This window comes from Magnolia sinica, chromosome 2, assembly GCF_029962835.1.
Source record: "Magnolia sinica isolate HGM2019 chromosome 2, MsV1, whole genome shotgun sequence".
NCBI classification, from domain to species: domain Eukaryota; kingdom Viridiplantae; phylum Streptophyta; class Magnoliopsida; order Magnoliales; family Magnoliaceae; genus Magnolia; species Magnolia sinica.
In genome coordinates this window covers 1,525,183-1,597,271 of record NC_080574.1, presented here as the reverse complement: position 1 = coordinate 1,597,271, position 72,089 = coordinate 1,525,183, and the positions used below count along the sequence as shown (strand labels likewise).

The 72,089-nt window shown below is 40.2% G+C and overlaps 1 protein-coding gene across 2 annotated transcripts; it reads right to left on the bottom strand.

Annotated features, from left to right (window-relative positions):
* Window positions 1-29,833: 29,833 nt before the first annotated feature.
* LOC131231399 (probable apyrase 6) lies at window positions 29,834-66,443 on the bottom strand. 2 transcript variants are annotated; one of them, XM_058227568.1, is made up of 8 exons: window positions 65,584-66,443; window positions 53,875-53,987; window positions 51,959-52,066; window positions 39,986-40,040; window positions 39,600-39,788; window positions 35,675-35,772; window positions 35,263-35,459; window positions 29,834-30,229 (listed from the first exon to the last, which is right to left on the bottom strand). In XM_058227568.1, the coding sequence occupies exons 1-8, from the start codon at window positions 66,164-66,166 to the stop codon at window positions 29,956-29,958; spliced, it is 1,617 nt and encodes a 538-aa protein (XP_058083551.1). In that variant the 5' UTR covers window positions 66,167-66,443; the 3' UTR covers window positions 29,834-29,955. The 2 variants fall into 2 exon arrangements, with proteins under 2 accessions (XP_058083551.1, XP_058083558.1); XM_058227575.1 differs by having other exon boundaries at window positions 29,834-30,226; window positions 65,584-66,441.
* Between the last annotated feature and the right edge of the window lie 5,646 nt (window positions 66,444-72,089).

The following is a 72,089-nucleotide window of genomic DNA, read 5'->3' as shown; positions in this document are numbered from 1 at the left end:
TAGTCCGAATTTTTGATGGGCATGATCTAATTATATCAACAAGCCGCGAAGCGTACATTCGAACCGACTGAGTGCAGGGTGTAAAGTATGTAGAAATGTGATGTATGGGGATGCTTGATGCTATATTAATGCTTATAATAAAATGATGGCTAACTGGCTAAGGTTTCTGGTGGGCTTGCTCTGATTATATCGGCAGGTGATAAAGTATATATTTGCTAGTTAGATATGAGAAAATAATGGAATGAAATGTAATGCTGATGTATATAACAAAACGATGGCTAACTGGTTAAGTTTTCTGGTGGGCTACATCTGATTATATTGGCAAGCTATAAAGCATACGTACACTAGTTAAATGCGAGAAAATGACGAAATGCAATGTGATGATAGTGTATATGAGGAGCAAGGGGTTTGAGAATGGAACGAGTGTTGCACGATGTTAATGCTCTAATTTGATAAACTTGATTGAAGCTTGAAAGGTTAGATGAATGCTAGTATCATAATGGTGAATCGAATGGCTCAGATTTAAACTTAGGTGACTCAGGAGGATTGGACTCTGGCTAGGCTAGGCTAGATCATGGTTGGACTCTCACTTACTCTCACTCTCACTCTCCTTGATGGAGGGATGAGATGGTTTTAAAATGGGAGTAGATCCCTTAGTTCTCTTAGATGTAGTGAGAGTCTCTGAATCTACCAAATGTAGTGGATCGAGATCTACTGGATGTTTTTGAAATGAGAAGGGGAGGGGGCTATTTATAGCTTTCAAACCCTATTTTCTTGTAATTCTTAATAATCCTAGGAGTAAAAGGTTATTGAAGGGTTGAGATTATAGATTGCTACATGGCATCATTGAGACGACCCGCCTCACCGTTGTGATATTGCCCGCTTTGGGGTCTCCCCTGCATGGTTTTAAAACACGTCACAACAGTTAAGGGAGAGCCTCCACATATAGCCAGAACTTCTAACGATTGCCCAAGCGATGTGGGACAAAGTTCCGTCCACAGTCACCTGCAACAGTAGGTCGCCCAACGCGATAGTTTGCCCAGGCACCTAGCCCCGCCCACATTAGAGTAGGGTTCGAGGCGTCACAATCTCCCACCGTTGGAATAGAGTCATCCTCGGCTCTGATACCAAATGAGATGACCCACCCTACCGTTGTGATATTGTCCGTTTTGGGGTCTCCCCCACACAGCTTTAAAACGTATCACAACAATTAAGGGAGAGCCTCCACATATAGCCAGGACTTCGAACGACTGTCCAAGCGATGTGGGACAGAGTTATGTCCATAGTCACCTGCAACAATAGCTCACCTAGCGCGGTAGCTCGCCCAGGCACCCAGCCCCTCCCACATTGGAGCAGGGACCGGGGCGTCACAAGGCATCGGGGCATCACAATCATCTCATGGGTTGGATGAGGTGGTAAAAGAATAATTTTGAGTAAAGAGATGAGCATCAGAGTAAATACACCTCAACTGCATAATTAAGATTTGGAAAAAGGAGATCTCGCATGCTTGAGGGATGTTAGCTTGAAGATGGAGAGTACCATGTGGTCAGTGGCAAACTGGCTGCCATGAGTCCCCACTTGGACTACTTGCTTCAGCAAACAGCCTCCCTCACTAGTGTGGAGGCTTTGCTTTGAAGGTTGTTATTTTGAGGTTTTGCATAGTACTCCGATTGGGCTTGCTTTTGGGCTTTGGTTCAGACTTAGTTTTGGGCTTAAGTAGGTGAGTCAACTGGGTTTTTGGATTGGGTAGGCTAACCAGGTGAGTTGACCGAGTGAGTTAATTTGGTAAGTTGACTTGTCGAGCTGACTCAAGGCTCTAAGGTTTTAAATTCCTAGGGTTTATGATTAAGCTGACTGGGTTGATTGGGTTGAGTTTAGGGTTTGGGATTAAGGATCCTAGGGTTTAGGCTTCCATGGTTGGGGGTTAGGATTGGGGTCTGGTTGACCATCCATTTGTTAAAACTCAATCAACTTATCAGCTTGGGGTAGGGTGTCTACATAGTGCTGAAGCGGTTATAGCAACCGTTATAATATCGGAAGATTCCAAATGGTTAGGTTAAGGCTATAAATAGTAAATGAATTAAACAGAAGAAATCATCTCATATCAAACGAAACCAAACCCATCTTTCAATTATATGCCATTTATATTCCTTAGTGTAATCATTTTAATTATCTATCATTTACATTCGTTAGTGTAATTCCGTAGTAGTGATCAAAGTAGCTATTAATTTTAGCCGTAATTTGAGTCTACACTTATACACCAGATTTAGTTTGAGTATCAAGTAAAGTTCTCCATCCATATAGGTGTTTTGCAGTTGTTCTTCACAGCCAACTGTAAGAATATTATTTTTATTTTATCCATATTAAATAAAAAAAGTCATTTCGTACAAAAGGCAGATGTGTGACACATATTTGGAGGACGAACCCCACCCTTTGACTATCACCTGATCATCTTAAGCAACGTTTTGCAAGTGGTTGAATAGGCGATTGACCTTATTAGAACTCGGTCATATACAATCGATTTCCAACATATCTACCTATCTTGGTGCTTGGAGTCGTAGCGGTTCCTAGAGTTGTACACAAGCTGAACCGAGTCGAGCTTGGCCCAGCTCGGCTCAACTCAGCCAATAGGCTACCCCAACTTGAACTCGGCTCAGCTCAATCCTCAAGCTTGACTGGCCAGATCAGCTCGGCTCGATCAGCAGCTCAGGCTAGCTTGAGAATAGAAAACAAGAAGAAATGATGCATGCACATTTTCAACATTGTTGTGTAAGAGGGCCATATAATGCTTTAGCCAAGGAAATGCACAAAATATTTGGGCATTCAATTTGTACAAGTACGGCTTGAGGTTCAGTGATCTAGACCATTGGACTGTTGCTCTCCACCATTGATGGACCCATACCTCAAAATCTCCAAGGTAAGACAATCCCGACATTTCAATTTGTGGCGTACAAATAGATGGTTAAGAAGAGAAAGTAGCAATATTCCACAATCAACTGAAAGAAAAAACACAAAATCGATAGCTAGGATCATTTGATCTGAGAGATTTGTGACATGGTTCATCCACTGTGGGGGCCATCATATTGCCTAGATCACTAATATTTCAAACTTCTGAATATCAATCCCACCTACCCAATCTTGGATAACAGCAAAAGATGATAGCTGCAGAGAATGTCAACATATGTAAGATCATCTGCACTACCCCATTGCCAGCACATATTCTGGCTATTAGTTGCAAATTTGGACGTTCTCATGTACTAGCAACTGAAGACCACATAAAAAAAAAAAAAGCACAAGAGAGAGATGCGGCACTAACATCACTCATATGTCAAAAACCATCACCACGGAAGCCAACTGCTCCGGAATTGTCAATGTCCCATCAGAAAATCCATCACCAAGATGCGCCATCCATATTGAGAGATCAGCTGAATAATACTTCGTATCAATCGTCCACCTACTCAAATGAATCCGTATAAGAAACGCTCACTGGAAAATTAACATGTATTACTACATGCACAAATGAAAAATGCATTACATTCAGCTGTTGGAGAAACAATACTTAGGTACCCATAGCAAAGAGTTTCGGATGATAAATCAGTGGCTTCTGATAAATCAACTGACTACAATCAATAAGATTTAGCTCAATCTTTCTAGCCGAGTTCAAGTTCGAGCATATGAGCTAAGTTCGAGTTTAAGTTTTAAAGTTTTTAATATATGTATATATAATATTTATATTAAGGGAGCCTGATCTGAACTGAATCCATTTGAGCCAAGTCAAGTCCAAGTTAAGTTCCGAGCTGAGTCGAGTTGAGCTCAGTTAGGGTAGGATTCAGCTCAAAACTTTTCCGAGCTCAAAAAATCAGTACAAGTTGGCTCGAATTTAGTTTCGTGCCTAATCAGGATTTTCTGAACTGAGTCAAGTGAGTTAACATAGCTAACTCAGTTCGTGTACAGCTCTAACAGTTTGGCTTGAATTGAGCGTCACATTCAATTCTCGCACGGCCACACTAATGACGTGACCGAAATTGAAATAACATCGACAGTTAGCCCCCCTAACCAGATCCGGATCTGTGCGATAGCTACTTGAGGAGGTGGGCTCACCATGGTAAAGCCGTACGTTGACGGTCCTGTTTTTTCTGTAAACATGATCTGAACCATTCGATTTATGCTAATAGCTAGAACGGCCAGGATCATTTGCGGTAACTCATACGTTGTATAGACGAGGTCATTGTATCCACTAATACAAGGGTTTGGAATTTGAATAGAGTGCAGTCTAATGTAGTGAGCTCCGATGCCGACGAAGCTGCACAGAGGCCTTGAAACTAAAATCTGAACCGCTCAAATGGTGGAAAGCACCGTTGATTGACCATATATTCAAAATCAGATCGATCGATTAGAGGATTCTAAGCTCGATTTACGAGTCAACACCCTAACCACTCAGAATCATCCTTTGAGTGTAAATTTTGGACTAAAGTCAATCTAGAATGGGACACGCTACTTAGCACGATCCTACTCAGTGTACATGCCACGTGTATGGGAGGATCCTGACCTGTATCCGAGCCACATATAACGAAGGAAGGTCAATAGGCATAAGTCGGACGCGGATTGGCTAGTGACGCCGCCGCCAGCCGGGTGGCTAGTGGTCGGTGCTCTGTAGGCCCCACTGTGATGTATGTGTTCTATCCACATCGTCCATCCATTTTTAAAGATCATTTTCTGGTTTGATCCCACAAAATGAGGCAGATCTAAATCTCATGTGGACCACACCACGGGAAAACAGTATATATTGAATATCCACCATTTAAAGCCTCTTGGGGCCGATAGTAGTGTTTATTTGACATCCAACCTGTTGATTATGTGATAAAGACATGAATGAAGTGGAAAAATAAATATCAACAAACTTTTGTGACCTCTGAGAAGTTTTTAATGGTGGGAGTTCAATCAACACTGTGTGGTCCACTTGAAAATTTTATTTACTTCATCTTTAAGTTCATACTATAAAATGATATGGAAAAAAGAGTAGACAGCATGGATGAAACACATACATCATGGTGGGGCCCACAGAGCACCGACCACTAGCCATTGGCTAGTGGACAGGATGGATGAAACTCATACACCACATCATGGTGGGGCCCACGAAGCACCGACCACTAGCCATTGGCCACTGGCAGGGTCACTGGCCGATCCATTTCCGCATAAGTCAATCATATACTCCACCGACCAACGGTTCTTAAATGAAAAAAATACAAATAAAAATAAAGGAGTGCCAATAGTCTGCGTTGGAGGCTCTGCTCTTATTAGTCCACCGCACTGCTTATGACGTTAGGTGACATCAGTTAAGAAAATTTAAAAAAAATAAACAAATAAGGTCATTCACCTATTTCCACATTCGTTGGGCTTTTTGCCCTGGCAATGATGTATTTGTTATATCCACACCTTCCATTCATTTTGTAAGATCATTTTAGGTCAGGAGACAAAAACCAAAGTAAATTCAAAGCTTGAGTGAACCACATTACTAAAAACCGTAGGGAAAATGACAAATGGTTAAAAACTTTCTAGAGCCCCACCATGATGTTTATTTGCCGTCCAACGTTTATACGGTCACTTGTCAACGAAGGAAAAACACAAATATAAACTACATGCAATACTTATGTAGCTGAATAAATTTTCAATGGTAAGTGTTCAATCTCCATTACTTTTTGTAGTCAACTTGGGCTTACGAGCGGCAAGGATAAAACACATATATTACAGCGGCCCTATAGAGTCCTTACATCATATATCACAGTGGCCCATCCTTACACCATATAACTACATGGTGTTGGGTTCACCACGCGATTCGCTTCCGCCAAAAAGGACCGTGCCTAATCGTGGTTTTGAACAGGAGGATCCATCTGCTTCCGTCAAAATGGCCGATTGAATAATTCAATTTTAAGTACTCATGGTTCTTGATTTTTATATCCATTCATCTTCCAATCAATGGATTGGATGGTTAGAATTGACCGATAGATAACCAATCCACAAATGTAGCCAAAAATAGAAGACTCGATTTGTTTATTGACCTGGTTTTATATAATGATCCTTGTTGTCATCTTTAGGTCACATTGCTGACGTGTGTGTATATATATATATGAAAATTCTCACCTGCGCACCAGTTCACACGGAACTGGTGCAAACTTTTTTGAAAACCCATCATACATGATGTGGATCCAAAATCTGAACGGTCCATGTGAAGCAGCACCTCATGAAACCCCCTAAACCTAAGTTTTACTTTGATCCAAAACTTTGGTGGGCCATGAAAATGAAAACGGTTTCCTCACTTGATTTGCATTTCTTTTTGCTATGGCTCATCAGAATTTTAGATCAGGGTAAAAATTTGTCCCTTGAGGTTTCATGGGATTCCACATCACATGGGCTGTTTGGATTAGACACCCATGACATGTGTGCAAAGGTGCACACGTACGTGGGGGCGCAGGTGAGCATGTCTCTCTCTCTCTCTCTGTATATATATATATATATATATCACAATTGAGTACGAGGTGCATGGTCGCACTATTTTTCACAATTGGAGCTGTCTTTTGGGGCCAATTTGTGTGAATGGTTTTCACATAAACGGATTGCGTGGTAATCCCAACACTTCGTGGCTACGTGGTGTAAGAACTCTGCGGCTGTTACAAACCAGTCATCGGAAGTGGTCAGTTATACGTGTCATTCTGTTTGCATGTATTTAGGCATGGTTTTAGACATGTTTGCAATTAGTTCCTTATTTCATGCATGAGTCTTAGGTAGTTTCCTTGTTTAAGTCCTAGTTTTAGGGAAAAGTTGGGTGTGTAGTAGAAAAAGTTGGGTGTAATTGAATCAGTTGTAAATAGAGTCTACAAAAATGGAAAAGGAATGAATGAAATACATGAAGTTTATCTCCAAACAGCTGTCTGCGACAGGGATTGGATCCCTTTAACAATCCTATAGTTTTCTCTCTCACCATTGGTTAACCAAGGAAGACACCTAAATTCATTCCGCCTTCACCTCGTCCCTTCACTCGATCCCACATCCACGGCCAAAACCCAGGTCGTAATATTATGGTATCAGAGTCGGGGCCAATGGAGCATCGAATGGAGAGTCTAGAGAAGGAGGTCAACACACTTGCTGCCGGCCAAGAGAAAATCATCGAAAATATGACCGAGCTTTTCGCAACTTGGTCGTCGAGGTGGGAACCCCAAGCCAATCCGCGAGAATAGAGAGAAGCTTCTCAACCTCGCAACAATGAGGGGACCTACAACAACTCAACTAGTACGAGGACCTCTATTAATTCCGGTGCTCTGAAGCTAGTCAAGCTCGACTTCCCACGATTCAACAACAGTGAAGATCTTACAAGTTGGCTCTGTCGGGTAGAGCAATTTTTTGAATTCCAGCACACCTTAGAGGAAGAGAAGGTGACACTTTCTTCCTTCCACATAGAAGGGAATGCACAAATGTGGCTGCAACTTCACAAGCAGACTCATGAAGCCATGAATTGGGAGGAGTTCAAACAAGGAGTACATGTAAGATAAGGTCCTACAAAATTTCAAGATTTCTTTGTTGACTTGATTAAATTGAAGCAGTTTGGGAGTGTCAAAGAGTACTAAACACAGTTTGAACGCCTCCTCTCACTGGCAGGTCAAGTCACCCCAATACAACAGGTTAGTTGCTTCATCAGTGAGTTCCGTGACAACTTGCAAGCCGATGTGAGGGTGGGAAATCCAGCCACACTAGAAGCAGCGATTGGCCTTTCTCGCTTGTTTGAAGTCCGAAACCAGGCCATCCGCCGACCACCAGTGCTAGAAAACTTCAAATTCAAACAGGCCCTAGCTCCAACACGCACCCCACAGGCTTTTCCAGTCAAGTGCATGACATCGGAAGAAGTCAAAGAAAGGAGAGATAAGGGCCTTTGCTTCCCCTGTAATGAAAAATAGTCCCCTGGCCATCAATGTAAATGCCTATTCATCATTGAAGCTTGCTGGCTCGATGAGGATGAAGACGATGGAGGAGACGTGTCACAAGAGGTCGAAGGAGCCAGTGAGAGCACACCCAAGATCTCTTTTAATGCAATTTCTGGAGCTCATGCTCCCCAAATTATGAGATTGAAAGATATGTTGTTTTCAACACTAGTGAAGATTTTGGTGGATTCAGGGAGTACACACAATTTTGTTAGTAGCTTTCTGGCTGCTAAAGTTGGGCTCCAAACGTTGGAAGGGAGGCCATTTGAGGTGGCCGTAGCAAGTGGGGAATGGTTGATCAGCCCAGGCTGGTGCAACCAAGAGTCCCACTCAATATCCAAGGTACCCCAGTTTTATTAGACTTCTACTTGTTACCCTTGGATGAATATGAGATTGTCTTGGGTATCCAATGGCTCAGGACTTTGGGTCCCATAATCTAGGATTTTGCCAACCTTTAAATGCGTTTCACAGTTTTGGAAAAAGAAATCTCATTTCAGGGTTTAGCATCTCCACAAGACAAGCTCGTAGAAAACTTTTGCCTAGAATGAGTATTAAAGCAGGGACGCCCAGGAGTGGTCTTACTGCTTAATGCAATAGCTACTCCACAAGCCAAGGCAATCAATAACACTCTCCTTGCAATATTGGATGATTATGTAGATGTCTTCTCTGAACCAGTCGATCTCCCACCACCACGCCAGCATGATCATCACATCTCACTCCTTACTGGGACTGAACCTGTCAACGTACGCCCGTATCGGTACCCTCATTTTCAGAAGATAGAGATTAAAAAATTGGTGAGCGATCTGTTGAAATCAGGAGTCATACGGCCTAGCATGAGTCCTTATTCTTTCCCTGTGTTACTGGTCAAGAAACATGACGGGTCATGGAGGATGTGCATCGAGTATAGGGCTCTCAACAAGGTCATCTTAAAAGACAAGTTTCCAATTCCTGTGATCGACGAGCTGCTGGATGAATTATATGGTGCTCTCTTCTTCTCCAAGCTAGACTTACGCTCTGGCTATTATCAAATTCGAGTCCACCCCCAAGACATCCACAAAACAGCCTTTCGAACACATAGTGAGCATTATGAATTTCTAGTCATGCCATTTGGCCTGACAAATGTGCCCTCCTCTTTTCCAGCCCTTATGAATGACATCTTCCGCGATCATCTCTGTAAGTTCGTCTTTGTTTTCTTTGACGATATACTGATCTAAAGCAAGACATAGGATGACCATTTACAATATTTGAAGGTGATCTTTGATATCTTACGAACTAACAAGCTATTTGTGAAAAAGTAAAAGTGTCATTATGGTGACACACAGGTAGCCTATTTGGGCCACATAATTACTCGCCGAGTGGCGGTAGATCCTAAGAAGGTTGTGGCTATGACTAATTGGCCTAAGCCGATTACACCCAAAGTGCTTCGAGGTTTCCTTGGCCTCATTGGTTATTACCGTAGGTTCATTCAGGACTACGGAAAAATAGTTGGGCCTCTTACAAATATGCTAAAAAAAAATGGGTCCGCCTGGTCCCAAGCTGCTGAGGAAGCTTTCAAAAACCTGAAACAAGCAATGACAAGGGCGCCAGTTCTAGCCTTGCCTGATTTTTCTAAAAATTTTGTGGTAGAATGTGACACATCTGGGTCCGGAATTGGCGCTGTCTTACTACAGGACAAGAGATCGATAGCATTCTTCAGCCGATCTCTTAGTGGGAAGAATCTCCTCATGTCAACATATGACAAGGAGATGCTTGCACTAGTCTCCGCGGTCCAATAATGGAGGTCATACTTGCTTGGAAGAACTTTTATTGTCCGCTCGGATCAGTGAAGCCTTAAGTACTTGTGGCAGCAAAAGATCACCACCCTTGCACAACAAAAATGGCTCTACAAACTGATGGGGTTCGACTTCACCATAGAGTACAAACAAGGGAGAGAAAATGGAGTGGCGGATGCGCTATCCCGAAGCAACTACAAAGGAGAGGTTGCAGCTGTTTCTTCTCCCGTTCCACGGTGGATCTCAGCCATCAGAGAAGAAGTTGCATCTAACCCCAAGCTCCAACAACTAGTCCAGCTATGCTTGGAAAATAATGCCATTGGTACATGAAGGTTTCATGAAGGTGTGCTTTTTTTTAAAGATCGCATTTACCTTGCAGATGACTCCCCGCTCTTGCAGGATATACTATCTCAGTTTCATAATAGCACGCATGAAGGATTAGTCAAAACACTCCAGCGCTTGAAGGTGGTGTTTTACTGGACCGGGCTTAAGCAACAACTCAAAGAATTTATCAAGAAGTGTGATGACTGTTAGCGGAGCAAGGTTGAGCGCAGACAATCGGCTGGATTTCTCCAATCTCTTCCAATCCCTACACAAATTTGGTCGCACATTAGCATGGACTTCGTGCAGGGACTTCCACCCTTCCAAGGCAAGTCAACAATTTTTGTGGTAATATATTGCCTATCTAAATACAGTCATTTTGTTCTATTAAAGCATCCATATACGGCTGTAGGAGTTGCTTGTGATTTTTTTTATCAAATATTTAAGCTTCATGGTATGCCTGAATCCATAGTTTGTGACCGAGACCCAACTTTCACAAGTGCGTTTTGGAAGGAGCTTTTCCAACTGCATGGGACCCAATTCAATTTTAGCTCCTCTTACCACCCGCAAACTGATGGGCAGACAGAGATAACCAATCGCATCATGGTGATGTATCTCTATTGTTTCAGTGGAACCAGACCAAAAGAATGGATACGATGGCTGACATGGGCGGAATATTGCTATAATACAAGTTGGCATTCAACGATCAAGAAGACTCCATTTGAGGTAGTGTATGGCCGCACCCCTCCAACTTTATTATCTTATATTTCCGACACTGCAAAGGTACAAGCTATGGAAGATGAGTTGGTTCATAGGGACAAGGTGCTGAAGGAGTTGCGTGAGGCCTTGGAGAAAGCTCAGTCTCGTATGAAACAGGTTTATGATGGGTCCCACAGAGAAAAAGATTACTCTATAGGAGATTGGGTCTATCTTAGACTCCAACCCTACAGGCAAGCTTCCTTTGCTCTCAGGCGAAATATGAAACTCGTTCCCAAGTATTACGGGCCATTCAAGATGATAGAGAAGATTGGTTGCATTGCTTATAAGCTTGACTTGCCAAAAGATTCAAGGATACATTCGGTGTTTCATGTTTCATTGCTCAAACCCAAGATTGGGGATGCTAAGCAGGTGATCGAATAACTTCCTAAAGTAGATGAAGAGTCTCGAATGGTTCCAAAATCCTCAAACAATACTAGACAGGCGCACAAAAAGAGGGAAAGATGAAGCATTGGTGCATTGGGTGGGTCTATCTTCTGCAGATGCCACGTGGAAAAATCTTGAAAAATTGAAGATGAGGTTTCCAGAGATAGCCCTTAAGGGCAAAGGCTCTTTTTGAGGAGGAGGGGATGTTACAAACCAGTCATCGAAAGTGGTCAGTTGTATGTGTCATTCTGTTTGCATGTATTTAGGCATGGTTTTAGGCATGTTTGTAAGTAAGATCAGTAGTTGGTTGTATTAGTTCCTTATTTCATGCATGAGTCTTAGGTAGTTTCCTTGTTTAAGTCTTAGTTTTAGGGAAAACATCCCCACATCTGTGTAGTGGGAAAAGTTGGGTGTGTAATGAAAAAAGTTAGGTGTAATTGAATCAGTTGTAACTAGAGTCTACAAAAACAGAAAATGAATCAATGAAGGACATGGAGTTTATCTCCAAACAGTTGTCTGCAGCGAGGATTGGATCCCTTTAACAATCCTATAGTTTTTCTCTCACCATTGGTCGACCAAAGAAGACACTTAAATCCATTCCGCCTTCACGTTGTCCATTCACTTGATCCCACGTCTACCACCAAAACCCAGGTCGTAACAAGGGCCTACCATTTTGTTTGTGTTTTATCCACGCCACCCATCTGTTTTACTAAATTATTTTAAGATATGAGACTAAAATTGAAAGATATAGAAAGCGTAACTGGACCACACAATAGAAAGAAATAAGGATTAAATGCTTACGATGGAAAACTTCTTCAAGCCAAGGAACCGTTGAATGAAGTTGATATTTGTGTTTCCTTTGGTCCATGTCTTTGTGACTTGGTTGGAAAATAAACATCATGATAGGCCCTGTAAATATTTCAATGGTGGCATCATTGCCCAGCTGCTTTTTGTGGTGTGGTCTACTAAAGCTTTGGATCTACCTCATTATTAGGAGAAAATTACTACTATAGACACCAACTTTTATCCAGCGTCTTTAATGAACAGTGCAAAACTTACCTTCCCAACTTAGACCTTGCACATATGTACGGAGCATTTGAGGACAAAAATACCCCTGTCCGTACATGCAATGCTTTGTCAACAGCGGGGGTATTTAAAATACCCGTGTCCGTACGTGCAATGCTTTATGAACAGCGGGGGTATTTTCTTCTGAAATGCTTCGTCCGTATGTGCAAAGTCTAAGCTGGGAAGGTAAGTTCTGGACTCTTCATAAAAGTCGCGGGATAAAAGGTAGCACTTACAGTGGTAATTTTCTGCCATTATTAGTCTCATGCTTTAAAATGATCTTGCAAAATTGATGAACCGTGTGGATATAACACATACATCATTGCAATGCCCACATAAGTTGTGTATTCTACACCAGTCAATCAGGACGTGGTTTGGCTAGTGACCCAACAACACCACTAATTACTTAGTTTGTGGGCTCTACGATGATGTATGTATTTTATATATGCCATACATTCATTTGAAAGCTCATTTTAGGACATCAGTTCAAAAATAGACAGATCAAGATCAGAAGTGGAGTACAACACAGGAAAAAATTACTTATTGTACGTCCATCATTAAAAACTTGCTACGATCCACCGTAGTGTTCATTTGCAATCTAAATTGTTAATAATGTTGCACAGACATGACCAAAGGGAAAGCAAAAATATAAGCTTATCCACAACTTATGTGGCCTCAAAAGATTTTCAACAATAATCATCCAATCCCTACTGTTTCTGTGTGGTGTGATCAACATGATATTTGGATCTATCTCATTTTTCATACCATGTCTTAAAATGAGCTTCCAAAATGAATGGACAGCATGGATAAAACACATATATCATGATGGGGCCACATTGCTTTGGCACTAGCTTGCTAGCGCTGGGTCACGAGTCAAACCGCGTCCACGAAATCAGAGTTCGGGAGAGAAGCGGGCGCGGTTTGGATACTGACCTCAGTATCCAAGTGACGTCACCAAGCTCTGTGAGCCCCACTATGATGCATGTGTTGTATCTGCACCGTCCAACCATTGGTAGAGATCGTTTTATGGCATTACAAAGAGAATGAGATAGATATAAGTTTCAAGTGGACCCACCACAAAAAACAGTGGGAGCCATCACAACCACTGTTGAAACATTTACAGGGCGTACAGTGATGTGTTTTTGGGATCCATCCTATTCATAAGTTAACATAGAGATAGATAAAGTGAAAAAAAAAATAAAAAAAATCAGCTTCATCGGAAACTCTGTGGCCCCTAAGAAGTTTTGAAGGGTGGATGTCACTGTCCCCACTATTTTCTATGGTGGGGTCGACTTGAACTTTAGATCTATCTCATTCTCTTTATAGTGCCATAAAACGATATCTAAAAATGGTTGGACGGTATGGATACAACACACGCTTCATGATGGGTTCACACGGCTTGATGACGCCACTTCGGGAGCGATTTGGCTAATGACCTTATCCAATCCACGCCCGAGAAAAGCTGGCGCAGCTTCGGTGGAGATCCACCGAAGTGGGTGGATCCCTGTGGGTCCCACCTTGTTATATGTGCCCTACATCCACGGTATCCATCGGTTTTTACAGTTGATTTTAGGACATGATTCCGTAAATGCAGTGCATCCAATTCTCATGTGCACCATGCCACAGGAAACAGTGGTGGTTAGCTATTAAAAACTTCTAATGGATTACAAAAGTTTTGGATATTACAGAAGTTTTGGATCAATCTGAAATTTGTGCGATACCTTCATTTACGCTTTTGGGACCTATCAACAGGTTGAATGGCAAATAAACATTTGGATGGCTCCCCAAGAAGATTTTAATGGTGGGTATTCAATCACCATTGTTTCATGTGATGTGGTCCACATAAGATTTATACCTGCTTTATTTTTGGGATCACGCTTTAAAACGATCTCTAAAAACGGATGGACCACGATGATGTAAATCACATACATCAAGGTAAGCCATACAGTAAAAGATCAGGGACATTGGTGGATCCGGGCTGGCGTCCACCGGGGCCACGCCCGAGAACAGCGGACGCGGACTGGGTACTAGTTACTCCACTAAGACAGCTTGTTTGATTTTCCAAATAGGTGGAAAATGCATTGTAAATGGATAATGATTATTTCCTTAAGTGTTTTCCGCACTATTTGCTATATTTGATTTCACCGCTAACTTTTTTGGATGTAAAAATTGAAAAGGCTGGGAGATAATCCTGAGTCCCACTGTGATGCATGTCGCTTATTCATACCGTTCATCTATTATGCCAGCTGAATTTATAGCATGTGCCAAAAAATGAGGTATATCCAAAGCTCTAGTGGACCACACCGTAGAAAAAAGTAAATCAAACACTTACTGTTAAAAACTTATAAGGGCCACTCTTTCTTTTGGTGTGGGCCACTTGAATGTTGGATCTAAATAATTTTTAAGTTCATTTTTTAAAATGTTGTGATAAACCGGTTGGACGGAACAGATATATCATATACTTCACCGTGAGGTTCAAAAATTTTTACTAATACTTTTGAACTAGTTTCCAAAGCAAGAATTCTCAAAAACTTTCGAACGGGTGAAAGTGTCATAATTACTCATTTACCCAGTATTTACGCATGCATTGAAAATTCAAACAGGCGGCTTGTTTGATTTTCCAATTAAGTGAAAAATGGAGTGTAAATGCGTTTCCTGTGTTTGATTTGACCTCTAAACTTTTGGATGCAAAAATTGAAAAGGCTGTGAAATAATTGTAGGTCCGACTGTGATGCATGAAACTTATCCACACATTTCATCCATTATCCCAGCTAAATTTATAGGATGAATCAAAAAAATGAGGCATATCGAAAGCTCTACTGGACCACCCCATAGAAAAAAGTAAATGAAATACTTGTCGTTAAAAACTTCTAAGGGTCACTATTTCTTTTGGTGTGGACCACTCGAATGTTGGTTCTATATAGTTTTTTGGCTCGTGTTTCAAAATATTGTGATAAAACGGATGGACGGAACAGATATATCATATGCATCACTGTGAGGTCCAAAAATTTTAACTAGCACTTTTGAACCAATTTTCAAAGCAGGAATTTTCAAAAATCTTCAAATATGTGAAATTACTCATTTTCCTGGCATTTAAACTTGCATTGAAAAGGCCCTTAGGTAGAGACAGATGGTCCTAGCAGGGTATCCGTAGGGCTGACCTGATGAATGTGTTTTATCCGGGCATTTTACTCATTTTACATATATTTTGGGCCATGAGCCTAGACTGGAGGCAGAACCAAGGCTCAAGACCACATAGTCAGTGCCGAATTGGCTAATGAAGACGTCATCAAGTACCGTGGGTGACACATAGAACTTGGTAGATCGCTCAGGTAGACCACATTGAAGAAAATATTCGGGCTCAAATAATGCCTAATATTTAAAACTTCTTGACTTTTGATCAAGCTAATATTTGTAATTTTCTTTTATCTATGTCTATGTTAACTTATAAACAGGTCCAATTTTAAATAAACACCACGGTGGGTATAAGAAGGTTTCAACGGTGGCATTACTGTTATCATTATTTTTTGTGATGGATCCACTTGACTTTTGGATTTGCCTCACTCTTTGACACATATCTTAAAATAATCTTTCTAAATAGATGAACGGTGTTGATACAACGCATGCACCATACTAACCATAGTAGGGTTTACATAACCGATGCGGATTGCGTCCTACCCCGCTGGACATTAATCTGTCCGAGCAGAGCACCGTGGAGCTCAACGTGATGTAAGAGTTTTATCCACGCCGTTCATCGTTTTTCTCAAGTCATTTTAAGATATGAACCAAAAAATGAGGAAGGTATAGGTCTTAAGTGGACCACAAAGTCGGAATTGAACTTCTACCATTAAAAACTTCTTAGGAGCTTGAGAAGTTTAAGGTCAAGCCGATATTTGTGTTTTCACTTCATACACGTCTACATAACCTTATGAATAGGTTGGATGGTAAAAAAAAAACATCACAGTGGCCCTTACAAAGGTTTCAACGGTGGGTGTCATTATCACCGCAGCTTCCTTTGGTGTGGTCCACTGGATCTGTACACGTGCTTCATTTTTAGGAGCATACCTTAAAATGATCTGAGAATTGAAATGAACGGATGGATAAAACACTTACATCACAATGGACCCCACAGAGCCCTGCCCGGACAGATTACCGTCCGGGCGAGGGTAGGACGTAATCTGCGTCCTCGCAGATCCTGGTGACGTCAAATTCGATAGTGTCAGTAGTTAATCCCTGTCCCTATATCAATGGAGGTTTTGTATAAGCGGATATTATATTTTACCTGTACCCAGGACTGATTGACCTTATTAATAAGTTGGACGGCAAATAAAACCTCACGTGTACGTCATTATCACCACTGTTTCCTGTGTACGCTCCAATCAATCCTTAATATTCCTCTTTTCACGGATCATGCCCTAAAATAATATATTAAAATGAATAGACTAATAGAACACATACATCACGGTGGCCACACAGATACCCTGCCAATACCGTCCATCTCTTAGCTAACTCTTGTTTTTTTAATTTTTTATTTTTTTTTTTTTACAATGATGCCATGAGCTGCGACGTAAAACCAATAAGAGGAGGAGACGACATTGGAAAATACCAGTCAGGCCAAGATGTCGTTCTCCCCCTATTTGCACTTAAATAAGAGGAAAACTGTAGTGAGGTTGAGACGTCGCGCTCCCCCACTTGCACTTAAATAAGATGAAAACTTAATAAGATGAAGCTTCCCTCCTTGACCGATTCTTGACGCGTGGCAGGTAGAGTTGGTGGATCCAGACCACTCATCCACTTCTTCACTGCCGTTTGGGCCCGAGGACGTAATGTTCTGGTCACTGGACCATCTTTGCATGTGGGCTCCATGGAACGAACGAGATCTCGTGATTATAAATCACAACATTGGCTTAAGATAGATGGCCGTTAAAGTTGAAAAATTATTTTGTTGGATGTCATTGGTGCTATGATGGTATGAATTATTTGCAAGTGTTTTTTGCGTTGGTGCTGTCGTAGAATATAATTTTTAGCTATTCATAAATGGAAAATAAAAAAAGTGTGGTCCATTTATTAATTTTTGCACGAGGTCATCCCATTGGTAAGGTCAACCTACTGGGCAGGTTTGATATCACGCAAACATGAAAGCTTGGAAGTTATAAGCCAGTGGGCCATACTGATTAATGGTCCATGTTACGGAGAAAATGGACCGACTGAGAGAGTAAGGTTAGGTCGGAACCTTGTGGACATCCCTGGGTCGGACACCGATAAGCACGACCGGCTCCAAACTGAATAAAATATGAGGTCAAACTCGGCCTCCCGGCAGTAGGTCAGAATGCCCGCTGATCGGCTCCGCGGCAAGAGAGATAAGAAATTATAATTCAGGATCGGCACAATCTAAGTTTGGCACAATTCACCTGCCGTTAGTACCAACCTGGTCCAGATCCCAAGTCAACACGATCCGCCCTCTGTTAGATCTGACTTGGTCGAAATGCGTCTACCCATAATCTCAACCTAAGATCTAGGAAATCGATCCCAACACAGATCTACTAGAATTCTAGCCGAGAATATGGGATATCATCCAGCCATATATGGAATCCAAATCTTACTGTAACTCGCCCCTACTAAACAGGCAGATATTCTCAATATCACCATCTCTCCTCAATTATAAATAAAAGCATCTCTAATGATGAAAGGTACACATAATCTTTAGCCAAAAACCTTTACTCAACTAGATTAGAATTTCCTGTCTAACTTAGGCATCGGAGGGTCCTTTGTCTTAACTAAGGTCTCCTTTATTCGTTCCTTATGCAGGTATACAAAGGTCTAGAGAAGACTAATTGAATTTTTGCATCAACAATCCATCTGTTGTAATTGAGACCGCATATCGTAAAACCACTTCGCTGATAAATAAACCCATCCTTTCTCCTTATGGTTTTAGAAATAGTATAATTTGTACCATTTGTATAGCCCGTGGTAGAAATAATGGATGTATTTAGCAATCAGAAGGTGCCAAAAACATTTCCTTTGTCTATTGTGCTTAAAATAATAAAGATAAAAAAGATAAAAAAGAAAAGAGAGAGAGAGAGAGATTGGTATCATTCATTTATTAATAATTTTTTCTGTTTTGAAGTTGTCGGGTCTCATCCATCTCTAGAATAGCAGTGACTAATTCTCAAGGAAGGTGCTAAGCTTGATTAATTAGGACAAGCAGAAAAGTCTGATGGATTTTTTAATCATTGTTTCAAAACGTGGAATGGGTTAATAGCATTTTTTATCGAGTTAGGCGGCTATTGCAAGATAGTAATTTCTTTTTATAACTAAAAGAGGGTTTTATTAGAAAATATTAATTCATAGAAGTACATGATATTACGTAACATTCCTTGAATATTCTTATTTAACAGTGTTACTCTCACTGTACAGATAAAAGATGAAATGCCTAAATTACCCTTGTTCAACCGAGAATAATCTCTCATACAGTGCCGAAGGGAATTATTAGTCCAGCTAAAAACAAAAGTAATGTAGGCATCCTCTAAACTTTTTCGGCCACTTGAATTATGTATTGTCCTGACTTTTGGGGCCTAGCCCTAAATATTCTCGTAGCATCTAATGGATTTCACGTAATCACCATTGTGGGCCAATAAAAAATCAATGACAGATATATCTTTCGAATATTTCTTTTGGTGTGGCCCATCTAATTCACATGTCAGCTTAAGGTTTTGGCTGTGGGCATGGATCATACATGTAAAGCTCAAAGTGAATTTCACATATACACCCAAGTGGGCCTGCAAAAATTGTTGGTGGTGGTCCCTCTCACAACAGATGCGGATTGGACACTACCTTGCAAGGACTTGGCTAAAGACGGATGGTCCTGTTGAGGGTCTGTAGGGTCATTCTTGATGTATGTGTTTTATCTATGCTGTTTAACATTTTAACATACCATTTTAGTACATGAGCGCCAAAAGGAGTCAAATCTAAGTCTCATATGGCCGCAATACAGGAAATGGTGGGAACGAAACACTTACTATTGAAAACCTCTCGAGGCCTACAAAAGTTTTGGATGAAGCTAATATTTATGTTTTCCTTTCATTCAAGTATGTCTGAACTTGTGAACAGGTTAGATAGCATATTATAAATATCATGATGGAGCCTAAGAGGGTTTCAACGGTGGTATCATTGTCACCACTGTTTCCTATGATATGGTCCACTCAAGCCTTAGATCTACCTCCTTTATGGGTTCATGTCCTAATCCGATTCCTCAAAATGAATGGACGGCATGGATGAAAAACATATATCACTATAGACCCCACAGGGCTCCTGCTAGGACCGTCAGTCTCTAGCTAGGTCCCGGTGGAGGTAGTAACCAATCGTCCTCTGGCGACCGTTTTAATGGGGAGCGGATTAGGTAAGACCATGGTATCACCCAAGACGGTGCAGCCTATATCCCGTGCTGTCCATCCATTTTTCCATATCATTTTAGAGAACTAAACCTAAATAAACAGATCCAATTATCAGGTGGACCATATCTTAGGAAACAGTGGTTATTGAATATCCTACCATTAAAAACTTCTTAGGGCGCACCTAGTGTTTCCGTAGTGTTTATTTGACATCTAAGCTCTTGATAAGGTCACATGAGCCTGGATGAAGGGAAAAAAAAAAAAAACAAATATCAGCTTGATCCAAAACTTTTGCGGCCTGTTAATGGTCAATCACCACTGTTTCCTATGGTATCGTCCACCTGATTATTGGATCTGTTTAATTTTTGGGATAATGCCCTAAAATGATCTCGAAAAATGGATGGAAAGCATGGATACAGATTACATACATCAAAGTGGGCTCCACAGTAAGGGCTGCACTGTCTCACCCCATCCGCTCCTGTTTTAAAGGGACTCCAGCTTACCTATATTAATAAATAAAAATAAAAATATGCACACCAAACCCCACCTTGATGTGTATGTGAAATTCACTGGAACCATTAGATGCATAATCCCACGTTAGCCTAGGGCCAAAAAATCGAGCTAACATGTGACTTAGATGGGCCGCGTCAAAGGAAATAGTTAGGAGAGCTGTCCACACTTTGACTTTTATAGAGATAACCATGGTGATTATAAGAAATCCACGCCAACAATTAGATGCCATAAAAACAATAAGCTTAGGACCCAAAAATCAGAACAATCTTTGATTCAAGTGAGTCACACCAAAATGAAATAATTTGGAGGATAGGCATTACCGCGTACAATTTTTCCAATCATATAGTACACCTGAATAAGGAATGGGGTTGGCTTTTGATACCTATGCATAAAATTAGGTCACTCAGGTTAGGATTGGATTGGATTTTATTAAACATAATAAATTGAAGTCCACGTACCTTTTAGTTTTTCATAAAGGCAAGTCCTGGAACACCCGTTAGGCTACTTTAGACTTTTTCAGAGGACTCTTTTGGTAAATATGAAGGGTCAAAGTATGTTATTAGAATTTCATATAATATCAATAATTTTTGGGTAAAAACCCTTAACTAAAAACGTTAAATTATATATATTTAAGGATTCTATCAGCTCATAAATGCTCTATTTTCCGGTTATCCAAATCATTCATCCGGAGAAGACTTATCATGGACGGCCATGGTCCACATGTCCTCCTTTGCACCTATTTACACTCATTTTTAGCACCCTAACATGAACTAATAAAAGGTTGCCATGTGTTGACACTATAGGATAAAATTGGTAGAAATCCTACTCATACCTGAGAGTATCTTTGTTTGACCTTTCTTTAACATTACATATTTCATTATTAATATAGAAGTACAGTCTCATATGCTTATGGTTGGGAGCATGAATAGAAGAATGCCACGTTGTCATATTTATTACTCCAATTAATGAGGCAGAGTATCTAGCACGCCTATAAGAGACCCATCGAAAGAATAAATCTTATCATGTATTTGGCTATGATACACTCGATGAATCCATCTCTTATAGTCTTTCTAAAATGAGAGATCTTCCTAGAGATGTTCGGAGGGTTTATAGCATTCGAGAATGTTCTGAATATCGAGAGATCAAACCAATATCCAAGTGAATCTGGCTACGAATTGCTCCTAAATCAGGAGAGGCAGATACATCAATCGAATGATCTAGTCCTAAGTTGTGGTTCAACTGGGATCAAGAGAATGGGATAACTAAATTTGATTTGGTTCGATAACAGATTAGTATTACGTGTCAAATCCCTCCAACACTCCAAACCTTTAAGGAGTGAGGTTAAATCCAGGAGATGGTTCGAGCTAGACCGTCCAACACCTTGATTGGAATTGGAGAAGGTGGGCTACCATATGAGCAACCATAATCGATTTGAGGTCCGAGATTGGCTTCCAATTTTCTTGGTGGGTCCTTGATCTTGGGCTGGTTGTCTTCATTAGAGGAACCTTGACGCTCCCAAGCTTGATGATCGAATCCGATTAATGGGTCACGAACATTTCTCTTCAAAGGGATCGACTACGAGAAGAAGATTCGAGAAGCCAGCAGTTCCGGATTTAATTGGAGTCTTTCCTTTCCAATGCAAGCCAAACATACGGAGGATCCAAGACTAGCTAGGAGACCCAGCAAGGGTTTTACTGCCTCAACGAGTTATAAAAAGGAGCAATCGATAAAAAGCTTGAGGCCTTACACCAAAAACACCTACCTGTTTTTCAATTTATTTTTCCAACTTATCTTAGCGTAGCCTAGCCTAGTTCTAGCATAAATTGCTACTACCCAGTGACTTTCGCTACAATATTTTAGGAATAGATTAAATATCTGCAACCCTAAGGTTTAGGATCCATGATGAACTAAGTTCTAATTTAGTTGATCATATACATCCGGTTGCATCCTGCTGACCACCCACCTCGATTGTATGTTCCGATAAGCGAATCAGGTATTTATTTCTTTGGTTGTTTGATAATCTTCAATTATTAATAAAATCAACATTGTTTAGCGTTCTCTTATTTATGTGAACACTCTTATCCCTGTGAGAAATATTGAGCTGAAAGTACTGGTGAAAGAACAAGTTCTTAAGTCCATAAACTCACATCTATTGTTAGAAGGCAAAAAGAATTTATTCAAAAGGGCTAACCCCTGCCCTTTCACAAATCGCCTAAACACTAAGTGCAACCGATGGTTGATAGGATAATTAGATCCTGTGTCCAGTCTCCAATATGTTTGTCTCAATGCGGGAGAACACCAACAATTCAATCATACCTTGAGTGGAGTAAACTCTAGCACACCCGTGCATTATACCTACACATGAAAACCAAATACAGGCCCCTGATCACACATGTGGCCTTGTTTGATTGAATTGTAGCAACACTCTCTTGGCATATTCGGTGGGACTCAATACATTTTATATTTATCAATAGTGCAACCGATGGTTGATAGGATAACTAGATCCTGTGTCCAGTCTCCAATATGTTTGTCTCGATGTGGGAGAACACCAACAATTCAATCATACCTTGAGTGGAGTAAACTCTGGCACACCTGCGCATCATACCCACACATGAAAACCAAATACAGGCCCCAGATCACACATGTGGCCTTGTTTGATTAAATTGATAACAACACTCTCTTGGCATATCCGACGAGACTCAATACATTTTATATTTATCAATAGAATAAGATGTGTCTTAAATCGAAAAAGGCTAGTTTCGTGGTCGATGCTAATGAGTAACAATAAGACTTAGTCTAACATTATGAGCCTATCGTTGATGTTAAAGCAAGATCATCTTTCAAGCAAATATCTAGTGACTTTGTTACATTCTTCGACAAGTTCACGGGATGCATGCAACATGTTACTACATTACGTAGGTCATAACTCGAAATAAGCGAGAAATTGGCCCAAAGTCTTATTGCGAGACTCGAAGTCGTTGATCAATGCTCTCCCTTACATCACCCTGGTGGACATGAGAAAGAGCAACTTGCTGAGCTCCTGACTAGAGTCAGTCAAATCAAACAGCAGGTCGCCCTTTACTGCCTCCATGGGTGACGAGGAATGATCAAGATGGTCAGATTTGTAACCACCTGGATTACCCTAACCGATGGAGTTATTACCCTTTTGGGAGTCAATACTCGACCGATGCAAATAACTCTTTTGGGGGGGGGGGGAATCGTCGCCCGCACCCGCACCTCCCTGTCATAATGGATATCATAGGATGGAGTCACTCATGGGTCAACCACCGGTCGTGACTTTGTCTTACCGAGGACAACATAGGACTAAGGCGCTCATGGGGCAACCGTCCACCGTGACTCTTGTCTATAACGGCTACCAAAGGGTATGGGCACCTAGGGTAGCTTCCAATCGTACCTTACCCAATGGTCGTTCCTCATTAGACTCTAAACCCAGTGAAGCATTATAGATACCCTACCAGGAAAATTTGTCAAGCTCGCATCGACCGCTCAACGGGGATGATATTATAGGGCTCATCTAGGAGTATGGAATACAACCAAACAATCGACAGGTGGTTCAGCCGACTTATAGAAAATCATGCCCCGAGTGGGTCAACCAAAATTTTAAAATTTTTAAAGATTTTAGGTCCCCTAAGTTCACCTTGTTTGCAAGAGACAGTGACACCTCCACCATAGCACATATTGGCTACTTCACCATGCAATGTGGTGAGGCGCCCCACAACAATTTTTTAAAGCTCAGGTTATTTGAGAATTCTTTAATAGGAGTAGCGTTTACCTAGTACATAAACCTACCAGCTAACTCAGTCCAGACCTAGACTGAGATGGAAAAGCAATTCTTCATGCAGTTCCATCGTATTAAGCCAGAAGTCTACATGGTCGACCTTTGCTAAGGCAATTATCGAAAGAGTTAGCCGAACAATTTATTGCCTGATTCAATGGCGCAAGAAACTGCTACTTAGTTATCCTGCCTGAGGCTGAGTTCACCAGGCTAACCTTAAAGGGCATGGGTTTCAAGCTTCACAAAAAGTTTGAAGGTGTGTAATTTAGAGACATGTTTGAGTTGTTAATAAGGGCCACTAGGTATGACCAAATTCTTTGAGAAGAACAACAACGGATGAGCATGTCTAAGGGCATGTTTTATCGTGACCCAAACTACAAGTTGGCCATAGTAGATATAGTAACTGCACGGTCAAGCGAGGATTATGATGCTTGTTACGAGGTAGTTGTGGCCGAGATAATCAATACACGGTCATGCAAACACTCATCCTTGAAAATGGTTGAGTGCATGGCATCAGCCTTGGTAAACCTGTAAATGGGTATGCCTGAGGCCACCATGTTATATACATTTGACATCTCTAAGGTCGATGAAATATTTGATGCCCTGTTTGAAAGCAAGTTCATCAAACTCCCCGCACATCAAAGATTCTCCTCGGTTGAGGATTTAAAAAACAAAGTTTATTGTACATGGCATGGCACTAGTAAACACTCTACTAAGAATTCTATTGTGTTTAGAAACCTAGTATAAGAAAACATTAACAAATGGTTGGTCAAATGCCCGAAGATGGAAGGACATGTGATTGGAGTCAACGCCACCTCCACCCCTGAGATAATTGTCATCAACATCGTCCAAGCTGATGTCATGATAATTAACCAATCTTAAGGAGAAACATTCTGAAGTAGAGTACTCACCCAAACATGATAACCCACATGCAAATACCCGACCCCTAGCATCCCAAATAGAATTGTCATTTCTCGTTGAAGTGACTCCAAACAAATTGTCTGTCAATATTACAGACAAGGCTACAAGCCTAACCCATCACCAATTGGGAAGGGTGAATCTATCGAAAGCACAAATGACCCTTTAAAAGGGAACACGAATGATAAGTGAAAGGCTTTGATGATGTACCACGATCTCGAAAGTTTGGATGCTTAGAAATCTGTGCTTAAGCCTCGAACCTTCATTTACGATAAATGCTAGAAAAAGATATTCTAACAAAAAATCAAGGACGACACCTGATTCTTAGAGTCGGGAGTCGACTTGAATGTCCTAAAAGCAGTCGACCCTCCATCGATTCCTAACCCCGAAGAATCTGGCCCACCAAGGGGGCCAACAACTATGTTCTTCCATTGGATTCCACCCCTTGTGGGGACTACTTTTGTTTCCCTAATGATGGGATAAGCTTGTTGGGCAGACATAGCAACGTTCAACCCAACTCATTGACGTCTAAGGAGGGGCTTGAGGGTTTCCCTTTCTTTATTCTTTGCGATTGGCAAGGGAAGGACAGAGCGAGTTAAGAAGAGTGATTTTTTCAAGGAACGACAATAAGAGAAAGCCAAATGACGGTAATTACCTTTGGAAGAAAGGGCCCATCAAACAATCGAAATATTTTATTAAGGAACATGGGCCTCGATCGACGTCCTTTCCTATATACTAATCCCGGGCAAAGTGTGGCTGACAACAGTGAACCCTTTTATGCTAAGGGACTCACCCATTGGTTGCTTCTTCTTGCCAGTACTCCCACGAGGAGTGCTACCTGATTGCTAGTTAGCAGCCGGACGAGTGTTCTGAGTAGATAGTCCATGCGAGGGAAGTCAACAATGTTAGTGGGACCACCGGATGATAAATGCATTGCTATTATAGAAGGACGCCTAACAACGGTTCTTCATGAAGCAAACCTTGTCCTAGTTATAGGGCTTGCAGAGCCAATGGCATTGACCAGCTGAAGCGATCGCCTTCGCCGGCCAAGTTGTTTGGAGCTCAGCTGAGAAGAGGTGTGTCAGATCAGTAACTCGAAGAAGGAAGTAATGAGAATCCTAGTATGACTGTCACAAGCTATTAAACTCTTGCATTGCAAATGGGTGAAGCGAGATGGAGTTCGAAAAGACAAATCTGCTCGCCGACTCCTCGAATCCTTCCTAAGTCGAACGAAGTTCATTTCGATGGTGGAGAAGCACCCTTGATAATGGTCGGATGCACCTGAGCCAGCCCAAACCATAGGTCATCTCGAAAAAGGGAAAAAAGTATTTGTCTGAGAGTTCTTTAGGTCTATAAAAAATGTAAATGTTCTTAAAACGAGCGCTCCATGATCCAGTAGTAGGTTAAACGGCGAAAACCATTAGTAAGAGACTTGAAAGGAATTTCTTTGGGAATGGTAAATTGAATGGAGAGAAGTATGTGTAGAGCCATAAATGAAGAAGCCACAAGGGCCCTCCACAATGGTGAAGATTCTTAGTCACTAAACTATGAAGGGTATGGTAGAGATGAGAGAACAAAAGGAGCAAGTGCCAGATGATGACCAGTTGCTAGAGATTAAGCCAACCCATTATACTCCTTGGTCATTTGAGCACCCCAGGATGTTGAAAGCAAAAATGATATAGCCACATCAATAAGAAAGCACAGTGATCCTAATGTAACATAAGACCTTGTCTCAATTCGGAAAAACTGAATACAACTAAAGATCCCAATGGTTCTCCAGTCATCCCAAATGCAGACTCAACATGGTTAGACCAAACAATCCGGTCTGGGATAGGATTGGACCATAACTGATGGCATGAAGTGGCAGGATTTCATCGAGACTAGTTCCAAAAGGGAGCCTACAGAAGAAACTTCTCTTGGAGGTATAAGGGAAAGAAATGGAGCAAAGAAGAAAAATCCTCAGCCTGAGTAGGAGTGAAAACTAGACCAAGAAGGTATTGGTCCGATTGGCTAGTCTCATAGTAATTAAGGGTGTCTGGAAGAATGAAGTCGGCTAAGCGCTCAATAATAGGCTTGATCGTTTAAGGGTTGGAACATCCATTGAGGTTGATTTAGGGTCAAGTTGGGATTCTTTAGAAGAAGAAGCCATGAAGCAAACAGAACAAAAAGCAGGACGAATATAATGAAATTAGTCGAAGAGCAATGGAAGGAATGATTGTGATGAAAGCTTAATCGTATAAAAGCGAAATGAAACATCGCAATTCATGTTTGCAATAAAGGCTAGCAATCATACTAGGCAAATTCTAAGGCTCGCATTAACTCATACGACAATCGAGCGCGAACCCCCTACGATCATGTGTCACATGTCGGAATAACCGCCGAAACTCGAACGTCAAACATCCGATCGCATCTCTCGATACGAAGGGACACTGGGGCATTGTTTATACCTATTTTTGGCACCCTGATGTGGGCTAATAAAAGCCTGCCACACATTGACACTATGGGGTAAAACTGGCAAAAATTCTACTTGTACTTGAAAGTATCTTCGTTTGATCTTCCTTTGGTGTTACGCATTTTGGTATTAATGAGGAAGCGCGGACCCATACAATTACAATTAGGAGGACGAATTGATGAATGCCACACGACCAAGTTTATCATGTCAATTAATGAGGCAGCGTATCCAGTAGGTCTATAAGAGACCTGTCAAGAGAATAAATCTTACCATGTATCTGACTATGATACACTCGGTGAGTCATCTCTCACAATTCTTCCAAAATGGGAGATCCTCTTAAAGATGTTTGGAGGGTATGTACTATTCGAGAAGGTTCTAAATATTATGAGATCGAACTAATATCCAAGTAAATCTAGCTACGAATTGGTCCCAGATCAGGAGACATGGACACATCAGTCAAATGATCTAGTCACAAGGTGTGATTCAATTGGGATCAAGAGAATGGGAGAACTAGATTTGATTTGGTCCTATAACATATCAATATTACGTGTTAAATCCCTCCAGAACTCCAAACCTTCAAGAAGTGAGGTTAAATGCAAGAGGTGGTTCAATTTGGACCTTCAAACACCTCAATTGGAAATAGAGGAGGTGGGCCACCTAGATGAGCGGCTAAGATCAATTTGAGGTCTGAGATTGGCTCCTGATTTCCTTGACAGGTCCTTGATCTTGGCTTGGTTGTCTTCAATAGAAGTATATTGACACTTCCGAGCTCGATGACCGAATCGGATTAGTGTGCCACGAGCATCTCCCATCAAAGTGATCGATTATGGGAAGAAGATCCGAAAAGCCAACAGTTCTGGATCTAACTGGAATCCTTCCTTTCGAATGCAAGCCACATACTTGGAGGATCCAAGATCGACTAGGAAACCCAATGAAGTTTTTGCCGCCTCAATGAGCTATAAAAGGAGCAATCAAAGAAGAGATCAATGCCCTACATTAAACACATCTACCTAATTTTCAATTTATCTTAGCATAGCTTAGCCTAGTTCTACTATAAATCGCTACTGCCTAGTAGCTTCCGCTATAGTACCTTAAGAGTAGATTAAATATCTGTAATCTTAAGCTATAGGATTCATGATGAATTGAGTTCTAATTTGACTGATCATACCTATGTAGTCGCATTCTGCTGTATATCCACTTCAATCGTCTGTTCTGATAGGCAAATCGAGTATTTATCTTTCCTTTCGTTTATTTCTTTGATTGTTTGATACCTTGTCGATTGTAATAAGTCACATTTTCAATTATTAATAAAATCAGCATTATTTAGCATTCTCTTATTTATCTGTACATGCTTATCATTTTGAGAAATACTGAGCTAAAAGTACTAGTGAAAAAATAAGTCCTTGAGTCCATAAACTCAAGTCTATTATCACAAGGAAAGAAGAATACATTTGGAAGGGCTAACCCCCTAACCTTTCACAAAGTGCCTAAACACTGAGTGCAACCGGTGGTTGAGAGGATGGCTGGATCTTGTGTCCGGTCTCCAATATGTCCATATGTCCGTCTCACAGTCCAATTGAAAGGATAATTGATTCTTGTGTCCAATCTCCAATATATCCATCTTGCCGCAGGAAATACTAGTAATTCAATCAAGCCTTAAGTAGGGAACGCTCTAGCATGCCTGCGCATCATACCCACAAAAACCAAATACAAGCCCTCGATCATGTGTGGCCTGTTTTGATTGAATTGGCAGCAAAAGCACCTTTTTGTTCAATGCGGATTGTCTAGTGGAACAATTTGTGACATGACTCACTGGTTGATGGTGCCTGCTAGATGAATGATGTGGATCACCCCTAGATCAGAAGTAGTTGATCGATCATTAGGGTTGCGGGTTCAGAAAGATTTGTCGGCTGACTCACCAAGTCAGCATTAGGATCCTCCGGTTCACGCCAATTCAACCCTATATAGAGACGAATAAAAATGATCCGGTTCATAAGGGAGACTGTTATATCTGTTCATAAAGGCAACACGTGGAGGCATTTATGTTATCAGAAAACGTGATAACAGGGAAAGGAAAAAGGATAAGAGGAATTGCATGTGAATATGGAGGTCTTGCACGCCACTACATGTGCTTGATGGCACAATGGTTCAAGAGCCAAGCTGTAAGTCAGGTGGGTCTGCTCTTGCAGATGATCAGGCCAAAATATCAGGCTGATTCAATAACGCAGATGACAATGGCAGAAACTGCTGATGGCCTATTTATTAGAAGTGTCCACTTGTTCCGTTAACCATGGCCTACCTGCTAAGTAGTTTGGGCTTTTGGACAAGAGAGTGACATAGGATGGACGGCTTGTATCTCTCAAACCCATGTGCCATCGGTTTGCAAATGGTCAGCCTCCTACCAAAAGTTCCTGCTCAAGATCCTTCACTGATTAATGGGTGAACTGTAGTTTTTACGCTGTGAAGACATCTTAAATGACAAGCAAAGCTCAGGAATCCATGAAATGCATAAAGGGATGCATTCCCAGGGAGAGGATTACATTAAAAAACGAAGAAGAACAAAAAGAAGAGGAATTGTGAGAAGCTACATGTTGGCATGAAAAAGCAACAATCATCTATTGACACGCGTAACAATGTAACGCCCTTTCTCTAGATCATATATAGTCTTCAACTGGGGTTTCTGCCACCTCGATACAGACCACGCAATGGAAACCAATACCACAGAAACAATGAAAAGAGACAGCAGCGCAGATGAATCATCCCCAACAATACCAGCAACCCAATCAGGGTGTTCGACACCGGAATCAGCTGCGCTCTGCATGATGAAAGCTCCCACTGCCCAATCAAGTGGGATGTCACCCACCTGATTTGCAAATGCTATCCTGCTTGAAAAGGCAATTTAAACAAGTCAAAAAGGCTGATCATCATTATCATCATCTTAGCTTTCCTCCCAGCAACTTAGGGATGGCTTTTAAATGGTAGATTGGCAAGAAAAGGATTGTAGTCAGCTGCCTACAATCCTTTTCTTTTCTTGGGCTCTGGAACCAGCCATGGCAGAGGTAGTGACAACACTCACACGCCAGCATGGTCCCACCCAGTACCAATCCCAGGCAACTATTACAGCTACACTCTAAAGGGCCTGCATCTGCATTCAAAGGGCAACCATGGAGGGGCAGCTGTCAGACATTCTGTTGAGCACAAGGGCAGACACCAATGAAGGGCCATGCTCAAGTGGTCAACCACACACACACCTGCAAGTTGAGCACAAGGGCAGGCACCGATGAAGGCCATGCTCAAGTGGTCAACCACAACCCCACAAACCCGCAAGTTGAGCACAAGGGCAGGCACCGATGAAGGCCATGCTCAAGTGGTCAACCACACCCCCACCCACCCACCCACCCACCCACACCCCTGCAATTATTATTGTTGTTGTTATTGTTATGGTCGACCACACACACACCTGCAAGTTGAGCACAAGGGCAGACACTGATGAAGGCCATGCTCAAAGTGGTCAACCACACACCCACCCACCCACACACGTGCACGCACTCACACACACCCCTGCAGTAATCATTAGCATTGTTGTTGTTGTCATTGTTATTGTCATTGTTATTCTTATTCTTATTATTCTTATTCTTATTATCCTTATCCTTATTATTGCTATTCTTATTATTCTTATTCTTATTGCTGTTGTTGACATCATTGTCGTTGTTGTTGTCAAGTGGTCGACCAATACGCCGTCATCTTCTTCTTCTTCGTGGCCGTTGTCGTCGTCGTTATTGTTGATCGAGTGGTCAACCAAGTCCTCTTCTTCTTATTTTTATTATTGTTATTCTTATTAATATTGTTGATGTTGTCGTCGTCGTCATCTTGTTATTGTTGTCAACATGTCGTCATCGCTCAAGTGGTCGACCACTTCTTCTTCTTCTTCTTCCTCTTGATTGCCCTATCAAATTGAATTGCAATTTATAGCCAAATAAACTGGAAGTAGCCAAATTGTAGTCACATTCCTCAGAAATCATATTGAAGAAACTGGGCCCAAATAGTCATGACACACTTTTAAGTGGCATTCTAAGGGAATTTAACTACAGTTTTGAAGGCTCCTTCCACATTATGAATAGTAGGAAACAACGTTTATTTTTGTCGTTCGGCATTTGCAATTTAATTCACTTATGTATCCATATTCTGTCTAAAGCCAAATGAATATCAAATGTACAAAAAGGAAAATTCCGACTGTGTTTAATACTTGTCATCGTCCTCATATTAGCCGCCCCCAACAATTGTGGCTGGCTTTTAAATGGTACATTGGCAAAGGTTTTACGAACAGCTGCCCACCATACATCAAACTTCCTCCTTTACCTAGCCACTTGGAATTGGCCATGGCAGAGGCTCATATCGACACCACTCACACGCCAGCACCATCCCACCAAGTATAAGGCATGGCAATTTGCCTGGATGACCCATCAGGGTCTGGGTCCCAACCTAATACGGATCAAACCGGGGCCAGTAAGGCCAACCGCTTGCAGCACAAGTGGCGTACTAATATCAAGGTGTTCTGTAACGGTATCGGTGGGCGTAACGGTGCCCACTGTTACCAATACAAATATGCCCCGTATTGACCGATACAGGGTGTGTAATGGTGCTTTTTTTTTGGGGGGGGAGGGGGGGTCAAAAAATTATGAAAAAATATCCATTAAATCCGGAATATTCTAAATATTCCAAATATGCATTCATTAATAATTTGGAACATGTTTATGGTGGTGTAACGGTCCACTCTTTGGTGAAAATGCTATATAGGGTTGTCTGATGGATTTATGAACCTGGCAACCTGGAATTAATTGCAAACCTTTTATATTTAGTTTTCTAACTATATAATATCTATATAAATTTACTATAATGAATGTAATACCAAAACATCTTATATTTTCAAGTTTTCCTTTTATTTATAGTACTAGTGCATTGCATACTTCGTGACTCACATGCATTTTATTTCAATATATAGAGTTTAGGGAATTTTGTATCCTATTATGTAATTCATATACCTAACAATTTGATATCATTTTCCCCCATAAATCTTTTAAAAAATTAAAATTAAATTGAGGTAAATAGTGTTGTTGATTCGGGGCTGGTGTGGGGACCATTTGATGCCTCAAACTAGCCTCAAATTAATGCAATCTATTGGCACTTATCCCACTAATGGATTGGTGGACATTTATTGGACAGTGAAAAATGAAAAATATCAAATGGTCTTATTTCAAAAAACAAGTGTCCGCAAACTAATGGTGAAAATTGTGGGAGTTACTTAATTTTGGGATTGTGACTTGGCAAAAATGGTTCCAAACTTTAATTGGTTAATTTTGAGTTAATAAATACGTCATGTATAAGTTTTTAAGGCCATGTACTGGGGTCCACTCGATTATGTATTACATATCCATGTCATCCATCCGTTTTGGCAACTCATTTAAGGGCATTGGAAAAAAACAAAGGTAAATCCAAATCTCAAGTGGACCACCAGAGGGCCAGGTGGGCCACCTTGATGTATTTGTATATCAATGCCATCAATCTGTTTTGCCAACTCATTTTAAGGCATGGTCCAAAAATTCAGGTAGATCTAAATCTTCGGTGGACCACTAGTGAGTATCCCTTTAAAAGTGGGGCCCACCTCAATGCATTTGTTGTATATCCACGTGGGCCATCCTTTTTGCCAACCTATTTTAGGGCCTGGTCCAAAAAATGAGGCTGATCCAAATCTTAGGTGAACCACAAAATAAGGATTTAATTCCCACCATTAAAAATTTCTTAAGACATTTTTTTTTTTTTTGGATTAAGCTCGTTTTTGTGTTCTCCCTTCATCAAGGTCAAAGTCTATGTGACCTTATCAACAAGTTTGATGGAAAATAAACATTATAGTGGACGGCATGGATATACTACACATAAATCAAGGTGGGGCCCACGTAACAAAACAGTGCAAGTGCGTTGTTCAGCGTGCACCGCAAAACATGTTAAAAAAGAAACTTGAAGTGCGTGGCTACCACGCAGTCCATTCCTTTTTCCGATACTGAAATGAAAAAGAAGAGAGAGAGAGAGAGGGAAACCGAAAAGAAAAGATGGAGAGAGAGAGAGAGAGAGAGAAGAAGAAGAAGAAGAAGAAGAAGGGCCGTAGCCACAGCAGGGCCGCAGCTCGAGAAGAAGAAGAAAAGAAAGAAAAAAAAGGTATTTTTTTTTCTATTTTCTTTAGGCCCGTAACAACTGTTACGGTACCGTATCGGCCGTTACGGCCCCGTATCGGCCATTACGGTATCGTAACGGCCATTACAGCCTTGTATCGGCCGTTACGGGCACAAAAAAGAGGGGGTGGCCATTACGACCCCGTAACGCGTAACGGTATCAACCGTTACCGTTACGTATTGGCCGTTACGGCCAAAACGTAACTGATTTTGAATACGATAACTAATATTGAAGCTTGTTTACTAAATGGGCCAGACCCATGCCTAGGTTTTTAACATTTTTCTATTGAGGCCTAACCTGCCTGAGAAGAGGCATGTTTATGTTAATGGGTGGGGTTGGGCCTGAAATCAAAAGCCTGATTTCTGAATGGATCTGGCCCAGGCTTTACTTTTTACCCATTCAATAATCGGGTTGGGCCTGGTGAAAGTGACCTAGTCCTGACCCAGCCTGTTAACACCCCTACCCACTATTAATTCCCGGTCCAACTATTGCACATGCCTGAAAGGAGAGCACACATAGTAGGGTCACAAAGGAGTAGTTGCAAGCCAACTGCCAGACATGAAGAACCCACATACAGGCAGAGACATTCAACGCTTTGTTTTACTTAAATAGTTGGTTTTACCCAGTGTTTTAAGTATCGACGATATCGTCCGATATATCCCACGATATATCTTGTATCCCACCTGTGCGATACGAAACACACAAGTAGGGAGATGTATCCCACATGTTCAATCTAGTGAGCATTTTTTATCCTTTTTTTTCCCCTTGTAAATCATGTTAAATCAGTGTCAAATTGTTACAAATCCATGATTTTTCATGTTTTGTATGATAAATCATAGATTGAGAGCTTTGATTTCGAGATTTTGAGGGAATGAGCAGACTTGCGGAAAAATGAAAAAAAAAAAAAAAAATCACAAATCGGTTGTAATCTTTATATCCAAACATAAATTCAAACATGTATGTAACCTGATCTGGTGATTCTTCTTTTGCTTTTGAGTGTATTGCTCGTGTTTTCACACATCTTCTTACATTTATAAATTATATGAATAGACTTTGAATATAATTGTGAATATACTTGCATCAATTCAGTTAGACAATATATAAATTAGGACCTCATACAAAGAAAACCTATTATGCGCATTTGTTTTTTGTAATGTTTTGATTTATAAGTGTATTGAAGTCTCTTTTAACAATCATTGAAATTTCATCGAAAAATTCGACCAATTTCCCAATGTCTCCCTGTGTTTTGAACAACAGCGATACATTACGCGATACAAGCAATATATCCCATGCAATAACCGATAGGTATCCATATCCCAAGGGTGCGATACGTAACGCAATACCGATATTTCGAACACTGGTTTTGCCTAGTCTGCCCCAGTTCAAGTAGGATGTTCAATGCTTGGAGAAGGTCCAATTTGTTCCCGGGCCAGCACAAGGTAACCTGCTCTCACTGAGGAGGCAGCTCGAGCAGTCCAACAGTTCGGTACTGGGACCCCGTGCCCGGCCCTAATATATAATTCTTTTCTCCTGATGTATGATCCGTTGTGCTAACTTCTCACATGCAGTACTTTGTGGCAAAATAAAATTTGAACTGGGCCCAAAAAGCAGACCTATTAAAAACAATACAAGCAGAACTGGAGAGGAAAAATTATAGTGAAACGGTTGAAGAATGGACAGAAATGAGTACCTTTCATCATTCAAAGCAATTCCAAGACTATCATGCAGCAAGGCCACAATATATGCCGAAGAGAAGCAATACCGCATCAAATCTTCATCATTGAGAGTATGATATATCTTTTTCAGGTTCACCCAATCTTCTTCACAAAATTGTTGTCCAGCCAGGGTAAGATCAGAAAGAAGTGCCGTTGGAGCCAGCCCAAAGAACTGTCCATCAATAGGGGGAAAAATACTCAATTTTGAGCTTGCATTAGAATGATAACATTCAAAAAGTACTTAGGTTAGCTTCAACGGATGCATGCAATTCTAGAAAGCAGAAACCATTAAAGGTGGTTGACAACCAAGTGCTTTCAAAGAAAGTTCAGAATAGAAATAATTTAAAATAAATTAGAATTGGACAGGGAACTGAGAATTCTCCAAACCTTTGACGTATAGAAGAAATTCTCCGTGGCCAATAACTTTCCTTGCAACTCAGGTACAAAAGTTGATCCTATGTGGCAGTTCTGATACAAGCATTCATCTGAATATGGCATGAAAAGGGATCAAATTTTTGCTAGACTCAAAAGAGATGTACAAAACATTTAAGCATGCAATGATAAATGATAGCAAGACAAATATCAAACTAGAAATTTTATCTGGATGGTAATATAAATTATTTGGCTATCAGGATCCTTCTCCTGTTGCATAAGATTGTAACACTTGGCAACAAAACCGGTGTCCAATATATTCTATACTGCAAGAAAATGCAAGAAATCCTATGGCTATAACATTGACAGTAGATGGCATCAGAAACATTGTGACTGTGAGGGGTTAGGTTGCTCAGAACTTCTAAAAGAAAATCACTAGCAGAAGTAGTGGGTGCAGATTTCTTTCATCATATATCATGTGCATGGAAACCCCAACCTGCCATCACAGGTCATAGAGTTACCCATCACCTGTTTTACATGAGAAAATATCACTGGGAAAAATATTTTTTTTTTTATGTATTGCAGCAGAATTATGGAAAGTATGAGAAAGAAAGATACGTCAAGGGGGTGGAGGACATGGACACAAGGTGTTAGAAATCAAAAAATGTAGTTTAATAGAAATTTCTTAAGTTTGCATCAGTGTTTTAAATAGCAGTAGCGTGATGCGTAGCGCTCAGCCCTCTATAATGTATAGCGTAAATACGTAGCGTGTAGCGTAAGCTACACGATACTTCTATTTTTTAATTTAAAAATAGGAAAAATATAATAAATAGTGAAATATATATATATATATATATATATATATATATATATATATATATATATATATATATATTAAAAAATGCCTAAAAGATGATTCATTTTATAAATTATAAGCACGTTCAAAAAAGTTATTAGTTATCATTTATCAAAAGCCAATCCACATATATAAGCCAAATTAAATAATTATCACATCAACAACTTTCTAAGCAAACCACTTTAATTAATAATGTCTAATTGAAACCACAAGTCACAATTATGAAAAGAAACAAAAATCCTATAGGTTAAAAGTATCAAGTACAATGCAAGTGTTACATTCCTCAACATTAGAAACAAAGAAAACGTGAAAAAAAAATAAATAAAAATAAATAAAACAGTAAAAAAATACATTGTAGCTTACGCTTTACGCTATTTGAAACGCTACGTAGCGCTACGGCCATGTTACGCTACGTAACGTACGCTACGGGCGCTATTTGAAACATTGGTTTGCATCTACAAGGTGACATGATTTTTTTAGAATTTTTACCCAGTTGTTTTGAAGTGTGCAGAAGTGTCTGACATGGGTGTGCAACAAGGCAATTATTAAGATAATGGAGCCTCCTCGTCACAAAATGATTCCAAAGAATAACATTAACCTGGAAGGCCTAATGAACAATGACCATGCAACCCTTCTTCAGCCCAGATAACTAAAACCACAAGGATTACAGAATTTAGTAAAATGGTATTCAATAACGGTAACGGTGGCCATAACAGCTAGCCTTATGGCTGTTACAATACGAACCGTAACGGCCGTTAGAGCCTTGTAACGGCCAAAATCTTTTTGAAGGGAAAAAGTATTGGCGCTGTATTATCCTTCTACAGGCCCATATCAGTAACAGGCACCACCATTACTGTTACGTAGTGACCGTTACGCCCGTAACGCAACCATTTTTTAATTCCACAGTTACAACCTTCTTGGTCCATGTTACACAATGAGACAGTTGACATCAACAAAAAAGAAAAAGCAAAAAGTGTCATGAAATATTATATAAGTGAAAAGAATGAAATTAGGGATGCTCTAAGTAACACTCACACCCCACACACACCCACGCACTCACACCACAATGGGATTTCACCACAATGGGTACTCAAGCCCATGACCTTGTGTTGAAACTCTTGTGAGTCTACCACTGAGGCATGAGTAAGGACCCACAGTGGGATTCCCTGACTCATAAAATTATGACCCAGAAGCCAACACTGAGCATATAGATATTTAAAACGAGGTTGAACTTGGTTTTGGAGTGTGACTCACTATGCCAGAACACTCAAGACTCATTGATATTTAGACAGGTTTAGGGTTAGTTCTCCAATGAAACTAAACCAAATTGGTTTCTTTGAAATTTAAATCCTTGATTAAAAATGCAAGATGAGAGCACACCATTGTTCGAAGTATCCCAATATTATCCGTAACTCCAACTCAGTGATACTAATAACACTTGTAGTATTGGAAATTCTAGGTATCGGCGACATATCACTAAGTATCACCAATGCATTGATAATTTGATATCACCAATGTATTGCCAATATTTTCAACTCTGTAAATTCTAAATGTCTCTTACATCAATCTACCATATTGCTAATATTTTCGACTGTGTAAATTCCAGGTGTTGCTTGTATCGCCAATGTATCGCTAGGTATTGGCAATATATCACTAAGTATCACCAATGTATTGCCAAAATTTTCAACTTTGTAAATTCCAAGTGTTACTTGTATCAATGTATCAATGTCGCCAATAGTTTTTGCTGCATAAATTCCAGGTGTCACTTGTATCACTAATGTATCGATATATCACTCAAGACTCATTGATATTTAGACAAGTATAGGGTTAGTTCTCCAATGAAACTAAACCAAGTTGGTTTCTTTGAAATTTAAATCCTTGATTAAAAATGCAAGATGAGAGCACACCATTGTTCGAAGTATCCCAATATTATCTGTACCTCCAACTCAGTGATACCGATATCACTTGTAGTATTGGAAATTCTACATATCGGTGACATATCACTAAGTGTCACCAATGCATTGATATCACCAATGTATTGCCAATATTTTCGACTCAGTAAATTCCAAGTGTCTCTTGCATCAATGTATCATATCGCTAATATTTTCGACTGTGTAAATTCCAGGTGTTGCTTGTATCGCCAATGTATCGCTAGGTATTGGCAATATATCACTAAGTATCACCAATGTATTGCCAATATTTTCGACTTTGTAAATTCCAAGTGTTTGCTTGTATCAATGTATTGATTTTGCCAATAGTTTTTACTACATAAATTCCAGGTGTCGCTTGTATCACCAATGTATCAATATCTCCAAAAATCCATTTATTAAAAGAAAAGAAAAAAATAAAATCTTTTTTTATATTTTTTATGGGTGCATGGTTGTATGATGAAATTCATTTTGTATGCCTGTATATGTATGCATGCATAGATGGATGGATGGTTGGATGTGTGTGTGTGCACATGCACAAATGCATGCATGGATGGTTGGATGTGTGTGTGTGCACATGCACAAATGCATGCATGGATGGATGGATCATGCATGTGTGTTTGTATGTACTATGTATGTGCATGCATGGATCGATGGATCATGCATGTGTGCTTGTATGTACTATGTATGTGCATGCATGGAAGGACGGTTGGATATATCCATCATTTTCCCCATGTTTCCCCAATGTTTACCTGAGTCAACAATACATGCTTTTAGGCCTTATTAAAGGGAAACTTATTATTTGATTCGAAAATATGCAAATATGCGCCTTTTTCGCTATTATGTGATTCTCAAATATGCAAATATGTCTATTTTAGCATCTCCTAAAGTTTTACTAAAAAATTCAACCGTTTTCCCTATGTTTGTCCCCATTTCCGGGAATTGGCGATATTATCAGCGATAACAATATTGTTTCCATATCCTCTGTCAGTGAAACTTGTAGTGATATCGATACTTCGGACACTGGAGCACACACAATTATGTGCGCACCATGTCCACACACAAATGTTGCTTGAGAATCTCAATAACAGGAGCACTAAGGCCAACATAGAGAATGGCAATACCATAACACAAGACTTCTGAGAATAGCATCTACCTTTTCCTTTCTGTAACAGCTTCAAGGCAGCAGATCTACACTCTGAGAAGTTACCCCTTGCATTCATGGATGGAAGACGTTCACTTCTAGCGCTAGAATCACCAGGAAGATTCAATGATTCCATATCATGTGAATATCCTCTGGGTGTACAAGGATCTATAAATGTTCCCTCCAGAACAGATTCTGCAGCTGCAGCAGTGAACCACTTTTTAAATAAGCATCTTGAGACCTATACTTAGAACCCATGAACCAAAGGCATGAAAACAGTTTTACGAGTTGTTATAGCACGAATGCAGATATCTAGCAAATCAGCTCAATTACTTGAGTTATAAACAAGGTGACTGAGTCCTCATCTTCACTTTATCAATGACTAGATAGCAACTTACCAAATTTCATGTCTCCTGAAATGAGAAGTTCGCGCAGCGATTCATATGCGACATTCTGCAAGAGAGGCAAGAGATCAACTTCTGACAGAACATCCAAGAAGAGAATAAATTCATGATGCCATATTTCAGGATCTGTCACCCACTAATTAATATTTCGTTTTCAATTGAAGATGTGGTTGACTATTATAAAGCATAAACTTAAATAAAATATATTAAATGGATGAATTAAGACCACACTAATCATAGAAGCACCTGAAACTGCAAATTCTGTGGCATGCTAATGGAACAAGCAGCTGAAATTGCATAGGAGCTATCATGATCTGACGTTAGTTGTGAAAATTCAGTGACTCATAAATCATACTTTACGGCTTTACCAGCATCAAACTGAAATATCAGCTCAACTAATCAAAGTCAATTTTGCAAGTGCAGAAGGTGACTGAACCGACCTTCTAAACCACAGAGCATGGGACCTTATTGACTGTGAACAGCTAAGTGTTGGATTCAACTCCCAAACACAAGAAGCAAAGTTTGATCATCTTAAACAGGGGTACAGGGGAAGATAATACTGTAGATCCGGTTGAACTGTAAATTGTAAATGCAATAATTTGGAGCCCCAGAAAATATCAGCTATGTGCATTTAAAAGTACTTTTCAACAACTTCTGAACTCTTGTTCTCAGAAAAGTGATTTTAGAATGACACATGGCATATACACATTGTCACTCTTACCTTTTTACAGTTCAACCAGCTTTACTGTAGCATTTCTCATATTTAGATAGATGAGACCAGTCTAAACTGCAGTTAAAGTATCAACCAATACCATATCTAACAGCCTTAGGGACGGCACTGCATAAATGGTCAAAGCCCATACCATTGTATAGTTAAATTCATAGACCAATAAAATATCTTTCCTTGAAAATAATTTTTAGCCATAGAATCTTATGCCATTGAATACTCTATGAATACTATTCTAGCTAAAATGATGACTGAATATGGTTTTCTCTCCATATGTTTTGCAAGACCATAATAGGACAGTAGTCTAAAAATCAAGCAGATCCAAAACCCATGTGGGCTTTGGATCCCATCCATCCAACCATACAACAATCCATCGAACCATCCCATCCATCCAACCGTACAACCATACAACTATCCATCCATCCAACCATCCGATCCATCCAACCATCCCAACCATCCCATCCATCCAACCACCCCATCCATCCAACCATACAACCATCCATCAACCATCGCAGGCCAGATGGTTGATGAGCAATTTGACAGCCAGAATGTAATCAAAGAACACAAGCAACTGAAATGCAATTCATCTGCATTAATTAAATCTATTTACATTAGGGCGTGTATAGGTTGGCAGTTGCCAACAAAACATGACCTCCCCAAATTATTTTTGAGGAAAAAGCTGAGCTATTTTGCCAAAAGAAGAAGAAGAAGAGAGTCAGTTTTATGCACTGTGACAGATATCGCCAAGGTTTTGAGAATCTGGTAGCATGGAATTTTGATTAAATGCAAGAATTTTATAATCTCAGCAGTTTTTTATTTTTTTTGCAATTTTATCACGATTCAAACAGAAAAATTAGGTGAAGTTAAAATAATTCAGTTTATACTTTTATATTCTACTTTTTTAGTAATTCATAATAAATATTTTAAAGTATTTTCTTTGCAGCAAAATTTTATTCCAATCATTCATTTTGGAATACTCTATCAAGGATGATTATGTCCACAAAACCATGCCTTAGGTTAGGGAGGGGTGATATTCTACTTAACTATTTTTTTTTAAAGTTTTCTGACTATTTTTGCATGGACAGTAACAAAGAGCAAAAACCACCATTTTTTATTTTTTATTTTTTTGACTAATATTCATTATGGGATACTCTAACATGTGTAGGATGATTAGGTACAAAACTATGCCTTAGATTATTCTTGTTAACCTCATTTAGTATTTTTCTTCAGTTTTGTTTAATTTCTGCTGAATACTTGATTAGCGAGTGGGAATAAACATATGGAAAAATTGTTGATTTTGTTTTAAAATTTCTTCTTGATTGTTGGTTTTTGAATATTGATAATATTTATATGTATAGTAATTATTATTATCTATAAAATCAGTAGACAGTGTCTTATCCCTTTTCTCTAAACAGTATCAACTGTGCAAATAAAGACTAGAAGTTACCACAATGACGGGAATATTTGACCCACAAATAAAGACTAAAAGTTACCACAATAACAGGAACACTTGACCCATACTTAGACCATCCACAACGAAAACATTGTCCACATGAAGTAATTCTAAACTAATTAAAAAGAAGAAGAAGAAAATAACCAGCAAATATTCGTTGGACTGAAGATCATTTTCAAGGAGACTGCAAAGCAGGGTTATAAATTTGAGAATAGAATTATTCTCACTAGTCACTACTAGTATTGATGGAAGGATTTTTATCTGGGAATTTGACCGTACTGACCTCGAAGTTTGGTCAAATTACCTTGGGAGGTACTACGTTCCAGATATCCCAAGAGTGGCCTTCTGACAACTTCTGGATATTGTTTCGGACAAAAATGCCCATGTCCTTGGTTCAAAAGTCGTACGGTCCTGGAGTGGATAAGAAGTTACCTTTTGTTTCAACACCTGAGAAAGTGACGGATTGGCTACTCCCCCTGCCACCAGCCAATGGTTGTTGCTCGATGGTCTGTGGGCCCCACCACCATGTATGTGTTTCATCCATGCCGTCCATATATTTTTATAGATCATTTTATGGTATGAAACCAAAAATCACGTATATCCCAATCTCAAGTGGACCACATTACAGGAAACAGTGTTGAATGAGCGTAGATTAGTGGTGGATATCCAATCACTGTTTTTTTCCTGTGTTGTGGTCCACCTTAGATTTATATCCTTCTCATTTTTGGGATCACGATCCATGCAACATGACAACCACGACCCATATAACACGATCAATTACGACCCATATGGGCCCACATTGATGTATGTGTATAATCCATGCCGCCCATCCTTTTTGTTGTGTCATTTTAGGGGTAGGGCCCTAATATCAGCCTGATCTGGTGCTCGTGTGAGCCAAAAAATAGAAAATAATGGTGACTGTAGAAACTTTCCAAGCTCACTATGATGCTTATTAGAAGTGTACACTGCCCAAGTCAAGACTTTTTAGCCCCACAGCGAGCTGGCCAACAAGGTGGATGGAATAGATCACCCCATGGTAGGCCTCGACTCCTATTATTTAAAAATAAACAAGTTATTGATTACATCAACCTGACAACCACGACCCTTACTACATTATAACCATGACCCTTACCACATTACAACCACGACCCTTGCCATGCTATATGGGGTCGTGGTTGTCATGTTATATGGATTGTGGTTGTCATCCACAGTGGGTCGCAGTTGACATGCACTATGAATCATTGTTGTCAACCACGACCCTTTGTGGATGAAAACCACGATCCATTATGCATGTGAACCACAACCCTTCGAATGGATCATGGTTATCATGTAGCAAGGGTCGAGGTTGTCATGTTATATGGGTCGTGGTTGTCATGTTATATGGGTCGTGGTTATCATGGGTTGTAGTTGTCATGTTATATGGGTCGTGGTTGTCATGGGTTGTAGTTGTTATGTTATATGGGTCGTGGTTGATATAGGTTGTGATTGTCATGTTATATGGGTCGTGGTTGTCATGTTATACGGGTTGTAGTTATCACGTTATCATATCCAAACTGTTCATCAATTTTTAGAGATTATTTTAGAGCATTACCTAAAGCTCAAATGGACCACACTAAAAACAACAGCGGGATAAAGATTTTCACTGTAAAAAAATTTGTAGGGCCCACCATAATGTTTATTGTCGATCCAATCTGTTCATAAGGTCACAAATACCTATATGAAGAGGAAAAACAAATTTCATGTTGATCCAAAACTTTCGTGACCCCAAAAGGGTTTCAATGGTAGACGTTCAATCCCCCGCTGCTTTTCACAGTGTGGTCCACTTTATCTTTAGATCTATCTTATTTTTCGTCTCAAGCCTTAGGATGAGCTCTCCATATGGATGGACGGTTTAGATATAACACATACCTCATGATGGGACCCGCAGAACTTGCTGACGTCAATGCAGCAACTATATAGCTGGTGTGAGGTACACCAACCAATCCGCATCCTACTAGGACACAGATTAGCTACTGACAGGATGAATAGCAAGATTCGCTACCGAAGTCACGTCATCAAGTTCCGTGAGCCCACTATTATGTATGTGTTTTATCTACACCGTCCATCTATTTGGAGATTTAATTTTAGAGCATGAGTTAAAGAATGACGCAGATCCAAATATGTAGTTGACCCCACCATAAAAAACAGTGGGGAGATTGATGCCTACCGTTGAAACCTTCCTAAGGCTCACCGTGATTTTTATTTGAAATACAACATGTTCACAAGTTAACAAATACATGAAAGAAGGGAAAAAACAAATATCAGCTTGATCAAAAAAAAATTTGGCCTATTTAAGTTTTTAATGGTGGGTGTCACTCTCCCCACTATTTTCTGTGGTGAGGTCCACTAGAGCTTTGGATTTGACTCATTCTTTGGATCTTTACCTAAAATTATATTTCCAAATCGATGAACGGCGTGGATATAAAACATACATCATGATGGGGCCCACATAACTTGGTGACGTAACTTCAGTAGCGAGTCTCGCTACTCTACCTGTTAGTATCCAATCCGCGTCCGTGGAAACAGATTGGCTACTCCCTTGTCACTAGCCAATGGCTGTGGTCGGTCCTATGTGGGCCCCACCATGATGTACGTGTTTCATCCATGCCGTCCATTTATATTTCTAGATCACCTTATGGTATGAGACCAAAAATGAGGTATATCCCAATCTCAACTAGACCACATTATAGGAAAACGGTGTTGAATGAACGTCGACCATTAAAAACTTTTTGGGGGCCATAAAAGTTTTGGATCAAGCTGATCTTTGTTTTTTCCATTCATCTATGTCTATATGACCTAATCAACAGATTAGATGTCAAATAAACAGTACATTGGGCCTTAGGAGAATTTTAATGGTGGATATCCAGTCACTATTGTTTTCCTATGGTGTGGTCCACCTGAGATTTATATTCCTCTCATTTTTCGTATCAAGCTCTAAAATGATCTTTAAAAATGGATGAATGGAATGGATGAAACACATACATCATGGTGGGCTCAAAGAAGTGCCCCATGTTAAAAGTTGGGATGTGTATAACGCAAGGGAGAAAATCTCTCTCGCAAAGGGTAATTTTGGATTTAAAAAAAATAACAATCACAGAGCGCATTCTCCATTCCGCATTAAGCTAGACTCCCATCACGGAAAATTTTCAACGCAAAAGACTCCCATCATGGAAAAATTTCAACGCAAAAGACTCCTATCCACTTCTAGCAATCCGCGCAGGTTGAGTAGCAAGTCTGGATACTCAACCTATCAGTAGCAATCCGCGCCCATTTTTCTTTCCCTCACGCAAGCTTTTTCCCAACATAAGTTGCGCTCAAGGGAGGAAATCGAATTGAGTACTTGGTTGGGCCCACGTTGAATGTATGTGGTCTATCCACGCCGTCCATCCATTTTTCCATCTAATTTAAGGGGTTGAGCCCAAAATTGAAGCATATCTAAAGATCAATTGGATTATACCACAACCTTAATATGTAGCCTTTGATCCATTTACACTACAAAAAATGGATCGTGGTTGTCATGGGTCGTAGTTGTCATGTTATATGGGTCGTAGTTATCATGGGTTGTGGTTGTCATGTTATATGGGTCGTGGTTGTAATGTGGTAAGGGTCATAGTTGTCATGGGTTGTGGTTGTCATGGGTCGTGGTTGTCATGTTATATGGGTCGTGGTTGTCATGGGTCATAGTTATCATGTTATATGGGTCGTGGTTCTCATGTGATATGGGTCGCGGTTGTTACATGTAGTGTTCGAAATATCGGTATCGCGCAATGTATCGCACCCTTGGGATATAGATACGTATCGGTTATCGCACGAGATATATCGTTTCTATCGCAATATCGCACTTTTGGGAAACATGGGGAAACATTGGGAAAATTGTTGATTTTTTCAATGAAACTTCAGGAATTATTTAAAAAGACCCTAATACACACTTTTAAATAATAAAATCTCAAAAAAGAAATGGACATAATAGGTTTCCTTTGTATATTGTACTAAGATATGCGTTGTGCGATTGAACTAAGACAACTATATTCAGTATCCACCCCATCCATCTGTTTTTTTTCATATCATTTTAGGACATTATCCAAAAAAAAAAAAATGAAGCAGATCCAATAATCAAGTGGACCATACCATAGGAAACAATGATGATTGACCATTAGTGGGCCACAAAAGGTTAGATCAAGCTGATAATTGTTTTTTCTCTTCATTCAAACTTATGTGAAGTTATCAATAAATTAAGTGCCTAATAAAATATAGGGAAAATCAAGGTGCACCCTAAAAAGTTTTTAATGGTACCGTGTTCAACCACCATTGTTTCCTTGAGTATAGTCCACTTGAGACGAAAAATAAGATAGATCTAACGATCAAGTGGACCACACTGAAAAAAGTAGTGGGGGGATTGAACGTCTGCCATTGAAACCCTTTAGGGCCTGTTTGGATGCCTGTAAGTTGGGTAAGTGGGAAGTTACTTACAGGGAAGTCACTTACAGGTGGTGTTTGGGGGAGAAAAATCACCTGTAAGTCACTTACAGGCAAATCTACCCAAAAACTACAGGGGAATGGGGGTGGGAAGTCACTTCCCTGTAAGTCACTTACAGGCTCAACGGTCAGATTTTTAAAAAGAGGGGAAGAGGGAGAAACGCACCAACCCACCAAATCTCTCTCCGTCTCTGCAATCTCTCGCTGCAGTTACTGCCTCCCGTCTCTTCTCCTCCTAAAACGGTAGGGTTTCATCTACCCTTTTTTTCTCTTTTGAAAACGGGAGTGGTTTGACGTTACTCTATAAGACACGCTAGCATCCAAACAACGCACCTGCGTATTTTTTCACACGTGTCATGGGCCTCCAATCCGAACGGACCATGTGATGCAGCATCCCATGAGACCATCAGGGACTGTGGCCTGTGGTTGGTGATCCTGTAGATCGTTTATCTGGTTGGTCTCACTATGGCCTGTGGTTGGTGATCCTGTGATGTACTCGCAGTGTTGGTGAATCTCTTAGATTGCACAGTTAGAATGCAAGTAATTTAACGATCTACATCAGTGTTTGTGAATCTCTTAGATCCTGAGCATCAAACTCCTCATTAGAGAATGAGAAAAACTTCGATGATAGAGTGGGATTGATGATGCGCTGGCCCTTGGAAATTACATCAGATTGCACAGTTGGAATGCAAGTAATTTAATTACTAGATTTTCTATTAATGTTTTTAAGTTTATTCTCAATGCTTAAATTGAGTTATTACTCCATATTATAGATTTTTTGAATTCGTGGGCCCACTTTTATAGCCCACTTGATGATTGTTTTAGCTTAATAATTATCTCAAATATTCATCTTAATGGGCTTAACAAAATAACATATTTGATCCCATGTTTTTTTATATGATTATAACATTTTACAACGATTCCCCAATCTAAGATATGCTCGATGTGAATATACAGCTTTCTACCTGTAAGTAACTTACATGTTATCCAAACAGAAAAAGTAACTTACCTGTAAGTGACTTACAACTTACATCCAAACAGGTTACCTATAAGTAACTTTCACCTGTAAGTCACTTACAGGTAAGTCACTTACAACTTAAAAGAACTTACAGGCATCCAAACAGAACCTTAGGGGTTCACGGAAGTTTTGGATCAATATAAAATTTGTTTTTCCTCTTCATCCAGGTCTTTGTGACCTTATGAACAGATTGGATGGAAAATAAACATTATGGTGGGCCCTACAAAATTTTTAAAGGTGAAAATCATTGTCTCCGCTACTATTAGTGGTGTGGTCCAGTCGATCTTTGGATATGATTCATTTTTTGGTTAGTACTCTAAAATGATCTCTATAAATGGATAAATGGTGTGGATATAATAAATACATAATTGTGGGGCCATGTAACTTTGATCTCCTTTGAACGGTTCGTACAACTTGGAGCTAGAGGAGCGTCAGCGCTCGTCTTCGCACGAAACATACCTACTCCAGCTACGGACGCGAATTGCGTACTACCCCCACCCATCCCTAGCTCCGAACGGGCAGGTCTGTGGGCGGGCCCACCGTGATGTATCTCTACATCCAAGCCGTCTATTCCTTTTCTCAGATTATTTCAAGGCATCAAAACAAAAATGAGGCAGATCCAACGATCAAATGGACCACACCACAGATGACTCTTGCATTTAATCCAACTGACATTTAATGCTTAGTGCATTTTAATGCAACCAAACTCATTAGTTGGTGTGGTCCACTTGAGCGTTGGATATGCCTCATTTTCGTGTTCATGCCTTAAAATAATATGAGAAAAGGGATTGACGGTTTGGATGTATAGATACATCACGGTGGACCCGCCCACAGACCTGCCCGTTCGGAGCTAGGGACGGGTAGGGGTAGTACGCAATCCGCGTCCGCTAGCTGCATAGTTGATGTGTGGTACACCAGCCAATCCGCTTCCTCTTGGACAAGATTCAAAGTTATATGGGCCCACAATAATATATTTATTATATCCACACCGTTCAACCATTTGGAGAGATCATTTTAGATCATGAGCCCAAAAATAAGTAATATCCAAAGCTCAAGTGGACCACACCACAAATAGCAGTGGGACAGTGATTCTCACTGTTAAAACATTCGTAGGGCCCAACATAACTTTTATTTTCCATCCAATCTGTTCATGAGGTCACACAGACCTGGATGAAGAGGAAAAATAAATATCATATTTATCCAAAACTTCTGACCTCAAAAGGGTTTCAATGGTAGACGTTCAATCTCCCACTGTTGTTTGTTGTTTGCAATGTGGTCCACTTGATCTCTGGATCTGTCTTATTTTTCGACTCAAGCCTTACGACAAGCTCGCCAAATGGACGAACGGTTTGGATATAACGCATACCTTATGATGGGACCCACGGAACTTGATGACGTCAACACATAAGTTCGGTGGTGTGCGGTACACCACCCAACCCAAAATCACTTAAAGAGGGCTCGGACGCCCTTTTTTTCGACGCAGAGAGGGTTCCGGCATTCCGGAACCCTAAAATCTCGCCCAAATCCAGAAAATTTCAGATCTCACGATGATTTCTCGAGATTTCGGAGAGGATTTCGTTTGGATTTCTTCGGACGTCGACAGATTTTGCTCCTGTGACCCGGAAATGTCAACCACGGCCCACCAAATTCAGTAGAAAGCTCCGCTCTTAGGCATATTGAACAGGTAATAGATTTTTTTCTATATATTTTTGGAATTTCTGGATGGGATGCGAATAAAATGTCATGGTATGTCGCGCGGATACAGTCCTAAGCAAAAATCTGCCATATCAGGCATTATCGTGTAATTTATCAACGATATCTCACGATATTTTGTGTATATCGTGCGATATCGCCAATACATCGTGCGATATCGCCAATACATCGTGCGATATCGACGATATATCGTGCGAGATCTGGATTTTTGGTTTTTTTGTATCTTCCGGGGGTTATCGGACGGGTTTCGTCTTGCTGGGGGCGATAACGATAATATCGGCCGATAGTATCGATACTTAAAACACTAGTTACATGTTCACTTCCTTTACTACCAAATGAAAGGATAGCCATTGGTACCATAGCCTAAGGCCCACAATGGGGCGATCCGATCGATCCACCTTGTCGGCCAACTCACTGTGGGCTCAAAAAGTCCTGACTTGGGCAATGTCCACTTCTAACAAAATGAGCGGGTGCCACTGTTACCATTATTTTCTATTATTTGGCCTGCACGAGCACTGGATCAGGCTGATATTTGGGCCCTAGCCGTAAAATGACACGGCAAAAAGGATGGACGGCATGGATTATACACATACATCAATGTGGGCCTTGATGTATGGTCAAATTCCCGGGTCGTGGTTGTAATACAGTACGGGTCATGGTTGTAATGTGGTAAGGGTCGTAGTTTTCATGGGTCATCGTTGTCATGTTATATAGGTCATCGTTGTTATGTTATGTAGGTCGTGGTTGTCATGTTATATGGGTTGTGGTTGTCATGGGTTGCAGTTGTCATGGATCGTAGTTATCAAATTATATGGGTCGTGGTTCTCATGTTATATAGGTCGCAGTTGTTACATGTTCACTTCCTTTACCACCAAATGAAAGGATTGCCATTGGTACAATAGCCTAATTACCTCATGACAACCACGACCCTTACAACATGGCAACCACGACCCATACCCGGGTCATGGTTGTAATGGGGTAAGGGTCGTGATTGTAATGTGGTAAGGGTTGTAGTTGTCATGGGTCGTGGTTGTCATGTTATATAGGTCGTGGTTGTCATGGTCGTAGTTGTCATGGATCGTAGTTATCATGTTATATAGGTCGTGGTTCTCATGTTTTATGGGTCGCGGTTGTTACATGTTCACTTCCTTTACTACCAAATGAAAGAATCGTCATTGGTACAATAGCCTAAGGCCCTAAAATAACATGGCAAAAAGGATGGGCGGCATGGATTATTCATATACATCAATGTAGGCCCCACTAGATGGTCCTTGTCAAGGCCTATAAAATGAAGACTATGACCTGTATAGCATGACAACCACGACCCTTACCTCATGACAACCATGACCCATACCCGGGTCATGGTTGTAATGCGGAAAGGGTCGTGGTTGTAATGCGGAAAGGGTCGTGGTTGTAATGTGGTAAGGGTCATAGTTGTCATGGGTCGTGGTTGTCATGTTATATGAGTCATGATTGTCATGGGTTGTAGTTGTCTTGGATCGTAGTTATCATGTTATATGGGTCTTGGTTGTCATGTTATATGGGTCGCGGTTGTTACATGCTAACTTCCTTTACTACCAAAGGAAAGGATAGCCATCGGTACAATAGCCTAAGGCCCACAATAGGGCGATCCATTCCATCCACCTTGTCTGACAGCTCGCTATGGGCCCAAAAAGTCCTGACTTGGGCAGTGTCCACTTCTAACAAACATAACAGTGAGCCTGGAAAGTTTCAACAGTGGGTGCCATTGTCACCATTATTTTCCATTATGTGACCCACACGAGCTCTAGATCCAGTTGATATTTGGGCCCTGGCCCTAAAATGACACGGCAAAAAGGATGGGCGGCATGGATTATACACATACATCAATGTGGGCCCCACGAGTTTAGTCCTTGCCCATGCGCAAAAAAGGGTTCCGTACACATCATTTTCTTGGCATTAAATACGACATAACTTCTTATTCCCTAGAAAACCGTACAACTAAAACAAGGACAAAGGCATTTTGGTCCGAGTAATTTTCGAAGTCGTGTCAAAAGGCCACCTACGGAATATTTTAAGGGTTCAATCTCTTTAGGAAATTTGACCATACATCAAGGTCACTAGGTCAATTTCCCTTTTTATCTGCACAGTGCATGGACTAGGGAGGCCAGAGCACATTATTCTCAATGTTTTTGTGAGAGTACTCCTGCAGGTCATCGAAATGGAGATTCCATAGAGCACTAATCCCAGATTAATTGGTCTAAAGCAGGAACTGCAATGTGTTGCAAAATCTACCAGCTAGGTTTTTTATGCTATCATGCTCTTCTTTTACCCAAGAAAACTAAACAAATGTAAGTACAAACTGAAAGAAGTATTAGAATTGACTAATTACTAGGTATTTGCAAGTAATAGAGAATTGTGGATACTGTGCATGATGTCATAGGCCAATTAAATACAACAGTCTGTTAAATCTAACAGCACAAGCAAAGGCTATAAGGTAATCAATATGAACAAAACATTAGCATTACTGAGGAAGTTGAATTAATTTGGCAGAAAAATCACCTGACCCAAATGAAGCAAGCTGTGACTGTAGAGCTTATATGAAAATTCCCCGAATTTAAGAGTATGAGAGTACTCAGGGGGCAGCGGCTCACTTGAAACAAATGTTACCTGAAATAAAATTGCTCGGGTGATGTAAAACAGTTGTAAAATCAATATAAGGTGGCCCCAAAGTTTACTGTACAAAACAGGGAGAAGTATTTCAACACATTTTTCAACTACTCTAGAACTGGATTGAGTCATCATAGTGCTAATTTATCAACATACAGGCCTCCTGAAAGAAATTTAGCAACATTCAGGCATAGCACAGTCCCTATTAGTTTCAAGGCATAGCTTAAGCTCATTCTATTGACAGCTCAAAAATTTTTGGTGGTTATGTAACGAAGCAAAATGGTCTTTTGGCAAACATGTTAATAAATAATGGTATTTATTTCCATGTGTGATGGAAAATGAGTAACCATGTGGAAAGTCACAAAAATTCTCTATACATTCCTAGGATGTGATAAGATTACATGACAAAGGAGCATCATATTACAGGTGGACAACCAGGTATTCAATAATCAGGTGATTGCAGGGTTTCATGTGAGTCTCTGCAATATCTTATGAGCAATATGGATCACTTTCCACTAATAGTGTCTTGGGTCAACTCAATGAACCTGTTGAAGCCAAGCCAAGTCAAATGAGTCCCGAGTTGACACAGGAAAACAGGGCTCTTCTTCCTCCTTGTGCCAACTCAGTCTACCAGTTAAAACAGGCTGAGTCCTGAGTCGACCTGGGAAAGCAGGGTCTTCTTCTTCTTCACAGCCATCTTGTTCAAACCAGGCCGAGTCAACATAGTCCTGTGTCGGCCTAGGAAACCAGGGCCTAGTAAAAAAAATCAAGGTAATTCTACTTTTCCCAACACAATGACAGGCCCATGACCTGGCTGGGTTGATTCCAGCGAATCCCTTGACCCATCAGGCAACTGACACCTTCAACCACCAGTAATCACAAACAAACTGCATCTTAAAGGTAGAACAGAGAAGTAGTGAGAACAGTTTCGGACTTTGGAAAGCCATCCATCAAAGAAGACTGCAATTCTACATTCACCACAAACACTTAAAGCACTTGCACCCATAATGATAGACAATTCTTGAGTAAAAATGACCTAAAGAAGAGTGCTACTTACATGCATGCTTCATGAGTTTGTGAAGTGTTTGCGAGAACATCACCCACAGTAGGTGTTGCACTTCTTTACAGTGATCAAGACTGTTGATCTGGTGACCATCAGGTGGAAAGGCCATAGACTAAAAATCAAGTTTATCAGATTATGGTAGCATCAAATCAGTGGTAAATGGATGATTACAGCAAAGTTGAGCAAAAATGAGCAACCAAACATATTCAATGACCAAAACAGTCAGATGGTTAGGATTATCTAATCATTGCATTTTCTTGCTACAATCTATCCACAAAGGTCAGACAATAGATAAGTGGCCCAATAATGACTTAGCTCCTAAACTTGTCACATGCTGGTGAGAAAAGCACTTCATAGAACTCCTATGAAGCGTGCATCATGATAGAACTTCATAGAACTTTTAATATTTACAATTTTACATCCATTGAGAAATTAATAAAGCATAAATCTTACAGTGGGATGATCTGCAGTAATATTACTTATTTTCATCACTCTTTGCCACTAGAACAATATAAATAAGAACGAGTAATAAAGGAGTAGAAATTCTTCAGTAATAGGGCTTTAAAAAAATGAAGTGTACAAAACTAAGATTTCACCAAACTCTCACAGAAATTTGAAGGGGCATGTAAAAAATAATGCTACAAAATGTTGTCCAAGCCATCCTTGGCATTTGCAATGAAATGAGATGCTATGAACACAAACAAGGGGGCAAAAGACAATAAAAGTACAGAAAAAGAAACTAAACCTGAGCAGAAGCCCCACCAAGTTCAACTATCCCAGTTGTTTGCTGAGGATCACCTCCTAGAGTACCAAGGGCATAGTTTGCCGCAACCCAAGCATAAATACCTTCATCAGAGCCTACATCAATAACACCATGCACTATCAAGCTTCTACGGTGGTAAAAAACTGGAAGTACTACATAGAAATGGTAAGAAATGGTAGGAGACAAAAATCCAGCATGCTATGAGATCTTCGCATAAACATAACTGTTTCCCAATCTTCGGATACATTTTCACAAAGAGGCACACTATTATGCGACCCAATTGGGCTATGATCGGATGCTGGGGCTATTCTTAGCCCATCTGGTGGGACAATGTTTTGAGTTGTGCTTACATATTTTTTAAGAGAAATGGATCTGATGTGTGGCTGTAGCTTGATTCCTTGAAGTCCTTATTAAGTAAACATTCTGAGTGATTTTGTTACGATTTTTAAATTAGGAAGTCCTTTGGGTTGTCTTCAGTATTAGGTTCCAAGTGCAAGGACCTTATGTGTCATCATGTCATTAACAGTTTTCTGTTTTGGAAGATTTGTCTTGCGGATCTTTAATATGATATATTAATGTCTTGGGAGATCTGTAATACAATACATTAATGTCTTGAGGAATATTTAACAAGATACATTAATGTGTTGGGAATCTTTAATAGGAAAGCAAGAAAAGCGTAATTGAATAAAGGGAGAGCCTTAGGTCTATATATTAGTGTATTTTGGGATTCTTCCTTATTTTAGAATAATAGAGTCATGTGTGTCTTTTTCTTTTTCTTTTTTTCTTTTTTTTTTTAGAGATAATAAGAATTTTTTTGAATAGTCCACCAAGCAAAAGCAAGGCAGGGAAAGAATACAAGCCAACTGCAACTTTGCAAAAAAGGAGAAAAAAATAAATAAATAGCGGAGGCATATCTCACCTCCAACACAATGGAGGTCCAATCTCTCAGATGAAATTTATTTATTTTTGTACCACCTCCTTAGACACACATCTGTTTTGAAAACAATGCCCTTTCCTTTCCCCCCAAAATGCCCCACAAAACTGCATCCATCATTAGCTGCCATAGGGCCTTGCCGTCTTTCCCAGGGGCCCCTCCATGCCAAGCCCATAGTAAACTATCCATCGACTTTGGCATGACCCATCCCATACTAAAAATTTTGAGGAAGAAATCCCAAATCTTGCGAGCAAAAGTGCAAGGTAGTGAATAGATTATGCATTAGCCCTGCATGTGATGTAGATATTAGGGATGATCATGGATCTCTTCTGAAGATTATCGATCGTTAGCTCCCTTTTCCTACCCAAAAGCCAAACAAAGGCCACTGCTCTCAGAGAAGCCCCACAAAACAAAAAGAACAAAAAAAAAAAAAAAAAAAAAGGAAAGGAAAACGAGAAACAAATGTTGGTAGCAAGTCAAAGAGTATCTTGTAAAAGGACAAAACAAAGAAATGGCCCGAACTATATGTGTGCCACACTAGAGTCACATTCCCCTTGAGATAGAGAGAAGAACCAGAGGCTATCCAACAAAGAATCGAACTTCGAGATCTCATCATCAGATAAATCTCTTCTACATGGAAATAACCACACTCCAAATTTACCTGAAAAGGAGAAACACCGAGCCACTGAGATATCCCTTTTAGAAGCTAAAATGGCCACCCTAAAAAAGGTGTCACAGAGTCTTCTTCCCTCACACCACGGATCTTCCCAAAACCAAATCCCATAGTCATCTCCCAAGGCAAGCAAGATACCTTGACTTAACAAGGTCACAAATGACTCCACCGCTTTCCATATCCAAGAGGCACGATAGATTGATGACCTCTTTATCTTCCATCCCCCTACATGAGTGCCATACTTGCACGCAACAAGTTCTCTCCACAACCTACCTTCTTCAGTACCCAACCACCAACCACCAGAACCATTTGCCCAGAGTGCCATACTTGCACGCAACAAGTTCTCTCCACAACCTACCTTCTTCAGTACCCAACCACCAACCACCAGAACCATTTGCCCAAAAGAGCCAAATTCATAAGCTCCAAACCCAAGAAAAAAAAATGTCTCCTCTTAGCTTTCTAACTCAGTTAGCATCGCCTTCGGACATTTGAAAAGAGACATGAAATACAATGGCATGTTAAAGAAGGTAGCTTTGATGAGGGCGATTCAACCTCCCAATGATAAGTGACGACTTTTCCAGATCGACAAATTCCTTTCAACTCTCTACCACCCTATCCCAAAGATGCTTGGGTGTTTCCAATGCAGAGAGGTAGCCCCAGGTACTTGGAGGGGTAGCCCCAGGTACTTGGAGGGGAACAAACCCACATGGCAGCCAACACTTACACTAAGACACGCATCTCCTCGCCACTTAACCGGATTATAAGGATTTGGCTTTTTTCTATGTTTATCTTCAAACCTGTCACTAGCTCAAAACAACATTGATAATCTTTCAGAGATTGTCAACCTTCTCTCCATTTGCATCGCAAAATAATAAGGTGTCATATGCATACTGTAGACAATTACTTTCACACCTACTTCTACAACTTTAAAGCCATAGATTAAACCCACCCCCTCACCTTTCTACAAGATCTTGCTGACGGCCTCAACTACAATCACAAATAGATAAGGAGATGGTGGACCTTCATGTCTAACACCCCTAGAAGATTTGAAGAACCCTTTTGGAGACCCATTAACCAAAACTGAAAAAGTGGCCAGACTGACAGAAGCATGCACCCAACCCGTCCATTTTTTGTCGCAACCCAATCTTCCCAACATATATTTAAGGCCCAATCCACATGATCACATGCCATTTCCATATCCAACTTGCACACTACCCTGTCCTTCCCTTCTCAGTATTTGGAGTCAATGCACTCAAAATGACAGCACAGTCTAGAATTTGGCTGCCTTTCTACACAAGCATCAGAAATAATGCTTGATAGAGCGTTCCGAAAATGTTGCACAAGGGCTTTGGCTAGGAACTTGTAATGCCCTGCAATGAGACTTATGGCTCTGAAATCCTCCCGCTCCTCTATGCCTGCTTTCTTTGGAATTAAGGCAATAAACAAGGCACCCAAATCTAGTGAAAGGCAACCTCTCTCATGAAATTCAGCAAAGAACTCTACCAGATCTGCTTTAATAATGAGCCAGAATTTCTGGAAAATAAAAATGCCATAGGGAAGCCGTCAGGGCCCAGCAACTTGTCCCTTCTCAAAGAGTCAACCCTTGCGTTAATCTCCTCTTCCAGAAACGGCCTTTCTAAATAATTGGTATCCAAATAATCTAAACTCGGTCTCAGCCATACATCTCTAGAAAGCAGATTTTTGTAAAAATTGTCGATCACTTCACAAAATTTTCCTTTTCAATGACACCTTTTCGCTTTCCACAACCAAGCTACTAATTCTATAGCACCTTGCTCTAGAGCTAGCTAAATTATGGAAGAACCATGTATTTTTGTCCCCTTCCTTTAGCCACAAAGTAGGAGATCTTTGCCTCCATTTAATTTCTTCTTTGAGCTGATTAGCATAAATCAACAAAAAAGAATTGTCTAGACTTTTCCTCCTCCAACAAGCTCAGTGCCCTCCTCTTTCAAATTGAGCTCATGAATGTCTTGAATCATAATGTCTAGTTCTGATTCCCAAGCTCCAAGAATTACCATACCTTGAGCTTTTCTTTCAGCATTTTTAACCTGCAGCCAAATCTGAACCCCACGAAGCCTAACGGCTATTAACTTGTTGAACCCTTCGAGTTCAAACCAAGGGAGGTTTAGGACCCCAGTTATCATCTAGAACCTCCAAGCTGATTGGGCGATGATCTGATACCATTCTTAGAAGACCCTTTTAATGAACTAGGGAAAACCTCTCTAACCAGTCACTAGACACCAAAAATATGTCTAGAAGAGCTAAAACAGCCTGCTCCCACCCATTCAACCATGTAAATTTGGAGCCCTTCATTGATAAATGCATGAGCTTGTTCCTGCTGACCCATTCTACAAAATCACGCATATTGTGTGGCACATGACCTCTTGGAGACATTTCGTATGTGAAGCGAATGATGTTGAAACCCCCCCCCCCAAAAAAAAAAAAAAAGCAGTAAGGAAACCCCCACCTCTCTCTGAAAGTGGATAACTCCTTCCATGACTGCTCTCTTAGGCCTGCTTGAAAAGGTCCATAGCCCCTAAGAGCACCCATCTAAAATCAAAAGAGACATCTTTGAGAACCACTAAGATGAAAAAGCTGCCGATGAAACTATCCTCTTTACTCCATATATCAGTGTTCCAAGCAACCAATATACTGCCTGCTAAACCTATAGGGTCCAGCACAATCCAATCCTTATTTTTAATTCCCCATACTCAGTCTAAGGTGCACCTGTCAAAATTCCGCATTTTAATTTCCTGGAGGCACAAAACTTCTGCCTTGAGTTTTCTGCAACATTTTCTAACCTGGGCCCTTTTTTCCTTGCTCCAAAGACCTCTGATGTTCCAGCTGAGAACTAACGTTGAACAACTAGCCTCACCCCTCTTCCCTTCTGGCTCCACTTGCCTTTTCTGCAAACACAGAATTGATTGAACATTCAAGGCTTAGCAACTCCCTCCAACCCTTGGGATATTTCCTTGGCTTAAGTGCTTCTGGGTCCCGACGAAAATGCCTCCCCTTGCTTTCAACCAATGTTCGAAATATCGGTATCGCGCAATGTATCGCACCCTTGGGATACAGATACATATTGGTTATCGCACGGGATATATTGTTTGTATCGCGTAATTTATCGCACTTTTTGAGAAACATGGGGAAACATTGGAAAAATGGTTGAATTTTTCCATGAAACTTCAAGGCTTATTTAAAAAGACCTTAACACACACTTTTAAATCATAGAATCTCACAAAGAAGTGCACATAATAGGTTTCCTTTGTATAGGGTCCTAAGCTATGTGTTGTCTGATTGAACTAAGACCACTGTATTCAAATATGATGCATAACATTTATAAATGTATCAAGACATGTATGAAAACACAACCAATTGATAAAGTCATACAGATTTGGATGAAAGACAAACAAATATCACCTTGATGTGAAACCTTTTGTGGTTTGTGGCCCACAAAAGGTTTTCAATGGTCATTAACCACTGTTTCATATAGTGTGGTCCACCTAACACTATTATCTTATTGATTTCTAGGACCATGGCCTAAAATAAGTTGAAAAAGGATATGAATGGTGTGGATATACAATTCATACATCGAGGTGGCCCCTACAGTCAGGGGTCCCACCCACATCGCTGGTTCCAGGGTCTCGCCCAAGTTGGGCTTCACGGATACATAGCAAGAGATGGACGGACCTATCAAGGGTTGTATGGGGCCCACTATATTACATATGTTTTATCCACGCCATTCATACATTTTGACAGGTCCTTTTAGGGCATGATCCTAAAAAAGAGGCAGATTTAGCGCTCAAGTGGACCACACCACATTAAATAGTGGTGATTGAGTTATTTGCCATCTAATATGTTCAAAACATTATAGGGCCTATCGCGATGTTTATTTGGCTATCTAACCTGTTCATAAGGTCACAGACCTAAATGAAGGTAAAAAATAAATATCAGCTTGATCCAAAACTTGTCCCTACCGAAAAGTTATCAATGGTAAGCATTCAATCTCCACTAATTCCTATGGTGTGGTCCACTTAAGCCTTAAAAAGGTCTCATTTTTTGAACTGATGCCCTAAAATGATCTTCCAGAATGAATGTACGGATTGGATAAAACATACACATCAAGTGGACCCCACAGCCCGCACAGGACATTCATCTCGAGTTAACGAGACGCAGCAAAGGAAGTGGATAGGAGGGTGTACCATACACCATCGATCTGGCTGGTGTGTTAACATCACCAAATTCTGTGGGTCCCATCATGAGGTATGTGTCATATCCAAACCGTCCATCCATTTGGCGAGCTTGTCATAAGGCTTGAGACGAAACATAAGATAGATCGAGAGATCAAGTGGACCATACTGTAAAAAGCAATGGGGGATTGAATGTCTACCACTGATACCCTTTTAGGGGTCATAGAAGGTTTGGATCAATATGATATTTGTTTTTCCTCTACATCCAGGTTTGTGTGACCTTATTAACAGATTGGATGGAAAAAAAAAAACATTTTGGTGGGCCCTACAAATGTTTTAATGGTGAGAATCATTGTCCCCACTTCCATTTGTGGCGTGGTCCACTTGAGCTTTGGGTATGACTCATTTTTGGGATAATCCTCTAAAATGATCTTAGAAAATGGATGAACCGTGTGGATATAATAAATACATCATTTTGGGGCCATGTTACTTTGATCTCCTTCATACCATTCGTACAACTCGGAGATGAGGAGCGTCAGCGCTTGTCTTTGCGCGACACGTACCCACACCAGTTGAGTAGCCAGATTGGTTGTTGAAGTGATGTCACCAAGTTCTATGGGCCCCACCATAATGTATGTGTTGTATCCACACCATCCATCATTTTGGAGAGATCATTTTAGGGCAGGAGCCAAAGAATGAGTCAAATCCAAAGCTCGAGTGGACCCCAACATAGAAAACAATGAGGATTAAATGCCCACCATTAAAAACATATTGGGGCCACAGAAGTTTCCGATCAAGCTGATATTTATGTTATCCCTTCGTTCATGTCTGTGTTAAACTTATTAACGGGTTGGATCACAAAAAAAATCTCATGATGGCCCTAGGAAGGTTTCAACGGTAGGCATCACTGTCTCCATTGTTTTCTTTGGTGGGGTCCACTCTAGCTTTGGATCTGCCTCATTCTTTGTCTCATTCCCTAAAATGATCTCTCCAAAATGGAGTGTGGATACAACACATACATCATGGTGGGGCCCACACAACTTGCTGACATCACTTTAGTTGCGAATCTAGCCACTCAACCTATCAGCAGCTAATCCGCTCCCATTTTCGAAACAGAAAAGGGTTCCGGTCAGGGTTCCGGAAGGACCGGAACCCTAAAATCTCTCCAAAACCCCCAAATTCCCTCAATTAAATCCAAATCTATAGGGTTTTTTGGCAGATTTCTTGCCGAAACCTCGTGCGTAATTTGAATCTTACTTCTGTTCGAAGAAAAAATGGTAAGGAAATCAAGATTGTTGAATTCAAAGCTTTTCTCTATTTTTTTATTTTTTTTTTGGGTAATTATGCAAGCCAAAAAAATGGTACGATATCGTGCGATATATTGGCCGATACATAGAAATCTTTTTTTTTTTTTTTTTTGGTAATTTCTGAGGGGTTTCAGCGGATATCATGTCACTGGCCAACGATAACGATAATATCAGCCGATGGTATCGATATTGCGAATACTGCTTTCAACAAATTGAAGAAATGCACTGACATCCTCGTCCCGAGTCCTATAGGAAAGACCAATCATACGCCCCACCCTCTGAAGCATGTCTTTAGACCAACTGACCTGTTTCTTCGAAAGATCACGCACCCCTACCTTGACATTTTGGATCATCAATACCACCTTCGAAAAGTCCTGCCTAATTACAATGGAGTCGACCCCCATCTTTGATGCACACAAAGGTGTGAGCTCCAAAGGCTCAAGGAGATAGTTGCCTTGGGGAGAATTCCATGGAAGAAGAATGGCAAACTCTAATTGGTTAGGATCCTCCAGACACGCCATGGACGACTCTAGGTCTTCTTCCCCAGTGTCCCCACGAGACTCTGCTACCTACAACTGTCGTTGAAAGTCTTCGTGAAATTCCCCAAAGCATACTTTCACCATCCCCCCTGGAATGAATGACTGTACAACGCTGCCACCCACCAATCTGGAGCTCTCTTACGATCTTCAGGGAGACCTTGTCACCGACGATCACTCCAATCAAGCAGGGGTCCTTATCCAACCGATTCCTCTTAACGCAGATTCAAGCTGCGCTAATTCATTGCCTCTCTGTAGCTTCATCAACTATGCAAACCGCCCCCAAGCAAGCCCCAATCTCCATAAAGGCTTCATAGAACCATAGCTCCAATGGAACCCCCCGATCAAGAACCGAACATCTTTCCTCCCGAACGTCGATCCCTTGGACCATTTACGGATCTACTCTATTGGTTCATCATTGAACAGGGATCCAATCGCCATCACCTTGTCGAGATTGGTCCCCAACCAAAACAAGATCCAAACGTCATTCTCTGTTAGGGACTTGATGATGGCGTCGCCCTCCTCTAACCTACAGCAAGCACAGAACCAAATTTTAATTTGTGAGATGGTCACTCCATTCTTCGTGAAGATGTCAATGAATGGGATTTGGGAGGTTTCCCTGCTTGGTTCACCTTTCTTTTCTTATGTGTGTCTTTGTAGATGTCGTACGGCAGAGACAGATTTGAAATTACAAAAGTACGAGTCTATAAAGAAGAACTATTCACTTGCATAGCAAGAAAACCCTAAAATCCAACCTCTCTTTTTCTTTTTTCTTTTTTCTTCTTTTTAAAGATGATGCAACTTTATTGAGGCCAATGGCCAAAACAAAAGAAAAAACAAAGACAGACAAACAAAACAAAGCAATCGAGGAAAATACAAACAACTAAAGAAAAATGAACTAACAATAGCCCCCTACAAAAAGTAGCCCCGCCAAACAACTATGGCACCCACTCCCTAATATACAACAGAAGTAGAGAACCTAACTAAGAATTCCATTCAATAAACCCACTGATTCTGGAAGCATCGATTATTTCATTCGCTCCAAAGGGACCAAAGGATGGCAAGCAAGGTAACCTTTCCATGCTCGAAGGAAGCTGGACCAGAGACTCTTGAGAACGAACAATGGATAAACAAATGATCCATAGAGTCCTCAACTTTCATACACAAGAGACAATTGTTTGGTACAACCATGGAGCTCTTTAGAAGGTTGTCGATGGTAAGGATCATATTCCTCTCAGTTAGCCACACGAAGCACGACAACTTTAGGAGGAACCATATATGCAACATCCTTCCACCATGGTACATAGTGCCAGCTGGCGAAATGGACGATTCATATCGCCAAGGAGAATCTATATATATGATTGGGCCCAAGTGGGTCACACATAAGGGCCGGTTTGGCCGGTCAGATTAGAAGGGATTGGATGGTATTGGAAGGGATTGGAAGTCAAATCCCGGGATTGGCCTGGCGTGCCAAACAGAGTCGGTGATCTGATCCCAAGCCCATGTATCTCAAGACAATCCACTGACAACACCATCATTACATTTAAATCCCATCAAATCCACCCTAATCCTTCAAATTTGCCTGGGACGTGTTCGGTTTGAGGGATTAGAAGGGATGAGAAGGTTTAATACCGGGATTGGCCGGGCGCCCCAAACAGACTGGATATAGCAATCCAGGGATATATCAATCCCATGGATCTCCAAACAATCCACTAACAACACCATAATTACCTAGAAATCCATGCCATCCACCCTAATACCAATCAATCCCTTCCAATCCACCCGGCCAAACGGGCCCTAAGGGGTTTGGAAACCCTCATTTGCAATTGCATTTCTTTCAAGTCCAACTCCAACTTACTGACAGTAATTTCAAGAAATTGTAATTCAATCTGATAGTTCATCCAAATGGTTCAACTGTCCATCGTGATTACAATCACATTATATATATTATAAATAGAAGACGAGACAAACAAATGTCATCTCCATTGTATTCGGCTGCTTATATCCTTAACCCAGCCTGTTTATTCGCTTCTATTGATCCGACAAAAGCACTTACTATACATATGGTTGGATTTATTGATGTGTTGGAAAGAATGATTCCAGATAGAGAAGAATAGAATAAGATCTCAGCTCTATTGGACTTCTAAACAAAGAGTGGGGGCATATTCTCAAGAGATATTGTCATCAAGTATCGGACAATGAAATTGCCCAATAAGTAGTATGAATGTCTCAGCTCTCTTTTTTTCTTTTGACAAATAACAAAACAATTTCATTAAAAGGAAGGAATACAGAGACGAAAGAGGCCGGCTGAGGTAGTGGCCGCCTTACCCTCCCAAAGAAAACAAATTATAACTCTCTAAATTTACCACAAAACAGGCCCATTCTATAATATAATGATATACTCTTTTCACTATGGAATCCACCGACTTTGAAATATCTTTAAAACATCTCCCATTTCTTTCTTCCCACACCGCCCACCATACAGCTCTCTTACAAATAGTTTTTTACACTTTAATTTACAAAGTTTAACTTACTTAAACTGTTTTTCTCAGCTGACCGGTAGGCTACCTATGGAGTGGACCCGAACAGGAAGGATCCAGTTCTAAAGAAGCTAGCCATGAGGATTCTTGGACTCACGCGTTCTGCCAGCGGTTGCGAGCGTAACTGAAGTACGTTCGAGGCGGTAAGTTTGAAATGAAAATGTTAATATATTAATGTGTTACAGACTTGTAGTTTGGTAATTGTAACTTTAGTTTATAAGTGTAAGCTAATTAACTAAATAGCTAATGCCAAATACACTTTCTTTCATATGCACTAAGAAAAGGAATCACCTTAAGCAAAAGAAGCTCAACAACTTGGTCTTCGTCCAATACAATCAAAAATTGCGAGAACGATTCTATACTAGGAAAGAAAAATCCAGTTTCTTTAACCCTAATTGCTTAAATGAGTTGGATGCAGATAACGAGTGGCTCGTAAAGACTGGGGACCTGGCATTTGCTGGGGAGGACCTGACATGGGTACAGGTTGAATATGCTGCATACGGATCGACACCTAGAGATGGTACTTCTACTTCCACTCAAAGGCGAAGGATAGGGGGGCGAGTAGTAGCAATTGACCGGTGGAAGAGTTGAGGAGATAGAATGAGAAGGAGATGATGATAATTGGGCTCAAGATTCACCGTTAGATGTTGATGAAGTATTAGTACATACAGATGATGAAAAAACAACAGAAGAAGAAGAAGAAAAAGAAGAAGTGCATGTGGGAGAAGGAGAACTCAGATGATGATGGTGATGATGACAATAGTGGTGGTGATCAAATGCCACAATGGCAAATAGATCAATGTATATAGTAGCATTTACCATTTAGTATTGTTTTGTCATAATAGATCAATAATAAATAAATAGCTTCTTCATTTTGTTTACTTACAAAGTATTGATTGATATTTGTTAACTATATTGTCAAATGTTGATGACGTAATTTTTAATTGGTTTTATTTCACTCAAATGTATTTTAAACATATAAAATTATTTATCTATTAATTTAGGAAAGTTCTTCCTATATATATATATATATATATATATATATATATATATATATATATATATATATATATATATATATATATATATATATATATATATATTTCCGCTATTTTCTGATTTTTAAAATTTTTTGAAATTTTTTTTTTTTTTTTGTTAAATATATCCTGCACAATCGCATATGCGATATGACAACATTGCATAACACACTTGATCATTACCTGTAAATTTCCAATTGCATGCTCCTAGCAATTACTTCAGACACGATAAATTGATAAGCAGGATTGTGTTGATTACATTGACATTTTACATCCTAAGATCTGCCCTGTCATTTTTTCTTTTTCACTTAAATTTGAAACCTAGTCGTGTATAAGATTTTACAATAAATTTTTATGACATTCTCAGCCTGTTTGTATGAGAATGAAGAAGATTAGAATGTAAAACAGGAAAACCTTTATCTTTCAACAGCCAATACAAAAACCTGAATCGCTTACCCGTAATGACGGAAGCCCAATCATCCCGGAACCTGAAACCAGACGACCTAAGAACCCGCCTGCACGAATCCAATATCCTCTCCTGAATTTCCACGCCGAGCCTCCGCAATCCTGCAGTCGCCAGAAGACGAACCTCTGTCTCTTCCCAAAACTCCTTTGGTACCCTTCCCTTCCCAAACTTCAAAAGTTCCAAAATCGACCTCCCCGCGCCGCTGGGATCCGCCACGAAGTCCGACAGCCCGGGATTCACCTTCATTGTCGCTGATCCCCCATCGCCAAACTTCAGAACGGGCAATCCTCTTCTCATCGAGAACTCGAAAACATGGATCCGCGTCCCGGTACTTCCAGCGTCGATCACGATCCCATACCCTTTCTTTCCGGAGCCCCTTGTGACGGCCGAGAGATAGAAGAAAACGGCAAGGATGACGACGACGGCCGCAACGAAGATCCAGATATTTCCACGGCCGGACTTGGGATTTGAGAAGCTGAGCCGATGGGAGGAGATGGCGCGAGTCTGGGGTTTTGATGAATCCATGGATGGCAGATGATCTATTTCCGGAGAACGGGCATTCAATCGTCGCATCAAAGAGGCGGATCGTCGGGAGAATTATTTACGGTTTGGCAGAGATCGAGGAAGGGAGGGAGGAAGGAAGGGAGAGGACAGGCGATCGGAGAAGGAGAGGTTTTTTTTTTATTATTATTCTTTTTTTTCCTTTTCAGGTTTTCTCCCTCTCGCTCCGTCCTCTCGCCATTTCTGATCGGATGGTGCTTGGACAACCAAGGGATTTTGAGTTTTCAGCACCATCACCATAATGTAGGATACGGTCCGGCCCGCGGTCGGTTGACCGGTGGAACCGGGTTTTCTGGCGCTTCTGTTCCGTAGTTATTTCTCCGAGAAATACGTTGGTAGTCCGTCAGAGCGGGACAGTTGATACGCAGGCAGTTAGAAATTACTTTGCAATTGCATGCGGCATACAAGTAATCCGAACTAAACCGTCTGTGCCATGGGTACATGCATCATCAATCAAAAATTAATTATATTTAATTATATAATTATGGGTAAAAATGAAAGATATTCAATATTATTGTTTCAAAAACCAAGCATCACAAACCAGAATTTAGAATTGTACAAATAAACTGACTTTCAGATTCTAACTTAGTGATATGATTCCACCATTTCGTTGGTTTAATTACAATAATACATGTCATTTGCACAATTTAACATGCGTGCATGCATTGTATATAGCATTGTATATAGCCGGAGCATCGTATAACTTTACTTTAGCCGTACAAGAAATCTTTCTTTATCGTCCTGTCATTTCGTATTTTGTCTTCAAAGAGTTCGGTACTTGAGCAAGTGGACATGATCTATGCGAAGGGACCCATTAACCATGCATCTTGCCGACATGTACATTAGTCTAAACGGAAGAGGATTGGCTGGTGTACCTGTCGTGCGAAGACGAGCGCCGACGCTCCTCGAGCTCCGAGTTGTACGATCAAAGTTACATGGCCCCCACAATGATGTATTTATTACATCCACAGGGTACCAAAAATAATAGCGACCATTTATAGGGCCCACCATAACTTTTCTTTTCCATCCAAACTGTTAATAAGCTCACAAATACAAAGGTGAAAAGGAAAAATAAATTTCATATTAATCCTAAAGCTCTATTGTCTAAAAGGACTTCAAAGGTAGATGTTCAATCCCCGCTGCTTTTTGCAGTGTGGTCCACTTGATCTTTAGACATGTCTTATTTTTCGGTTAAGCCTTAAGACAAACTCACCAAATGGATAGACAGTTTGGATATAACACATACCTTTTGATGGGACCCACAAAGCTTGCTCGCGTCAATACACCAGTTATATAGCTGGTGTGTGGTGCACTAGCCAATCCGCTTCAAGTCTAAACCATCGATGTGGTGGGGTCCACTTTACACGTTGGATAATTCAAAATTTGCTCAAAATAAATTACTTTAATACAGACACCATTACTAGTAAAAATATTTAAATAATAATAAACCAATGAAATATATAACATTATACTCATTTATAAATGATAGTGAAACCAATAATTCCAATCAGCGGAAGAACTTATTTTCTTATTGAAGGAGAGATACAGGCTCAATAACTCCTTTAAAAATAATTAGCATACCTTTGACATCTCCATTACAATAGGCTTTTAGTGTGCTACCTCGTGATACAATTGTACAACATCAATTTCAACTAGGGATGTACGCAAGCAGAGTTAGCTCGGTAGCTCGCTCAACTCGACTCGAAAAGCTCGATTCGACTTGGTTGGAAACTGAGTTCAAGTTGAGTTGAGTTGATTTTTTGAGCTTGAAAAAATTTTGATTCGAATTCGAGCTTAGCTGAGCTAGACTCGACTCGGATCGAACCCAACTAGAATCGAACTCGGATGAAACTAGTTCAATGACTTAGTTACTTTGATATTGTTGTTGCTCATCAAGTGTTTGATGAAATGACTCAATAAAGTATGACTAGTGGCAAGGAAGGTATGTATGTGAAATGATGGACGGATTGGTAGAGCAAATTTAGGCCATTTCTTTTAGGTCCCACAAAGCTTTTAGTCATGGGAACTTATTGTATGCAAGGTAATTGATAATTCAAGTTCTCGTTCCAACCATTAAAGCTTTTCTTCCCATGGATTAGATACCTTTTTTTTTTTTTTTTTTTTAATGTTATTTACATGGTATTTGATGAAATACTTGTAAAACCATTGCTGTTGTTTTATACATAGCGAGATTTTGAAGGTGCAATTCATACGTTTGTGAAAATGCTCCACAAGAGAACTCGGCTTGGACTGGCCCGAATTGTTGACCGAACCGATCCGAGCTAGCCAATAGGCTCGAGGACCGAGCCGGGCCAAGTTAGAGCTAGGCCAACAAGCGGCCGAGCTGAGTCGAGCCGTCCTAAGCTTGACTTGGTTCAACTTGTGTACACCTCTAGTTTCAACCACCTTGATTTAAAGAAGGGGACCTACTCATGTCTATCATAGCTTAATTCTCCCAACAGGAGTAATGTATGATGGTATACCAAAATGTCTCTAGTAATAATGAATAGTTAAAATAAATAATAATCGAAGAAATTCAACAACCAAATCTTAACTAGATTAGAATTCTGACCGTGCAACAAACATAAAAAAGAGTGAAAAAAGATTAAAAACTAGAAAAAGACAAGAAGGAAAGGAGGCGGCTACAAGTAGAGAAAAGTGCAACGGTGGTTTTCAACTACAAGTGACCCATCCATCTCCTCTTTTTCAATGTTATGGCCTGCCTTTTTTTCTTTTTCTTTTTAATCCATTGATGCCCTAAAATGAGCCAGCACACAGATGTATGAAATCAAAGTCACACGGTCATTAAGTGGGCCCCACAAAGAGGCTCCCTATGAGCTACAACCAAAGAGGAAATATGAGAGCAGCCTCTCTCATGAAAGAACTAAAGGGGCAAAAACATGTGATTAATTGAAGGGGCCAAACTAATCCCAATTCTCCCAACTAATTACAAGGATAAATTTAGGTAAATTGGACAAACGCTACAGGCATCACATGTGGTAGAGAAGAAATGATAGGATTGACAAATTTGTGCCTAGCCCTATCAGTCCAAGATTGCAATTGTCCCCTTGCCTAACAAGCCCACCCACATCGTGGAACCCATCAAACATGGATTGTATCATAAAAATTAGCCTCAATCCAAGACAACCATAACCATACAATTGCGGACCATCAACTACACAATCACAAAATAAATAATAAATAATTTTTTAAAAAAAATCAATATTCGACATGTGAAAACTCTAGTCAATATAGATCAAAGGTGTTTAGGATTGATAGAGATGCCTGTGGTTGCATTTGTGTCGCCGTCAAATAGTGAAGAGAAGAATGTACTCATCCAAACCTTACAAAAAGTTAATCCCACTCAAGTGAACTGAGAAATCAAACATTTACCCGATCCAAAACTTTTGAGCACACAAAGGTTTCAATGCTGTTGTTTCCATTCTCATTATTTCCTTTTGGTAAGGCAGATCTGCCTCATTTTTAGCTTCTATCCTCCTCTGATCTTGAGAAACTGGCAGACAGATTTCTCACGGACATCAAAGTGACTGTCATTTTCGTAGTCCCCTCAGTCAGGATTGTACCAAATGAGCAGGTGTATGTCTAGGATAACTCAGTCCTCATATTAAAATCATGTTCTTCCTTGGATGTATATGGCTCTCAACTGAGATTAAAACCCCTGGTTACATAAAATTACTATCCACGAAAGTCCGCCTTCTCAACTAGGAAACGTCTCCCAATCTCCCATCTCTCAGTTATAAAGATACATGCAATCCAACACAATACCTCCATCATTGATGCTACCTGAAAATTTTGTTCTCTGCAGCTTGCAGACCCGAAATGGATTTGAGGAGTGTTCATCCCCATGTTAGAAGACCATAAGTTTGTTACAGCACTATATCTGGACATGTTGCGTTCTATTATGAAAGGGCATGAATGTTGTCTTTTTGGTGCTCTTACGTAGCCAAACTAGCCCTGTGAATTCACTCTAATCGCGGAGTTTGCACTTACACATGTCATTAATTATTATTTAACCACTATAAAAAGCCAAAATCATTTTCATATTTTTATTCTTATCAAATTGTGTAATTTCGGTAACAAATTCACATACCCACATGACCTTTCAATGGCTTAAAAACCCTTCTCGTCTGATTTCATATTGCATGATTCAAATGTTTGGACCAAAACAAATACAGTACCCTACAGTGGAGATGAAAAAGAAATGAGGCACAAAGCATTTATAGCCTATTCCTTGATGTGTAAGCACACAATATTTTGCTTATTTTTCCTATCTTGATCGTTGTAATTTTGGCACTGTGGTCTATGAAATGTGGGCTACATCTAATGGACGGTCTAGACCATTGATTGTACCGTCCACATGTTCAATGCAAGAAGGGCACTGTAGTTTAAGTTGCTCTGGGACGATAGGAATATTTTGTGTTTTCTGAATTTTGCTGGAAGAAATTAACATGAAGTGGAGTGGGCCTCAACAGCCCGTTAAACTAGCGGGACCATTGGAATGGCCCACTAAGTTGCTGTGTGCATTCAAATTCCTTGATGAAGTGTCATTATCAACTTTACAAAAGAAAAAGCATTTTCACTAAAAGATAATACATACAGTGGGCCCACATGATTAGTGAGGAAGATTTACACTATTGTTTAATAATACCACATGTTAAGAACTAGGAAAGAGAGTATTTGGAAATACTCGGAACTCCAAGCAATGATGATTTAGAGATGCAATCAACTGATGGAATACTTAAAAAGAAGGGGAAGTTCTTTGATACTCTGGCTGCGTGTGACGCTTGCTTCGGAACTTAAAAATGGTACATCTGGTGTATATTAATCAAAAGTAGACTGACTAAAATGTGGAATCCACTGTCATTGAATTATAGTATAAAAATCGGGTCAGTTGATACATGTAAACTGGTGCCTGTAATTTTGACGGTTTCATTTGAAATATTTGTATGACACAAGCAATTTCTGGGTAACTTCTAACCGCCTGCATATCATCTGTCACAATCTGCAGAGTATCCAAGTATTTCTCTTAAAAGAATGTATTTTGGGAAATACTTGGAACCCTATGCAACGATGACTCCTCTTTTTTTACCTACTAAAAATTGATGGTGACTCCTCAAGTGTACATATGGCATGGATGTACATGACTGTGGATAGAGGATGGAGCATAACTAAAAAATTGCATAGAGAAGATAATATTAACACTCTAATCCTTCCTACAAATTTGGACCACATGCTATTTTTCATTTAACCATCTATTTGATAGCTATTAATTGGATGGTTAGGATTGCTTGATCAGTTTATTTTAAATATATGATCTATCCAAAATGGGACCCAAAACTTGAATGTTTTAGGTAGCTGTACATCAATGGCACATGTGAGAGTGATGAGTCTTTAACGTATTCTAGTAGGTTAGCTGTCTTATTTTTGTCCTTCCACGTATACAATCATCCACGCAATATTGCATCCTGTGATGGTAGCCATTGATTGTCCTATCAGCAGAATTTCTTAATTTTCTTGAACTATCTCACTATCCGATTAAAGGACCTATTCCCATTGAAAGGGAAATGTTTCTATGCTAACAATTAAAAGGCTAGGATTATCCAAAACATTGGATCTTGGATGAAAACAATTCACTATAATGGACACTAATTGAAGGGTTTTGCATTCGCCCATCTATGTCACATATGCAGAAATGACATGGAGACACAAAAATGCTGTGCTTTCAGAGTCACCGAATTTGTTCCCTACTCTTTTTTTTTTTTTTTTTCCAGATTATAGGATCCATCTCCGACCAATTCAATCAGCAAAAGAGCATTTTTATTACAAATTGAAGACATTAGAGGGAAAGAGACGCTAAGTAATTTCTTAACTAAGGTTATTGGTCTTTTTAGTGTAATGCATTCTAATAGTAAGA

Bases quoted from the DNA above. Each gene is read 5' to 3' on its own strand.
- LOC131231399 (XM_058227568.1), bottom strand. From the start codon at position 66,166: ATGCGACGATTGAATGCCCGTTCTCCGGAAATAGATCATCTGCCATCC. The intron at 40,041-51,958 runs GTGATTTTTCTG...CCTCTCTTGCAG, and splicing joins GCTTGCTTCATTTGGGTCAG to AATGTCGCATATGAATCGCT. The intron at 35,773-39,599 runs GTAGATGCTATT...TGCCATATTCAG, and splicing joins GCTGTTACAGAAAGGAAAAG to ATGAATGCTTGTATCAGAAC.